Source organism: Acartia tonsa, chromosome 3 (assembly GCF_053477335.1).
Source record: "Acartia tonsa isolate MP-2025a chromosome 3, ASM5347733v1, whole genome shotgun sequence".
NCBI lineage: Eukaryota > Metazoa > Arthropoda > Copepoda > Calanoida > Acartiidae > Acartia > Acartia tonsa.
This window is the reverse complement of record NC_137262.1, coordinates 6,807,743-6,868,690: the sequence shown is the minus strand read 5'-3', so window position 1 is coordinate 6,868,690 and position 60,948 is coordinate 6,807,743. Positions and strand designations below refer to the sequence as shown.

At 32.8% G+C, this 60,948-nt stretch overlaps 3 protein-coding genes across 15 annotated transcripts; 1 reads left to right on the top strand and 2 right to left on the bottom strand.

Moving 5' to 3' along the window:
• Positions 1-7,895: 7,895 nt before the first annotated feature.
• not (ubiquitin carboxyl-terminal hydrolase nonstop) lies at positions 7,896-20,447 on the bottom strand. 10 transcript variants are annotated; one of them, XM_080152464.1, is made up of 16 exons: positions 20,305-20,447; positions 19,607-19,742; positions 19,129-19,201; positions 18,527-18,612; positions 17,998-18,114; positions 17,554-17,664; positions 17,091-17,172; positions 16,644-16,715; positions 15,999-16,081; positions 15,406-15,513; positions 14,780-14,860; positions 14,320-14,474; positions 13,227-13,413; positions 8,957-10,759; positions 8,641-8,760; positions 7,896-8,119 (listed from the first exon to the last, which is right to left on the bottom strand). In XM_080152464.1, the coding sequence occupies exons 1-14, from the start codon at positions 20,418-20,420 to the stop codon at positions 10,700-10,702; spliced, it is 1,467 nt and encodes a 488-aa protein (XP_080008590.1). In that variant the 5' UTR covers positions 20,421-20,447; the 3' UTR covers positions 7,896-8,119; positions 8,641-8,760; positions 8,957-10,699. The 10 variants fall into 10 exon arrangements, with proteins under 10 accessions (XP_080008590.1, XP_080008597.1, XP_080008589.1 ...); XM_080152471.1 differs by having other exon boundaries at positions 7,896-8,085; positions 8,682-8,760; XM_080152463.1 differs by having other exon boundaries at positions 8,641-9,146; positions 9,374-10,759.
• SAK (polo like kinase SAK) lies at positions 20,424-28,628 on the bottom strand. Of its 4 annotated transcripts, none has more exons than XR_013877275.1 (11): positions 28,183-28,628; positions 27,332-27,534; positions 27,004-27,091; positions 26,582-26,672; positions 26,065-26,299; positions 25,400-25,496; positions 24,164-24,585; positions 23,135-23,615; positions 22,657-22,832; positions 20,784-22,201; positions 20,424-20,661 (listed from the first exon to the last, which is right to left on the bottom strand). XR_013877275.1 is itself a non-coding variant. In XM_080152461.1 (10 exons), the coding sequence occupies exons 1-10, from the start codon at positions 28,319-28,321 to the stop codon at positions 21,362-21,364; spliced, it is 2,772 nt and encodes a 923-aa protein (XP_080008587.1). In that variant the 5' UTR covers positions 28,322-28,628; the 3' UTR covers positions 20,424-21,361. The 4 variants fall into 4 exon arrangements, 1 of the variants encoding a protein (XP_080008587.1); XR_013877277.1 differs by having other exon boundaries at positions 20,815-22,201; XR_013877276.1 differs by having other exon boundaries at positions 20,424-20,621; positions 20,815-22,201.
• Positions 28,629-36,359: 7,731 nt separating this feature from the next.
• On the top strand, positions 36,360-52,909 carry LOC145313168 (facilitated trehalose transporter Tret1-2 homolog). Its single transcript, XM_080152440.1, has 19 exons — positions 36,360-36,521; positions 40,421-40,496; positions 41,122-41,232; positions 41,680-41,815; positions 42,909-42,970; positions 43,531-43,579; positions 43,723-43,770; positions 44,799-44,863; positions 45,247-45,331; positions 46,200-46,285; positions 47,016-47,051; positions 47,339-47,437; positions 47,811-47,957; positions 48,399-48,454; positions 49,539-49,661; positions 49,983-50,120; positions 50,405-50,485; positions 51,024-51,113; positions 52,694-52,909. Coding segments are annotated over exons 1-19 (1,575 nt in total). The 5' UTR covers positions 36,360-36,519; the 3' UTR covers positions 52,779-52,909.
• Positions 52,910-60,948: the final 8,039 nt, after the last annotated feature.

The following is a 60,948-nucleotide window of genomic DNA, read 5'->3' as shown; positions in this document are numbered from 1 at the left end:
ATTTTATCACATAGATATTTGATGTTAAAAAGTGAAAATGCAACATGTTGAAAATGGACGTACGGACTTTCTAGTAACGATTATAGACAATTCTAACATGCCTAAATTAACGAAAAGAGCTATCCGTTACGTATTGACGGACGGACAGACCGACCCTAATAAAGAAAAGCTTCGCTTTTAAAAACTACTTTATATTGATTTATGCGCTTCTGTTGGTCATTATTGTCCTTGTTTTAACAGATAATTTAAATAGATGTTATCATCCTTGTTAAACACAAAGTAGCACTTTTACCCACCTCTTCGAGTTATGCTCACTTTTCGATAATAAACTTTTAACTAACAATACAATAGAGTTGATAAAAATTAGGGGGGTTATCATCAAGCACCCCCCTTCCCTCTAGAATCTTTCTTAAAAGAGAGGGGTTAGTAGCATCCCCTCTCCAAATAAGAATCAGTGGTAGGAAATATATTTTTCGTTGTTGGGTCAGTTTTTAAATTTATTAACACATAGAAATATGTGAAATCATTAAGGGATCTTAAGAGATAAGACAATGGACGATTAATTGATGTACATCCTAAGAAGTTTAGGCAATATTATCCCTTCTGTAGATTGAAATTTATGGTGGAAGCGTCTTGACAATGCTAGTTTGAACAGCCCAATCCAGTTCTAATACAAGTTCCACAGTGCTTCAGGCAACGAATCGGAGAGAGTGTTTATAAAACTTTGGGTACCACCATAATTTACAGTTCAATTATCAGTTCTATACTTCCATGAGAATAATAAAATTGTTGTTAGATGAGCGAGCTAACTAATATCGATATATAAAATTTTAAATCTCTTCTGTAATAGTACTATGTTGATAAAATATCAGCATCAAAGTTTAGCAAATAAAAAGACAAAACTCAGTTTTAAAACTGTGTTTCTAAAATGGTTTGAACACGCGTTTATCCAAATTATAAGTTTGCTAAAAATGGTTCATATTGTAAATTTCGTAAACTAGACATATCGATCTATTCTTAAAACAAACGAAACATGGTAAGATTATATGTGTAATTTATATGCATAATATACATTTTATCTGGAATAGTGTATTTAATTACTGGCGGCTACGCCCCTAGAAGCCTCTAGGGGCACTCAAGGTAGGAGGGGGAAAAGTCGACCTCATCCCATTTTCAATTTGATTTTCAAAAGAGTAATAAAATATTTTGTGGGGGGAGGGGGAGTGAAGACGCCCTCCCCAAAAATAGTTTAAAACCTTCCCAGGACCTATAAGAAGCTTCACTGTAAAGGAGAACAATATCGGTTCAGCGGTTAGCGAGATCCTTCGGGACAGACAAAAAACGTTTGCTACTTTATATACTAGGACGTTGTAGCTTTATTGGTTGGCACCCACACGAGATTGTAACCATTATCTGCAACCAAGCTAACAGCCCCTTCTGGGATCCTAAACCTAGTTGGTGCCTAACCACTGTATGGGGCTAACCTAAAGGTTTACTTCATACTACTTACTTTCATGCCAATCCAGCTTTTTTTTGATTTGCATGTTAATATTTTTCAGGGCTCGGCAGCCCTGCGTCAGCCGCGATTAAGCCTCAAATTAAAACCCGTTTGGATGTTTTGAAATTTTATTTGAATAAAAGGATTGCCATATTTGTTTAGACATCAGGCTGATTTTTAAAATTGTAAAAGGTTAATTCCCTGAGGATTATAGGCAGATCATGCGAGGCTGCGGAGTAGGGGCGTTCAAGCTTTTTTTTTTTGGGGGGGGGTATCCCCACTTTACCCACTCCCCCCCTTGGACGTCTTTGCAGCCGTTGCTTATACTTTCATTTAAAGTAGTTTGTATCTGCAATTTAAAAAAATGTTTTATAGGTTTATAATTATATTTTTCTTGCATTTAGACTATTTTCTTTTTAAAAGCGAAGCTTTTCTATAATTAGGGTCGGTCCGTCCGTACGTCCGTCCGTCCGTCCGTCCGTCACGGATAGCTTTTTTCGTTAATTTAGACATGTTAGAATTGTCCTATCGATTTCAAATTTTGCATGTTGGTTCCTTTAGTAGTTAGGTACGATTTAGAAAGCGTAGCAACTCTATAATCATTACCAAAATGTCCGTACGTCCATTTTAAACATGTTGATTTTTTTACTTTTTTAAATAGCTTTTTTTGTTAATTTAGGCATGTTATAATTGTCCTATCGATTTCAAATTTTGCATGGTGATTCCTGAAATAGTTAGGTACGAGTTAGAAAGCGTAGCAACTCTATAATCATTACCAGAATGTCCGTACGTCCATTTTAAACATGTTGATATTTTTTACATTTTTAACAACAAATTTGTATGTGACCTAATTATCCGATTGGTCTGATTTTTGGTATACTGATTCCTGGGTTAACAAAGTACAATATTATAAGCGAAGCAACTGTATAATCAAGTCCTAAAAATGTAAGTATGTCTTGTCCATAATCATTATCCTGTATCAAGCAGTTTTTCAACAAATTTACTTACAATTTTGCTTTGACTCTTATACATTCGCATTCTGATTATTCAGTTCTGACATTATACAAGTGTTAATGTCCGTTTGTCCTACCGTTTCAGAGCTTCGCTTTTATGGATGTTGTCATCCTTGTTTATATAGGGTTTCATTTAAAATAATTTTGCTTTTTCAATCTATAGTTTTCTGTGGTAGTTTTTATTTGATTATTTATATTTTAAACCTTAGTTTAATGTTTTATGCTTGACAATAATTGGATAATTGTCTTCTTTGTTATGAGAGAGATCTAGTAAACGAAATTTATGGTACTATAGCATCCCCAAATTCGTGAAACGATTACACCCAGGTGTGAAATTTTATGTATTGTCTGTAATGTCTTAAATATATGACTTTGGAGCTGGTGTCCTATCATTTACGCAAAAGGGTCTTCATTTTAAATAGGCAGCAATCTTTCATACTGCATCTGAAAGCACTTTTTTACGTAAATACATGCAAAAATCTATAAACTTATTTATGACTTATCACAAATATACCGTTGTAATTGCAAATTTTTTTACATCGATTTTTTTTGGAGCTGAGGTGGATTCTTAAAAAAATTTGCCCCACTAATCGCTTTGTGGGGCAAACATCAGATTTTATTTAATTTTTGTAGATTTTTTATGTGATTTTGGAGGATTTTTCAGGAAACAATTTTGCCTTACTAAGCGATTAGTAGGGCAAATTTTTTTAAAGAATCCAGCTCTGGTGTCTTATTTGGTGTAAGAGCAGCCAAGTTTAAGTAACGACATAACAGATTAACACCTTGCTAATAGTTTAACATTAAATCATAAAATGTTAAATTGTTATAAAGTTGACTGGCCCTTTCAAAGTAAGATATTGTCATTTAGTTAATTCTGTGTTATATTTATAAATTTGGATAAGACTTGCAGATTTGATAGCCAACTGGCCTGGATTATTGACCAAATTAAGCCAACATTACAGCTCAGCTTTTGTTGAAATCCTACTGTTATTATATGAAATTTACTTCTCTAAAAATAGGTCAGAAGTATAGATTTTGAATCAAAATGTCTTTAAATAATTTTCATTAATTAGATCTTTAATTTTAAGTTTAAATTTATCAACAGCATTTATTTTTAAAATTATTTCATTCCCTTAGCTCTTTTTATTTTACAATAAATTAATGTGTAAGGGGCCGGTTGTACGAATTATATTTAGAATAGAAAGACAAACAGTTAAACCTAAATGGGCTAGAGTTAAAGTTGCTACGCTGCTAAAATTAATATTTTTCTCGCAATAATCTGCTTAACAGCAAGCACCACAAAGTTTGGGCATAGTTTAAACAATTTTGCGTGTTGGTGGTGGTTATAATGGTTTTATGGTTGCAGCGGTTTTATATAGTAGAGCATCTATAATAGACTTTTTTACTGGGAAAATAAACAAAAATCTATGTATATTTGAATATATAATAAGCCTCTGATATTAAAACAATTGGAAGAATAAATGCCAGGAATAAATTTGGCCATAAATCTTAGGGGAAAATATGCCTAAAAACATCCATGCTAGACAATTTTGACAAAAATACATCAACTGTATTCCTTCTGGTTGTAAAACTGCCATGTACCCAATAAAAAAACATATAGAACCATTGGTTTGTTGGCATTTGCAGAATATCATCACTCAGGCCTAGCTATTCTAACAATCAATTCTACAAAAAATCACGAAACCTTTGGAAATAAGGTAGGGGTATATCTTGTTTTTTTTGTTGAGGGTTGTGGGGAAATTTACCTTTATAATTGTTTGTCAGAATCACATTCCTTTTTCCCTGATTATAACTGATTTTTATTCATCCACAAGATCAATCCTGTCAAAAATGTTGACATTTAAAAAAAATTATTGTGTGAAAAACAAGAGATGCATTGAAAGAAAAAACATTAGTTTTCGGATGCTATGCTCTTAGAACACGTCTTGCGTATTAAAAGGCTATTTACACAATTTGAAAAGTTTAAGGTACATTAAAACTTTTTAAAAATGTATATCTAATTGAAATACATCTATTGTGTTTTAAGGGGTGGTTACTGGTTAGATTGATGGTTTGCAGTTTTAATAACCATATATGGCAACAAAAAAGTTTAGAGAAAACTGAATTGTTATCATTATTTAACTACGTTCCTATTCCAGAGTGGGGCAAAATTGTTTTCGTGAAAAATCCACCAAAATCACATTAAAAATCTACAAAAATTAAACAAAATTATAGAAGGGTTAATATTAACATAAGATTTTATTTAATTTTTGTAGATTTTTTATGTGATTTTGGAGGATTTTTCACAAAAACAATTTTGCCCCACTAAGTGATTAGTGGGGCAAATTTTTTTAAAGAATTCACCTCTGTTTGATCTAGGAACAATAATAGTTCTACGTTCATGTTTCTTTGCTACTTAAAATATCTAAAATTGCACTGATTATTTTTACAGGGTTTTGGACAACTATGAATAAACATTGGTGAAAAATTGTGGGGAATCCGGGGAGAAATATCAACCAATCATCAAAATTTAATTATAATTAATCTATATAAACCTTTTCTGTTTTCAATATGCATTCGATCTTAAATCTATAAAAAAACGCAATACAATATGTAAAAGCTAGATTTGGCTTGTGGAAAAATTGATGGCAAGTCAGACTTTCTTCTCTGGCAATTCTCGAGATCACAATGAACATCCAATCAATTACGGTATATAGAGGAGTTGTACTCCATAGTAGCGCAGCGACAAGATTTTAACAACAAAAGTACAAGCCTCTTGATTTATGGTGACGGAGGGACGTAAGTACATTTCTTTGTTTAGAGTAGCTGCACCACTTAAAGAATGAATAACAGGCTAGACAAAGAGCAGTCAACGTTTAAATCTGACGAGATAGGTTATACTACAAATCTAAGATTAGTGTCTGGATTAATAATACTTGACGGTCGCAAAGACCCGAGTACAAAATTTGTACCAAGTACGTACTTAAGTAACGAAACATGTTAAAAAGCAAAACTTTTCAAAACAGTGATATATGTCGAATATTTTAATTGGACCAGAGTAGTAATGGAGTAGGATGAGACACTTTTGTATAGCCAATAGGGCCAGCTAGAGCTCCACGTTCAAGTAAATTATGACGCTGTCTTATGGGAGTTCCTATTTATTACATTGCATTGGAATAAGTTGGAATTATCCTTATACTAAAGTAACAGAATGTTTGTCTGTGTGTTTGTACCGAAAGATCTCGCTAACCGCTGAACCGATCGGGTTCTTCTTTACATGATAGCTTCTCATAGGTCCCGGTAAGGTTTATAACTATTTTCTTGGGAGGTGGGACTATTAATTTTTATCTATTTTTTTTAGAAGAACATTATGGGTCTTTGCTTTGTACAGACTGTATAATAATTGCAAATTAACGTCATATAATATTGACTCTGAGGTTATGAGAAAAACATTGGACTTTAAAAATATACTTTTGTCTCTAGTACTATGCTTTCATTAGTGCTTTTGGAATTACGTAATTTCCCTTTACGTCTCTCCAAAAGACATCATAATATATTCTTATGAACTTTTAATAGTTTTTTTTCTATAACTAGCGCTTCGCCCTAGCAAATAGGGGTACAATATTTGACATGGTAGAAAAAGACAATAATTAGTCTAAAACCACCAAAAAACCTATGTGAAGCTTTCCTAAAAGGGAGTTAGTAATTATCGAAGACGAAAGCTTCAGACAAAAAGAAACCTAAATTAATACTTCATATAATAGGTTTAACATACTAAAACAGTTTTTTTTCGCGTGAATTAAGAATAGGTAGCTGCGCCCACTGTAAAAGAATCCTAAATGATAGTTTTCTTTATTTTATTTAATTTTAAATGCGCAGCTACTATATTATATAACTGGGACAGACAATCACTAAGTCACAGTAAGGTATTCAAGTCTGTATACCATTTAGAAAGTATATACTAATGTTTGTCTCTTGTCCTGAAATCTAACCAAGATATTAAGCAACTAATTTCTATCTAATCCTAGAACTTAACTCTAGTTTTGGTGAGATGTTTATATGAATTGTACAAATGTAAATTATAGCACAAATATTTACTTTTTTAAAAAGATTAAAACTCTTGCAACTTAATAAAGAGAAGGGGACATAAAATTGTACAGGGTGAATAATGCCGTTACATAACGGTGGATAGACTCTACTTTACAACATTAGAAAAACCAACAGCCTTCGACCGTTTAGATTTTTAAGCATCCTCTTCCGCGATTCCCTAAACTGAACAGCTACTAAGTCCTGAGCTGGATCTTTAATTCATTTAGTGGTGAGCCGAGCCAGATCTGCCTCGAGGTGAGCCATAATAATTGAAAAAATATTAAATACGGATCACTTCCCGGCTCTGTGGCATTACAATACAAGTAGCCGCTTAGTGGGCCGGATCACCAATGCCATTTTGATTTAAAGATTGATATTGAGATGAGCCACTTTCAAAATCGACTCAAATGTGGCTCGGCTCGGGCAGATCGGTGATTTAAAGTTTCAGCTCTGATTAATCTAACATGTCTCTATATTTATGTAAGATTGATACAGATATGAGCCACTTTCAAAATCGACTCGAATGTGGCTCGGCTCGGGCAGATCGGTGATTTAAAGTTCCAGCTCTGATTAATCTAACATGTCTCGATATTTATGTAAAATTGTATGAACACTACTTAAGTTGAAGGTTACTAAAGCTGTTGATGATAATGGAGCCAAACTGTCTAGCAGCATTTAAAACTGGGACCAATCATGTGCAAAATAACACAGCTTGCATTTGTTTATTAAAATATCTTTCATTAAAACCTAAAAAATTAAGACTAAAATTAAAATTTCTATCTCTATTTAAATTCTGTTCATTTTCCAAATTTTCAAAATTGAAAAAGGATAAAACCGAATTACGTATTGAATGACTTATCAATACAATAGATTGAACAGTATCTGCGATAACCAGTGTTTCGGAGCCGGAACCGGGAGCCGTGGAGCTGCCATATTTTGCTGGAGCCGAAATTTTCTTTAAAAACGACTCCGGCTCCGGACTAGATAAATAAAGAGATTTTTTATAAATTAGAATTTGGTAACTCTGTTTTGTCATGTGCAAATGCCCCTATTAAGTTTTTCAAGTCCATTTCTATCAAAAATTGAACTTTTAAAACCTTCAAAAGTCAAAAATAAAAAATATTTTTTTTAATGGGGAATAAATATAGGTATGTAGAGTTTTTCTTGATTTTAGGTTGGAGCCGGAGCCGGAGCTGGAGCCAGAGCCCTATTTCCAGATACGGCTCCGCGGAGCCGGAGCCGCACCAAAATCAAACGGCTCCTAAACACTGGCGATAACAAATAAAAAACGGCAATGAAAATAACATGTTTATTAATATTATTACAGGCAGATAATGTATTTATATCTCACGGACTACGGGTGCTGGGAAGCAAGTATCACAAACAATCCTCAACAACAAATACAAAATAAACAAGGACCATTGGATCCATTGTTTTATTTAAAAAAAGAAAATAATTTGGTTTTTAAAAGCAAGAATGAATCTACTACACATATTTATAATAATAATAGCTTACACGGCTTTTTTCAACCGAAGTGAGATTTAAAATCTTTTAAAGTTCGTTTGGCGTTTACGTCTATTAATATTTTGCTTAAACCAGAGATGGATTCTTTAAAAAAATTTGCCCCACTAATCGCTTAGTGGGGCAAAATGGTTTTCGTGAAAAAATCCACCAAAATCACATTTAAAATCTACAAAAATTAAACATAATCATAGAAGGGTTATTATCATAAGATTTTATTTAATTTTTGTAGATTTTTTAGGTGATTTTGGAGGATTTTTCACGAAAACAATTTTGCCCCACTAAGCGATTAGTGGGGCAAATTTTTTAAAGAATCCACCTCAGGGATAGGACAATGGACAATAACACCCCCTTTCCCTCCAGTAAAAATATAAGGTCTTCGCCATCATTAGGATTTATAAAAATGTTAGATAGGACGTTAAATTCAGAGCCCGATTTTTTGGTTCTTCTGGAGTTTGACAAATATATATAAGAAAGTACCTATTAATCATAGCTTTTTATTTAAATTTAAAGTCCCACTTTTGTTGATATAAAAGCGTGTATTAAATTGTATGTATTACATAAATGTGTTAAGCACGGAATGAATAACGATATTACCAAATTTACAACGGTAAGAATTATCTTAATTCAGAGGGTTTTCTTTTGGATTGAAAAAAAAAATATTTACAGATTTGAGGTGAATTCTTAAAAAACTTTTCCCTCACTAAAATCAGTTTGCCCCACTAAAATCAGTGAGAGGCTCGCTAAAAATTTAGAGTGAGATAATTTTGACTCACTAAAATTTTGGTGGGGCAAGCTGATTTTAGTGAGGCAAAAGTTTTTTTTAAGAATTCACCTATGGTTTAGTTTAGCAAGGGTAACTAAAAACCAAAAAAAAAATAACTTAAACAAATAAATAAGGAATGCTAAATTATTCCTTTTTTCTAATAATGTTAGAAATCACAATTGCTAGTATTCAACGAATCCCTCATTTTGTAAGTGTATCCTTCCCCTAACACAATTGTATTTTGCTTGACCTGAAGGTCCTTAAATAAAGGGGGATGTAGGCTGTGCTAAAATTCCGTAAAGTCGTGAGTTTTAAGGCTTAAAAACAGTAGTAGAACGATAATATTCACTAAGTATGTGTATTCCTCATTAATAGAAGTATAGACAAAAATATTAGTAAAAAATATTTAGTGAATATTATCGTTCTACTACCTACTATTTTTAAGCCTTAAAACTCACAGCTCTACGGAATTTTAGCACAAACTACCTCCCCCTTTGTGGTCCTAAACTGGCGGATTTTTTTCTTAAAATTTAGGGAAGATATGGTACACCACACAAAAAAATAAGAGATTTTGACACAAAGTATCATCATTTTTAGTAAATCGATAACTGAAAAACTAAAATAAAGCAGTATGTATAAATCAAAAGCAATACCTTTTAGGACTTATAGCTTAAAAGAAAACTGACTTTTACAGAAGTTAACATTTTAAGCTTAAAGACCACATAAGATAAATAAATACAAAAAGTAAATAAAGTATAACATATGATAACATTACAAAGATAAAAAAATAACAGAAAAGAGTTTTATTTAATTTGAATATAAATAAATGCAAAGTTGTCCTTTTATTAGGATTTAGTTTTAGTGCATCAAACTTAAATAAAACTCACAACATTATTGTAGGGTTGGGCCGGATATCCGGCCGAATATCCGATAATTTGCCAGATATCGGACCATTTTCAATATTCGGCCGGATACCGGATATCCGGCCCAACCCTACATTATTTTAAGGGAAGCTATAACTGAAACATTATATCAAGCTAATCAATCCCAAAAAAAAATAAAGTATTACTGTAATACAAAATCAAATAAGGGGGGTGGGAGAAACATGTAGAAATTACGTAATCTTTGATTTCAATGTACTTTCATTTTAAGAAAAGGATAACTTTGGCATAGCATTTTAAAATGCTGTAAAATCCTAGATTACGAGAGCTCTACTACAATATGACCCCGTCCCCTTTGTTACGAGTATAATCAGATAAAAAATCACCGGTTGGTTCATAATTGAGTTAACATTTTATGTAAGAAAATGTAAAGAAATCCCACTTTTTATATCACATTTTAAATTTTTCGCACATACTTAAAATAGTATGATAAATTATAAATTAAATCAAATTGCACTTTATAAATCAAAGGGTACATGAATGGTTATGCCTTATTTAAACTATTTTTAATTAAATAATGGAGGACAGGTATTCTAAAAACAAATTGTAATACATGACAGACAAGATTTAAAGCTTGAGTTTCTGAAAAAAAAAGTAAAAAAACTGAATTCTTATTTAAACTAACATGATTTACTTATTGTTTTAGAATACAAATTCCTTTATATGATGAACTATTACTTTAAAAACTGTAAAAAAAAACATATTACGACATGTATAAAAAAACACTGGTTTACTTCAAAAAGTACACGTACTAACTATCCAGTACAATTAGATAAAAAATGTCCACTGTCCATTATGAAATGTACAGCTGTAACAGTACAAATGTACTATTTTCTCAATACAAATGTACTGTGATGGATTCTGAATGGTTTTATGTGTATTCTAGTATTTGTTTGTGGTAGAAAAGAAGATAACCTTCACTGTCAAGAACCTAGAACAACAATATTAAATTAAACAAACTCAAAAATCATACACAAAATAGTTAAAAACCTTCACTACGCAAGAGAGACACCCGTATACGTCTGTCTGACAATCCATTTATCATTTTATGTATATTGTATATACCTGTTTTATGGAAGCTGGATCAAGTATCTGATGATCATTACAATGGAACCACAGGTCTGTCTGTCTGTCTGTATGTATGTCTATTTATCTATCTATCTATGTACATACCTGTTGTATGGAAGCTGGAAGTATCTGATGATCATTACAATGGAACCACAGGTCTGTCTGTCTGTCTGTATGTATGTATGTCTATTTATCTATCTATCTATGTACATACCTGTTGTATGGAAGCTTGAAGTATCTGATGATCATTACAATGGAACCACAGCACTGTCTGTCTGTCTGTATGTATGTCTATTTATCTATCTATCTATTATTATACCTGTTGTATGGAAGCTGGAAGTTTCTAATGATCATTACAATGGAACCACAGGTCTATGATGCAAGTCTGTCTGTCTGTCTGTCTGTCTGTCTGTCTGTCTGTCTGTCTGTCTGTCTGTCTGTCTGTCTATCTGTCTATCTGTCTATCTATCTATGTTTATACCTGTTGTATAGAAGCTGGAAGTATCTGATGATCATTACAATGAAACTACAGATATGTCTGTCTGTCTGCCTGTCTATCCATCTATCTATCTATGTATGTATATACCTGTTGTATGGAAGCTGGAAGTATCTGATGATCATTACAATGGAACTACAGATATGTCTGTCCATCTGTCTATCTATCTATGTATATACCTGTTGTATGGAAGCTGTAAGTATCTGATAATCATTACAATAGAACAACAGGTCTGTATGTTGTATATCAGTCTGTCTATCTGTCTATCTATCTATGTTTATACCTGTTGTATGGAAGCTGGAAGTATCTGATGATCATTACAATGAAACCACAGGTCTGTCTGTCTGTATGTATGTCTATTTATCTATCTATCTATGTTTATACCTGTTGTATGGAAGCTGAAAGTATCTGATGATCATTACAATAGAACAACAGGTCTGTATGTTGTATATCAGTCTGTCTATCTGTCTATCTATCTATGTTTATACCTGTTGTATGGAAGCTGGAAGTATCTGATGATCATTACAATGAAACCACAGGTCTGTCTGTCTGTATGTATGTCTATTTATCTATCTATCTATGTTTATACCTGTTGTATGGAAGCTGAAAGTATCTGATGATCATTACAATAGAACAACAGGTCTGTATGTTGTATATCAGTCTGTCTATCTGTCTATCTATCTATGTTTATACCTGTTGTATGGAAGCTGGAAGTATCTGATGATCATTACAATGAAACCACAGGTCTGTCTGTCTGTATGTATGTCTATTTATCTATCTATCTATGTTTATACCTGTTGTATGGAAGCTGAAAGTATCTGATGATCATTACAATGGAACCACAGGTCTGTCTGTCTGTCTGTATGTATGTCTATTTATCTATTTATCTATCTATCTATGTATATACCTGTTGAATGGAAGCTGGAAGTATCTGATGATCATTACAATGGAACCACAGGTCTGTATGTTGTCTATCTGTCTATCTATTTATCTATCTATCTATGTTTATACCTGTTGTATGGAAGCTGGAAGTATCTGATGATCATTACAATGGAACCACAGGTCTCTGTTGTCTGTCTGTCTGTCTATCTATCTATCTATCTATGTTTATACCTGTTGTATGGAAGCTGTAAGTATCTGATAATCATTACAATAGAACAACAGGTCTGTATGTTGTATATCAGTCTGTCTATCTGTCTATCTATCTATGTTTATACCTGTTGTATGGAAGCTGGAAGTATCTGATGATCATTACAATGAAACCACAGGTCTGTCTGTCTGTATGTATGTCTATTTATCTATCTATCTATGTTTATACCTGTTGTATGGAAGCTGAAAGTATCTGATGATCATTATAATAGAACAACAGGTCTGTATGTTGTATATCAGTCTGTCTATCTGTCTATCTATCTATGTTTATACCTGTTGTATGGAAGCTGGAAGTATCTGATGATCATTACAATGAAACCACAGGTCTGTCTGTCTGTATGTATGTCTATTTATCTATCTATCTATGTTTATACCTGTTGTATGGAAGCTGAAAGTATCTGATGATCATTACAATGGAACCACAGGTCTGTCTGTCTGTCTGTATGTATGTCTATTTATCTATCTATCTATGTATATACCTGTTGAATGGAAGCTGGAAGTATCTGATGATCATTACAATGGAACCACAGGTCTGTATGTTGTCTATCTGTCTATCTATTTATCTATCTATCTATGTTTATACCTGTTGTATGGAAGCTGGAAGTATCTGATGATCATTACAATGGAACCACAGGTCTCTGTTGTCTGTCTGTCTGTCTATCTATCTATCTATCTATGTTTATACCTGTTGTATGGAAGCTGGAAGTATCTGATGATCATTACAATGGAACCACAGGTCTGAATGTTGTCTGATGAAGCTGGTATAATGGCCAGCATCCAGGTTGCCAATATGATTGATGACACCATAGAGAATATACTTGTTGTTGCTCCCGATACCCTGGTACTCCTTCTTCTTCAATGGTGAATTGTTCCTGAAATATTTGATTGTTTTTACAACTTTTGTAGGTATTCTATTGTGTTCTTAGTTTTAGGTGAGTTACGTACAAACATACGAACGGGAATAAGAATGCTTTTAGAGTGGCCCGCTGCACTCCAAAAGATGTTAAATATATCCATATAACTGGGGTACGTCTATGACCTTCTGAAAAGTTGATACTGGTTGTTTAATTCTTGTTAAAACTAGGTAATGGGGGGGGGGGGGGGGGGGGTTAATGCAACCATCTCGTATTTTCCCTAAATCGAACAAAAAGTTGGAAAAGTAAAAGCTGGCGGCTCATCCGTTTAGCTGTTTTTTGCCTATTTTCAGGGCAAATTCATCATTAATTACGTAGGAATCAACTTTTTAAAACATATTTTTGGTTTAATTCAAGTTAAATGATAGCAATAACCATTTTTTATATTTCTAGTACCAACAGCTGCCGGCTAGAACCGTTTGATAAGGTTTTTGAGCGACAAAAAGTATTATGTGGAGATATGTTTCGTGACTAATTTGCTCTTAAGATAGCTACAAAATGGCAAAACAGCTGAGCCGCTAGCCGTTAGCCGTTCCTTTTCCAACATTTTGTTCGATTTGGGGAAAATAGACCTACCAAGGATTATCCATGCAAAATTTCAGATCGAAATTCGAATTCCAAGTGCCATTTAATCATTGATTACGAGATGGTTGCATTAAAAACCCCCCCTCACGTCCAGACAACCCAACCAAAGAATAGCTTGTATGGCTACAACATAGTTTACAACTGGCATTAGAAATGAATGGAGTCATATAAATAACCTCAATAAAGTTTATCCTGATTTTTTAATTCTTGTCAAAACTATTAGACGTACAGACAACACAGCTAATTAAAGAATAGCATGCTTCGCTCCAATATTCCTACCTGGCATGAGAAATGAAGGGAGTCATATCAAGAACCTCTGGAAAGTTGACCCTGGTTGTAATCTTCTTATGAAGCCTGCTGGAGTGTTCAAACCTCTTGAGATGAAAGCTTGCTACCACGGGAAGCTTCTGCATTGTCAACTGCTTCGTTGACTCCTTTAAATTCACAAATATTTTAGTAAACAACAGAACAGGCCTTTAAAGCTAGGGGCAGTTTGTTTTCAAATTCTTCTAGCTTTTTTCTTGGACTCTATTTCATTAATTGGCAATTTACTTAGAACATCGAAGAATATAACAAACTTTATTATATTCAAATAGTAATAAAAACTTAGGTACTTAACATTTGATTTTTTCATTTCTCATTGGTAACTACAAATATTCATAGCATGGAGGGGAAAACATAAAAATTGCATGAATTTTCACGTTTCACCTCCATTAAAAATGAGATAAAACTTAGGTACCTGATGTGAATTACATTTGGAACACTTGATTTTGGCCGCAGACCCAAGATGTTCTGGCTGAGTGAATCTTTGCAAACAATCCTAAAACGCAGATAATCTATAATACAAAGTAGAACGATGTCTGTCTGTCTGTTTGTAGCGAAAGGTCTCGTTTATTAAATGTTGAATGATGGTTACTTATCAATATCAAACTTTTTAGGTAACCAATCGAAGCTATTATTATTAAGAAAACTAAGCATTGTTTCCCGCTAATAAAATAAATAACATTCGGCGGTTTCCCTTAAATAATCTATTCTAGCTTAGAACCACTCTCTCTCTACTTATTTGAAAATGAACTTAATATAACAGGAGGGGTATTTTTCGTTTGTTACTTTAGGTTGGGTTAGGTCATATTGAGCACATTGTTTCACCGCAGGGCTAGGGCACCACATATGATGTATAAGCCTTCTGTAGCGAAAGGGCCAAACCAAATAAAAACCTCGCCCCTGCATTTAATCTATTCAAAATATGAGGGATTGTTTTTTTGGTCTGGCCCTTAGATGAAGAGCACCATTTTGTGTTTTTTAATCAATATAAAAAAACCGTGGAAGGCTAAATAGCATATCTTTTCTATCCTGTATATGTACCTGTAATGAAATAGTTTGACCGCCAGCGGATAGTTCTGGAGATACTGCTGGTAAATCCAAGGATATATCCCAGAATGGATCCACTGTGGTTGAAACTCCTTTACATACCTGGTAAACAATTTTATTAAAATAATATAAAAAAATAATATTGAACAGTAAGGAATAGTTATTTCTCGCATCGTATTATAAACAGCTTTCCGCGGATATGGATGAGAACCGGTTCCTATCCACCGGATTCGAATGAATACGAGAAATCTTTTAAAGTAATTTTCCTCCCATTTAATTGACTGATTTCAGAGTGTTTATAACTTAACTACTCTGAATAATTCTAAATTAAGAGTTTTGAGATATTTTCTTTTCTTTTATTTTAGATTCAAATTCAGTGTAGTGGTATTTATAAATGTAAAAAATATAACATTTCGGCTGTTTAAGAAAGTTAAAATTATTTTTAGTAGGGTATTGTATAATCTAAATGTGGACTTTACATTAAAATAAACAACTGTTAAGGAAAACAACATCGGTCCAGTAATAAGAAAATTCTTATGCTACAGATAGACATCCTGTTACTTTTAAATAAGGATAAGTTATGCTACCTGACAAACAAGATCTGACTGTAACTTTCCAGTGAATATTGTATCCACAATACATGTACACGAATTTGGAGAAATGTTTGTCTATAATCAATTTACTCTTCAACATTTGTTTTTAAAAATACAGAAACTATAGTTTAACAATGGATATAGGGTAAGGCGGGGCGAACTCAGGTGTTTTTTCGGTTTTTTGAAAAAAAAATTGAGGGAAAAAATTATTATTTTAAATGGGACCAAAACCATTAGAAAGATCTCGGAAAAGTCTAACAGGTCATACAAGGACGTTATCCTAGGACTTTGGGAAGTTAGTCAAAATTGATCTACAAAACGGCACAGACTTCGCCCCGCCTCGATTATATATTATATATATATCGATTAGTTTAAATGAAGTTAGTTAATAATAGGTAATAATATGCATACCATTTCATAATATTTAGATGACTTAAAAATAAAAAGCCCAATTTAGGTTGTGTACTAGAAGGTTTCAGGTATGCTGAACAAAAGCCTTCTTGTATACCAGTTATCAAGGTTTACATGAAATAGGTATTTTTTTGCATTGAGACGAATATTCATGTCTTTATAAATATGTAACTGTTAAGATCTCTAAACGGCTGATTCGTTCCACGAATTGAAAAGAGTAAATTTCCTTGTGTATAAGATGTCTGTGAAGAAGATCGAGGACTGCAATGAAAAATTCATGAGCGTCCTGCTGTTCATACCCTGAAAGTAAAGGTTAAATTAGTGGATCTACCATCAGGAGAACCCCATCAGAAACACAAAGCATTTGACTGTATAATATTCTGGTACCCAAGGTTTTTAAAACACCTTATCTCATTGGTTTGTTTAAAAACTTGGGTACTTTACTTTTAAAAAATCTCAAATAGTTGCTTCAAGTATCCCAAACTTTTCAACCAGTATTTTTATTACAAGATTGATAATTTTGTCCCATCAATGGGGATGTACTGTACATCAAATAATCATCCTTTGTCTTATCCCTAAAGATCCCTACAGAGTTCTGACTATTGGACTGAAATCAGCAATAAAAGATTGTGTAACCAAAGGGTTGGATAGTCTTTGCATAAATATTTTATCTACCTGCCAAATGATGAGCGTGTGTCCAAATCATGTGAAGAAGTTTATGCGGAGAAAATGGAGACATTTGTCCACTGAAGGACTCCTGAAAATTCATATTTTTTGGATGAATGAGAAATAAAAAAATAATGTGAAGCATTCTTAAAATCGTTATTCATATGAAAAAAATATTACTCTTATTACTTTTTAAATCTATCTAAACAGGCAGACCGGCCATTAAAATCTCTAGGAATTATCATATTTTTGTGCAACCGGTTTGTAATCAAAATCTGTGTTAAGATATAAAGAGAACCATGATTTGATTAAATGTTAGGAAAAGGCTCAAATCTCAAAAAGTTTTCTATTTTATTATGCTTTACTGTAAATGACAATAAATGGTCGGCAAAAAAGCAAGGCTGAACTTTTAAAGTGCCTATATTTGTTGTTGTATATTTAATACTTTCAATATCTAAGAATTAAGGATTACCTGAAAAATTCTATCTATTTCACAGACGATGCACTGGTCGGCTCCGGTAAATGTACAAATATGACGGTCAGACAAGAAATAGTTGCGCAGCAGCGGGGTGTGAACTAGGACCTAGATATAACATAAATTAGCGGGGTGTGAATTAGTTCAAATTTATATGTATACTAAATTATTCATATTATATGCATTGCATATGAAAATAAAAGTCAAGAAATGTTAAGAGATTTAAATGATTTGAAGCGATTGGGTCAACTTTTATTATTTATTTAGGCTATGTTTATTATGGTTCATTGGTTATGAATGAACAGAATGTAAAAAGGAGTTTAAATATAATCAAATAGCTAAGATCAATGAAACCTATCAATAAAATATATTTATATTTTTAAGTCAATATGTTTAAAAACTAGAAAGTACCCTTTTCAATTTGGTAATGAATGACTATACCTGAACAATACAGCTCATAAAACAAGTATTTCCCAGATTTATCAGGCCTCGGAGTCCAAGCTTAGAATTCTCAGAAAATTCCTGGCGCTTCGGGTTGGACTTTAGCAAAGCCAGCTCCTGAAAAAAAAATGTTATCTAAATTCTGGCTGAAGATATTCAAGACTTGTTCTAAAGATTCAAATGCACCAGATCATTATTTTTTTTAAACAAACAGTTCCACTTTTCCTAAGATGTGCCTTTTTTAGGTACGTATGACCAACCATATGTAACTTACAGATCTATCTTGATCTCTATTCAATTTCTCTCTTTTTTTTTTACAGATTAGCTTTATTACAACTGTATAACAGTTTACTGATCTTCATAACTCTAGTTTTGTTTGTTTGTTGTTTATATACTTCTAATGGACAAAATTTTCTTGTTGATGACTTGTTTTTTGTTGTCTAATTTAGTCATAAGGTTATGTTTTATTAAGTTTTTCAAGTTGGTGGTTTCCGTCCGCAGGGATAGGCGACAATCATATAATGATTACCTTAGCAGATGGATACCAGGGTTCGTAGGGAACACCCAGGCCCAGATTTCTGTAGGACTCAGCTAAATGCTGTTCTGATATCATCTACAGGGAAAGGTACACTCTCAAATTTGGTTTTAGTTTTGAATAGGTATATTACGTTGACAAGAATAGATTCGCAATCGAATGATTATCAAATCAAAACTGCGAACAAATATAAGGTATTAATACAGAGAATAAATATATCTTACCTACTCAAGTAAAAAAAAGTTAAAACAAACTTCAATTAAACTTTTAGTGTGCTTGGAATTGAAAAAAATTTAAATGAACCAATAAATGATAGGAAACGGATAGTTGCATGAAGTGCATTTCAGAAAACTAAATGGTAGAAAATTGAAATTCTTTGAAATATATGCTCTATAAATGTTTAAACCATTGAACAGGAAAAAATATGAAGTTCACTAAATTCAAGTTTAAATGCATTTTGTGCAACTACCCCTTTGAGCAGAAATAGAATAAATAACAAAGTAAAATTCCTTTTATAAAAGAAACTTTTAAGGCTTTTAAGGTATGAGACAAACGACAATTTTGCTGTAAAACTTAGTTTTTTGAGAAGTGTTCCTTTAGTTCTGTGTCATAGACATAATCTGAGCAAGCTGCACACCAAATATTTCCATACTCTAGATCAACCCATATCTAAATAAAGAATACAAATAGAAACTATTAAAAGAGTGAAAACGCTATTTTTTTTAATGGACTCATAAAAACAAAAAAAAGATATAGTACTGGATTTTTGACAGTTGTTATAAGGTAGTAGAATGTTAATTTATAAAGTGCAGAGGTACCACGAAAAACAACTATTTTCCGCTGTATTTTTCACAATTATCATGAGACGATGGCGATTTTTGGCGGTTGTAACGGTTACATTTTTAAGAAATAAATATATTCTAGCAAATATCGTTTCATGTATAATAATTTCAGAGAATCAATCTTATATTTTAAACAGATTTATCTATTTTTTAAATTTTAAATTACATTACTATTTTGTAAAAACTAAATTTTTTATTAGCAAAGCTACTCTACATGTTATGTACGTCTTACCTTGTGTTGTTTAGAGCGCAGATGTTCCTTCATATGAGAGCCCCAGCAGGCAAAATAAATACAGGAGAGACAGCTGTGTAGACGCTTACCAGCGCTGCAATGACAATTGTGACAGTAACAATGCTCTGCTTTTTTCCTGAAAAAAGAATATTCAGATAAATTCTAGCCTAATAAAAAGTAACAGGATGTCTTTCTTTAGCTTTGGATTTCCCTAACCGCCGGACCGGTATGGTTCTCCTTTACAGTTTTATAGGCTTCTTATTAGTTTCAGGAATGGTTTATAACTATTTTAGTGAAAGGTAACTCCCGCCGCTCCTGAAAAATATAACCCCCACTAAAAGAATTGTTTTCCTTTTTGTTCACTAAAATCAGAAGTTGACGGTGGACATTCGACCCGCCCCATCCCTCAAGTGCCCCTAGAGGCTTCTCTAGGGGCGTGGCTAGTATATATTTTAGTAGCTAGATGTAGGTGTAATAGTAAATCCACGTGTTCTTGGTTGTTAGGTTTTGACATATTGTAAAACTATTGAACCAATTGGACAATTCTCCAAGAGTATTTGTATTGGGTGTGTCATGCTTTCGCCATTTTTCAAAAATACCCACTCCCTATTAAAGTATTATAGACTGTAGGAAGCTCTTAGCCCTAATTTCATGTAGTAAACAATAAACAATTCTATAAGCTGAACAAATAATCTTACCTTCTAGCTTTGGCAGTAATTGGTGAGATGAACCAAGCATGAATAGTCCTGTACCCCTCCACTCCCTCCTCTTCCTTGTACTCCCGGAGGTGTCGACACCCCTCCATGGAGTCCATAACTTTATCTGCAACAGAATATATAGTATTTTCTTTCTCTCTTCAGCATAGGATTACATAAATAGTTATCAAAACATTTTACAAATATTCAAAATTGTGCGGGTAAAGATTTGAAAACAAATAATAGAACATGGCAGACAAATCTTAATTACAGTTTACTATTTTTTTTTGTTAAAGATATTTCATTTCCTTTTAACATTTCTATAAATTTTGGGGTATTCTCCCTTTCGCGGCAACGCCTCTTAAGGGGCGAAACGTCGTATATTCACAGTAGCATTTGAGAGTTTTTTTTCGGTTAGGTGATTGTCCCCGCAGGGGCTAGAAATAGGAGAAAAGCTACTGTTAAAATACGATGAAACGCACCTTTAGAGGCTAAAGGGTTAAGGGACTAAACCCAAATTTTGCTTTGAGCCCGAACCAAAGACTATTTAATTCTACAATTATTTCCTTAACTTAATGACTAGTTCAATACGTTTAGGTATATGTCCAAAATTCAAATTAAAATAGGACAGTATAAAAAGATACAAAAATTTCTTACAAAATGTCAAAAATTTTAAATGCTTCACATTGTTACTTAGGTACATAAAGTGCAATAAGGTAAGATATTATATGGTAAATGCTTTTCATTCTAGATACAATTTGTCCTAAACCTTTTAATTCTAAAATATTAACATATAAATAATTTGTGCATTAAAAAAATATGACATCACATACACAAAATGCATATAAATTAAGGTTACTTTGGCACGTAGTTTACGTAGGAACCATAGGTAATAAATTCTTTTTTTTCAAGAAACATATATTTACCTAATATTTTTCAAATTTAATGTAATAATATTTTAACTATCTATCTATACTACAATTCTTAATTTAAATACAATAAGTAAGGTACATTGGTGCATTATATATACTTAAGTGCTAATTCAAAATTTTCTAAAAACCTAATGGACGGGTTTACTAAGTTGTTGCAGAATTTGAGGAATATGTGAAAGCTTCTGTTTGACTACAACTGGTAAATTATGATGTGAATAGCTTGTCCAGGCACCAGAATGTTGGCCGGTTAGATCTGGAGGCGACAGGTAATCCAGGCTGCTTGTGCCCGTCCGCAATCTAATGGCGGAGCCGTCATCATAATCCACCTGGAGAGTACCATCCCGCCGTAGGCTGGCCACGCCGATGCCCGGTATCTGCATGGTTCGGGACATGTCAGACCTTACGGATCTGCTCTGGTGATGACCTCCAGGATGTGGCAATGGCGGATATCCAGCCCCCAGTCTGGCCAACAACGCCTCGCATTGCTGCTGCTGCTGTTGGGATGTTGAAACTCCGCCCATTTGTGCCGTAGTTCCCACTGCTTCACTTAAAATAGTCCCTTGAAACGATCTGAGATTGTTAATGGCCGGAGCCTTATTTTCCTTCTCAAGACTGTTATTTGTAGCCTCATCCTTGGAAAGTTTATCATCTTTAGTTGGCTTCCGGCCTATTATGGCTGGAAAAACAGGAAGGTTGGTAGCTGCATTGCTATAAGGACTAGGAGAAACATCTTCTGAGAGAAGACGTTCTAATCGTTTACAATGTGCTTCACATGATTGAAAATGATCTAGATAATATTGACAGGCTGGCGGCACCATGGATTTGTCAATGGGATAGCTAAATGTATGATTTGTGCCCTGGCTGTCTATAAACTTAACAGTTTTATCTGTGTATGAGATTTTAACGCCATTGTTGAAATATGTTTCAAAGTCGGGATCTGGTGAGTTTTCCATCAGATAACTTTTACTCTGAAACAAAAGATTAAATACAATTTCAAAATTTGGATTTCAAGACAGACATATCCTTGTATAAAAGTAACAGGATCTCTGTCTGTATGTACCGAAGGATCTCTGTAACCTATGAACCGATATGGTTCTCCTTGAAAGTGTAGCTTCTTATAGGTCCCCCCTCCAAAAAAAAATATTAAGGGGGAGGGGTGTTTTTACTTCTTCTTTCTTAAACTAAAATGAAAGTATAGGCATCTTTTCACAGACAATTAGATTAAGCCCTACAAAGATTTGTAAAATGATTAGAACAATAAATAATGTACAATTTCACCTGTTCAATTTTGAATTTAAATCTTAAAGGAAGAAGCAAAAATGTCATTTTATTATATTAAAATTAAAATACATCGGTAGGTAACTTACATAATACGTTAAATTAAGTTTTATATTAGGTATTAAAAGTAAAAAATATTACATACCTTAGAATCATACAATGTAATTTTTGGTGTTTTAGCTTTGACTAGATTCACAAATCTCGAGGCATAAATATATTTCTTCCACAATTTCTCAGGCAGGGAACCATAGTTGTAGAATGCATCCGCTCCAGCTGCAGGAATGGGGGTCGGCGTGTCCATTATTGATGCACCTTCTTTGCCTAGTTTCAGGATTTTATTTTTTTTAATTTAAAAAGATTTTTGTAAATCAATGATTTCTTTTATACTTAGTACATATTATCGTAAGAGCATTTTTGTATTCATATTAATATAAACGCTATAATACTTAAATAAAAATATGATGTCACTATTTTAGTTTGTGTCAACTAAGATCTCGTAAATGGCACGATGTTTTCAGGGAATGAGCAAGGGAAGGTTTTAAGCTATTTATGATAGAAACTTCTAATCTAGTCCTAAGGCAGAATTGGTTCGTTTTTATTATTAAATTGAAAAAAAATCTTGCCTAAATTATAAACAACAACTCTTTGTCCATCCTCAGAAATCCTCATCACATCTTGGATTTTTTCTTTCCCGCGTTTTTTAGCGATAAATTCTAAACAAACTTCACCACTTGCCAAAATATTGGCCACTGCATTTTTTGTCTTTTGTCTTATGGGTCTTAGTCTAATGGTTGATAAGGGTTGGACTACATCCTCAATCCGCTTATTATTAGCATTTGCACTACCCGGACGTTCATTATTTTGTTTATCATAATTACTATTTTGTCTATTGAAATTATTGTCTCTTGTTACTTGATTATAATCAAATCTATTTGTTTGATAATCTTGACTTGGCTGAGGCTGGTTGTGATGATTTGAAAATTGGTATTCATGAAAAGATCCCCGACTTTTGCTGACAGGATTATCAAATTGCCTGCTGCCACCCTCCCTGGGATCACTTAGATGGGAGATATGCTCATTGCTTCTATACATTTGTTGACTTGACTGAAATAAAACAAAATATATGAGGTAAAGATACGATTTTATTGATATTTTCTCCGCCAAAGTAAAAATAAAATGCGCTTTTATTGGCCTTAGGTTATAAAGGGGGGAGGCGGATGTGCCACTTTTTGAAACCAAAACTAAAAGTCAACATCAACAAAGGAACTCAACTAAAAAAAAAGAGTTACAGGTCTGAGATTTTGCATGGCAGTTGCTTTATAGAGGTACAATATAGAACTGTGAAGAAACGGCGGCGCAACCGCCGAAAACCGCCGTTTCCCGCCGAATTTTTTTTGCAATTTCTCGGCGGTTTTCGGCGGATGCGCCGCCGTTTCTTCACTATTCCATATTGTAACCCTAAAAAGCAACTGCCATGCAAAATCTCAGACCTGTAACTCTTTTTTTTAGTTGAGTTCCTATGACTTTTAGTTTTAATTTCAAAAAGTGGAACATCCGCCTCCCCCCTTTAAAAGAGGCAAGAAAGTTTTCTTTGGATAATATATTTCCCTCTATTTCTATTTTTGTTTACAGATAAGGTAACAATTCTTTACCTGCATTCTTGGTATTGAATTACTTCTAGTAAGTGCAGGTGTCCCACTTGAACCCTGTCCAGCGACCAGTGGTTGTACACCAGGTCCAGCAGTACCCATCCTGCTAGGCAGTAAAGCTGGAGCTGGCAAATCTTTAGGATCCGTCCGCATCCGAACAGGCGGAGAACTAGAATATTCTTCCCGTTCACTTTGAATAATCCTGTTGTGCCAGCTTGATCCAGCTGGTGGTGGGTCAGTTCTACCAGGATGGTATGCCAACACTGGTTCTGATTTAACTTGATTCATCATGGCAGGATAGGCCTGCTGAATGTGCTGGCCGAAAGCTGGCGGCCGTCTACCTGGATTTTCTGCCACTGGTCGCATTAACATTGGTTTATGCTCGGGCCGTGTTGTTGATGCGACTGATACTTTAGTTGAAAAACCTAAATTATTAGACATTTCTTCAGATCATTAACAGCATACCTATAATAATTTTATTTTACTTAGATTGAACTTGTAACGTATTTTACCAAATAACAACATTTTTCTTATTTAATATGTAGTTATATATTTTTAATAGATTGTGTCTTGTAAATAAAATACTTTAATTCAATTAAGATTGTTTCAGGGGTGTACACTGTACATTCTGCATGGTTGACCCTGCTAAAAGAGGGGGGGGGGGAATATGTGGTTAGGGGAAAAAATGTAAAAAACTTAAAACATTTATCTAATTCTCCATTTTCCTCCTATCCTTGGAGGAACAAAAAACTAAAATATTATGTGGGAGAGGGGAAAAAATGAATATTGTGTAAAATATACATACATACACCCCTTGATTCTTTTTTAAAACTTGAATGAATTTTGTCTATTTAAAAGGGGGGGGGGGGCGAAAGTGACACTTTTTGAAACCAAAACTAGAGGTCAACAAAGGAACTCAACTAAAAAAAGAGTTACAGGTCTGAGATTTTGCATGGCAGTTGCTTTATAGGGGTATAATATGGAACTGTGAAGAAACGGCGGCGCAACCGCCGAAAACCGCCGTTTCCCGCCGAATTTTTTTTTGCCTTTCTCAGCGGTTTTCGGCGGTTGCGCCGCCGTTTCTTCACAGTTCCATATTGTACCCCTATAAAGCAACTGCCATGCAAAATGTCAGACCTGTAACTCTTTTTTTAGTTGAGTTCCTTTGACTTTTAGTTTTGGTTTCAAAAAGTGTCACTTTCGCCCCCCCCCCCCCCTTATATTAATAAGTATAGGTACCTGTTGTCATTGTAAACATTCCACTATCCTGATATTGTTGATGGTGAGAGGATAAGCTTGGATTTCCTATCCTCATCCACGGATGGGACATAATATCCTGTAATTATTTGAAAAAATAAAATGTAAAAAATATGTAAATACATGAGGTACCGTAACCTATGTAAAATGTTGTTGAATTTTTTACCTATACTTTCGGTTTATTTAATTTTTCTTTGCTTTTTCAGTGATTATTACAGTAATCTATAATACAAAGTAGGACGATGTCTGTCTGTCCGTCTGTCCGTCTGACCGTCTGTCCGTCCGTCTGTCTGTCTGTCCCTTAAGATCTCGGTAACCACTGAACCGATCGGATTCTACTCTTCAGGGTATATACCTATGGGTCCTGTGGTGGTTTTAAGCTATTTTCTTGGGGGGTGGGACACCCCCAACCCCCCCAAAAACAAAAAAATCCCCCCCATTTTTTTTTTTTTTTTTTTTTTTTTTTTTATTTGCTGAAGATTTCCTAGGTCCTTTGTTAAAAAATATTTTTTATTCCAGCATTTATTTTGAATGAAAGAATAGCAACATTCTCTCACTAAAAACAATAAATATTAATTTTTTTTATCACCTCTTGGGGCAAAGCCCCTAGAGGCTAGGGGCGAAGCCGCTAGTATATTAAAAATTACCTGCAATTTTATTCTTTCCATTGGATTTTTTCTAAGCATGGCATTTATCAAATCTTTTGCTTCATAGGTTAAACTTTCAGGCAGGGTATAATCTGACATCACAACTTTGGTTAATGTACTCTTCACCCCCGAGGTATCGAATGGGGGTATTCCTACTAACATGGTGTACAGAAGACAGCCCAGACCCCAGATGTCTGCTTCAAGCCCGTGAGCTGACCGTGTCGCAACTTCAGGACTAAAAACAACATAATTTAGATTGGTATAAAATTCAAAAAGTAAATAAAGACTGATACAGGTTCCTAGAGTTATGTGTTACGAGGGACAATTGAAAAAGGTTAAAAAATCTTTTAAACATTCATACACAATTTTTAGTGGTGTATTTTTTATGTATAATAACAATATTTTTACAAATCACCCACCCTCTACCTATTTATGTAGAGCAGGTATTGTTCATGTTCATGTATTTATTGCCTAAAATTTGACATTTTTCTTTTAAACAGGTAAAAAAATACCATACCTAATAAAATTTGGTGTGCCACACATGGTAACATGTCTTTCTTGTGCACTTCGAATTTGTGTTGCCAACCCAAAATCTCCAATTTTTACCTAGATTTACCAATTGGGTTCTATGAAGTAGTTTATTTCTTAAATATAAACTATAATAAATAGGCATATTGTTATTTATTAAATTTAAAACAAGTAAATGTGAGTCAAAAGAACGTTATACAGAAGAAAAAAAATTAAAGCAGATATCAGTTCGACTTTTACTGTTCAATTAACTTGCCCTTAATAGGAAAATAGAAAAAAAACAAGACACCCATTTGGCTTAACAGCAACTAAAATTGCATAGTCAAACAATCTGTTTAAACAGTTACTGCGCCGCTGCAAAGCTACAAATATTGAAAAACCTAAAGAATAATAGATTCATAGAACCTCCCTTAAAATCTCTAGTAAGCATAAGATTAGCAAGAGTTAAATCTCTGTGCATTATACCATTTCCATGTAGATATAAAAGTCCAGAAACCACCTGTTTCCATGCAATAATAAGTAAATACATAAGAAAAGTTAAACATGTTATTTAAAAATGATTGGTTCCAAGAAGTTTATTTTGTTACCTATATTACTTCATAGCTGTTATATTTTTTTATCCAAGGAAAGTTAAAAAATATTGTAAAAACTTCGATATTTTATGCCATTAATGTTGAAGTATTCCATTGAAGCTAAATTATAGAAATGGTTTCAGTTTTATATTTTTATTATTGTATGCCTGTTCAACAATACTTCTAGCTTCCGCCTCTGAGAAAGGAGTACAGTGTCTCTTTAAATAACTGGCCAATTCTCCCTCCTCACAGAACTCCAGAATCAGATAAACAAAATTGTCATCCTCAAAGAAAGAGAAGAGTTCTAAGATAGCTGGGTGCTTGAGTCGGGAATGGATGCTTACTTCTTCCCGGACTCTTTTGGCCATTCCTAGGATAAAAAAGGATTAGAGTCATTAGAAAAAATAACTTTGAAATACCTATAGGAAGGTTTTTCTAAAGATATCATATTATACAGGGTAAAAAAAAAGAGTTTATCCGTTTTCTGACACAACCAATAATCATGATTTTAAAAAATACAAACATTTACAGACGTTAATTAATAATATCAACGTTGCATTTGGAGCTTAAAGCTGCCAATACGGACTTTTAGTAAGTAGATGTATTGCTTGTGACTATGTAATGTATATTATGAAAAACACGTACTTCTGAAATATATTTGCATCACGTACTTTTAAGGACTTAGATTGACCATATTAAGATTTTGATTCGTTGAATTCATAAACATCTTAGGATTCGTCGAATCAGCTAGATTTAGATATTTGTCTACGGCTTAATTAACGATGCGGTGCCTAAAGAAACATGTACCTCAAAATATGTCTTACCTATAATAACATTGAAACACGATTAATTTGCGTATCAAAATTACCACTTTGACGCAATTTATGCGTACCATTAAATGGTTATTTTCCATAATAGAGGATCATGAATGATTGGGTTTGATAGAATTCAGAAACTTAACTCTATGTATTACGTTAAAAATTTAGGACAAATCTTTTTGATTTTAATTTAAACAAACCTGATGCATTCATCTGTTTTTTGTCAATCATTTTGATGGCGACCTGACGGCCGGTGGCCTTGGCGACACCGCGGTGAACCACCGCAAAACCGCCCCTCCCAATCCCCTCGTACACATGATAATTGTCTATTCGATCCATTTTTACTTTTTCATCATGTTTGACACAAAAACATGATTATTATGTATTGTTTACAAGACTTTTTTTCTCTTGGAATTGTACACCTTTGCTTAGTGTTGCCAGCATCAATTTATTTTTGTGGCCACGGGTCTTATTTTACGAATTGTAACCGTATACTCCATTTTTACTTTTGATAACGGCCTTAAAACTACTATAAAATTACGGAAAGTAATAAAAATTTTGAATATATTATTTCTATAATTACAAGAGCAATTACTAAAACCAAGATGTTTTATTTAGCCCGTACTAAATAGTTCTGGCAACATTACGTGCTTATTCAAACCGGTTCGTAACAAGACGCGGCATTAGCGAACATCCAACTTTTTAAAGGGACCGTGGCATTTAAATATCCTTTTATGATAAGAATTAAAGGGTCAGTGTCGATAAATTTTTGAATGCTAAAAGTCATATTTTTGTGATTAACATAAGTATAAAATGGTTTATTTTTATTTATATATACTTTTCCTTTCTGACTATATATTTATTTATTCCTCGAAAATCACACAACCTTTAAAATATAATTCTCTGCATAGCCTCTAACAAATATATTCGAATTTCAGATTTGAGATTTAATCACAACTTCAAATTGGGAGGGGCGGGAAAAAAACTTGATCTTTGGCCACTACCCACCCAGGCCAATGTATTACAGCTTTGGAATAATTAGAAATCTTCCCGGAAAACTGGAATTATTATATCTGCCTGGCACTATATATAACATCACAAAATGCCTCGCCCCTCCATTTTCATGTCAATTTGGTTTAGAAGGAAAAGTAAAAGGGAGGGGTGGATTTTTCTATAGTGGTTATTTATCTTCAATAGGTGAGGGAACCAAGTTGGTATCCTCCAGTGGCGTGCGAAGCACTTTGTCTAGGGGGGGGGCATTTTGAAGATTTTGTAAAATTTTGCCCCCCCCTAAATCAAAGTGCCCCGGGGGGGCACTTTGCTTTAGGGGGGGGCATTTTGATTATATATACTAATTTTAAATAAGGGCGTTTTAAGGGGTGGGATTATATGATTATGGGCCTTCTAGTTCTTATCCCTTCTTCCCCATCCCTTCCCCCATCCCTATATAAATAGGTGAAAAGCTACTGTGAAAATACAACGAAATGCACCTTAAGAGGCAATGTCACAAAAGGGACTATGCCCGAAATTTAAAAGATACAAAAATCGCCAAAAACGTCATGAAAAGCAGTCCGACCTCCATGAATTTTTAATAGTTAATTATACTCCATAATGATGGGAATGTTAACATTAAGTTTTAGCCTTCTATCTTTAATTGCAGTTGAAAAATCACATTTCCCCCTTAGCATTACGTACTGACAGCCATAGTGAATTATAGAGAAGCTAAAAAGTTATATCAACATATCCTACCCTCTTTAAATGGCACTTTAAAACTGTTAATTTTTGATTTCCAGTGTTTCCAAGGATTTGTAAGTTATATCAACATATCCTACCCTCTTTAAATGGCACTTTAAAACTCTGTTAATTTTTGATTTCCAGTGTTTCCAAGGATTTGTAAGGGCAGTGCATGAAGCGCACCTAAAAATATTTACACCCCCTTTGAACTAAAATCAATTAAAGACAACAAGAGTGGCGTATTTTATCAAGTTAGGAATATAGAGTGTAGTTAGTTTTAAGGGTTTTAATGAAAATTGCCATAAAAAAAACATGTCTTTTTGTAGGGGTATGTACACAAAAAAAATGATAAACTTATCCTGAAAATAAAATATCATATATAGTTATTCAATTAGACAGACATACAGTGTTGAGAAAAAGGCTTAGATAAATATCAACACTGTTTCTCTTTTATATAAAATAACTTTTTGATTAAATATTTGTTTTTTATAGAAATAAAAACAAAATGTACAATGTGATAAAAAGCAGAAACCATTTGGAAGGGCGCGAAGTGCAAATTTTTTTCTTCAAATATGCAGGGAGGGAGGGGTTTTTGGGCTATTTATTACACTAGTCCCCAATATTTCATATAAAATTTTCTTATTCGTTGGCTCAACAACTTTGGGGACTTTAATGGAATTTTGATTGATTTTTAAGTCGAGTTTCCATACATTTCATCCACTAATTGTAATCTATATAAGGGGTAATTTTGTGTATCATCATTGGGGATGTACAAAATTTCTTTGGTAAAAAGTTTATATTATACAAAAAAAATACTTCCTATTACCTGGTTTGTTGTGTTCAGTGAAAAAAGATTATAACCTAATGTCTACACTAATTAAATAATTTGGTAAGGTTATATGAATAGCAACTTTCTGTTTTTGTGAGTATTTCTTGATCTTTTTTTTTGAAACTGGGATAGTTTTGCTTTTTGTAGGGTAGGGGGCAAAAAGGGGCATTTTTGTTGACCAGGGGGGGGGCAAAATGGGGCATTTTTCAACATTTAGGGGGGGCAGGGGGGGCGGTGGCTAGGGGGGGGCGTTTTGGTCGCTAGGGGGGGGCGATTGCCCCAAATGCCCTCTTCGGTTCGCACGCCACTGGTATCCTCCTCCAAAATAGTTATAAACCTTCCCCAGACCTCTAAAAAGCAGTGTTGCAGAGCCGGAGCCGTGGAGCCGCCATATTTTAATGGAGCCGGAGCTGGAGCCGTAATTTTCGTTAAAAGACGGCTCCGGCTCCGGACTATAGATAAATAAAGAGAATTTTTATAAATTATAATTTGGTAACTCTAATTTGTCATGTGCAAATACCCTTTTTAAGTTTTTCAAGTCCATTTTTATCAAAAATTCAACTTTTAAAACTTTCAAAGTCAAAAATAGACTTGGGAAAAAAAATATGTCGAGTTTTTCTTGATTTTAGGTCGGAGCCTAAGCCAAATCCGGAGCCGCACCAAAATCAAACGGCTCTGCAACGCTGCTAAAAAGCTTTACTGAGAAGGAGGACCACATCGGTTCAGCAGTTAGCGAGATCTAAAGCTACAGACAGATAAAGAATTTCATGTCACTTTAATTGAGGACTAGCAGCTACTGCCCCTAGAGGCACTCCCCCCCCCCCCCCCCACCTATTTTCTATTTTAGTTTTAAAAAGAAAATGTAAAAATACATATTTTTTTCTGAGGGATGGAAATTTTTTCTCTGGAGGGTAGAGGTATACTTCCCAAAATAACTATAAACCTTTCCAGGGCCTATGAGAAGCTACATTATAAAGGAGAACCATATTGGTTAAGCGGTTAGCAATCCGAGATCCTTCAGTACAGACACACATCTTCAGCGTGGCCACATTTTTCAGTATACTGAAAATATTCAGTATTCTTCAGTATTTGGAAATTTGGGGTTCAGTATTTTCAGTAAATACTGAATATTCAGTATTTGAAAATTTTATTCAGTATTTTTCAGTTTTTGGAAATTTTCATTATTCAGTATTTTCATTATTTCTTAAATTCCAAAAAATTTTGCATAAATAAGATGTTTTTTCAAGTAGTTGATGTCAGATTTTTTTTGGCGCTTCGCGCCTCACTTTACTTTCCTTTAAATTACCCTATAACTTTGTACATAAATTTTGCTTTTTTTATGGTAATATACATTTTTTTTTCAATTTCATCTCAAATATAAATTTTTTAGATATTTGAGATGCTTTTATACAGTATTTTTTTCAGATATTTTTTTTGTCTATTATTAGAATGAATAATCTAAGGTGAGTACTTTGCATGATTATTGAAGGTAAAGTTTTTTAGCATGCTCTTAACCATAGACGTCCAAGGGGGGGGGGGGTTAAAGTGGCGATTACCCCCCCCCCAACGGAATTTTGGGGAGCCGTAGGCACCCCCAAAATTTTTTTCATTTTACCCCCCCCCCCCCATCCAAAATTTACCCCTACCCTAAAGGGGTGCCTACGGCACCCCTATTTAGGAGGGGTTATTTACCCCCCCAAACAATTTTGGGGGGGTAAATACCCCCCCCAATATAAAAAATCTCTAACAAAAAAAAATTTTTGGCGCTTTGCGCTTTTTTTTAATACTAAATATTTAATAAAATTTAAATTACCCCCCCCAAAAATTTTATCCTGGGGGTAAATTTTTGGGGGGGTAAACAAAATTTACCCCTGCCAACAGATTTCATGGGGGGTAATTACCCCCCCCCCCCCAAACAAATTTTACCCCCGGGTAAAAATTTTGGGGGGGGGTAAAAAAAATTTGCGGCACGCTTCGCGACCCATTTTACCCTCCCCTTAAAAAAATGTTACCCCCCCCCCAAAAAAAAGGTTGGACGTCTATGCTCTTAACTCAACTAAAAAGTATTTAAGTTTTGTAATCATTTAAAATATTTATCGGTCATTTTCTGCTTAATTGGTGCAAGAAAATCTAAGCGGCAAAATTAAAAGAACTTTAAAATATCCCCCTAATAATAAATTTTGAAATGAGGAATCATATAAAAAAATACTTATTCAGTATTTGTATTTTTTTGTGCAGTATTTCAGTATTTTTTCTTATTTTAGGATTCAGTATTTTCAGTATTTCCTTTTTTTTCTTCAGTATCAGTATTTTTTTGGTTGTGGCCACACTGCATCTTGTTAATTTTATAAAAGGACTATAAGTATCCTGTTACAGCACTAAGAAATAAGACCATCATCCAAGAAAATAAGGATTTTGAAACGGAAACTTAAAAAAAACATTTGGAATAAAAGTGTTTTTTTTCTCTTTAATGGGATAAATTTAAAGTTTTTTTCCTTTTTTCTGGGATGAACAATCCTTTTGCCTATACATAAGGATATCCATATTTAAACAAGGATGCCAACATCCATAAGTAGCGAAGCACAAAAATTATGGATGGGTATCCAGCGAAAATGAACTATGTTGCAGTTTCATAAAAAAAACAGTAAGCTAAAAAATCACGAAACCTAGTAAGATATATTACTTGAAAATCTAAGAATCGAACTAGCACCTCAACCAATATAAGCAAATCTTTATGAAACTTTTGCGGGGATATGTAAATTCTTAACTCATTTGATCCCTATTAATATCAGCCGTCTGTCTTTAAAAGAAGTAAAGAAAATCATAAAAACTTTAAAATCTAGGAATCGAACTAGTACCCCAATTCCAATAAGCAAATCTTAATAAAACTTGATAAAAGTTTTCAGAATATGAAAGTATTTAATCCCTGAAAATTTCAGCCGTCTATCTTGAATAGGAGTTGAGAAAATCATGAAAACTTGAAAATGTAGGGTTCAATCTAGCACTTCAACCAATTGACGAATCTTTAAATGAAACTTGGGGAAAATATGAAGAATGTTAACAAAATTAATCCCTGAAAATTTCAGCTCTCTATCTTTTATAGAAATTAAAATCACGTTTCTGTCACAGACGGACGGACATCATTTTTTTCATCATTGGGGATGTACATTAATTTATTGGCAATTGTCTTATCCCTTTAGATACTTGATAATAGCCACTGGAATAACCCGGAAATGTTGTTACAATAATGTTATATTTAAATCTTTACTGCGCTACTTTTAATCTTGATTAAAGGTAAAAAAGGAACGCCCATTATGTCACATAATAATCAGTTTGATTCCTTTTAATCTTGATTGATGTACTGTACTGTACATACAAGTAGCGCAAGTAACGCGCCCATTGGATTGATGTACAAACAAGTAGCGCAAGTGACGCGCCTATTATGTAATTAATGCTAATGACACCCATTACCAAATCTCCGCCCATTCTCACAATTTAGGTGGCCACTGGAGACTATTTGACCGCTAAACATAACTCAATCCACCGACAAAAATGTTAAATAGTCCCTAGTCGAGTAGAATTCCTATTTAGTAAAAAAAGAAAATATATTCATTCTACCCTTCTCCCTCACAATCCTTGATCTGTTCTTTTTCGGAAGATGAAAAAAATATCCAGGAGTTAAAAAATATATTGCGCTTCGCGCCTCAATGACCCGATTGAATAAAATGTACATATTACATAGTACATAGTTTATCTGGAAATGTTCATTAAAACACAAGAAATAATAATCAATATGAATAGAAAGACAGATAGGGATCGGGGTAGTTTTTGAGTGTTTTTTTTTTACTTTGTGTTAGGTTAGGTAGAAGGTAGCCCCGCAGGGATGGGGGTCCTAGGTAGGGGTTAGTAATAAGGAATTAAAAAAACTGTGGTTTTTTTATTTAAAACAAGAGGGGGTTTCTGTACTTGTTAAGCAGTTTGAGGTAAAGCACCTGATTTGTTAATTTGATATTGGCAGATTCGACTATTTACTAATATTCCAATTTTGCGTTTGTGATGTTACACCGTTTTTATTATGGATATAGTGGTTAGGTTAGGAGCGGTTGTTAGGATTCCTTTTAATTGCCTTTAATCCTATTCCACTCAAATAAGCCTTACCAGATTAAGGTGGTTAGTTTAGGTTAGGTTGAACTGGGTTCGTTCGGCAGTACTATTAGAGCTATACATTAAAATACAGAAGTGGATGTATTTGTAAGAGCATGTACAGAAAGATCTCTAAAACGGCTAATTTGAAAAGTACACAAATTTGTATTTAGTTTTTTTTCTGGCATTTGCAGTATTTCCCTGTTAAGTAAAATAACATTAAATTATTCTACAGAAAATAAACAGCAATGATTTTGACTTGACAGAAAAGTTTTTCTTTAGGTAAAAGTCCCTTTTCAAAGTTTACAAAATTCTGGACCGAGTTACTTGTTTCTCTATCTACTCCCACTTTAGTAGAATAGCTTTTATGAAAAAAGATTTGTCCGTCTCAAATAAGCCGACAAATTTAATCTTCTCTTTTCTTCTTATCAAAATGTCCGTCTGTCTGACTACTTAGGGATCTTGAGTGATGAGACAATCCCCAATAATAGTAAACAAAATTTTCTAATTTCTGAATATTACAATAAATGGTTCTTAGGTTTGTCCACTAAATACAATTTTAAAACAAATAAACGTTCAATAAAAGTACCCAAAGTTTGGAGCATACGGGCTACGAATAATATAACATAGTTGTAAAACCTTGGATATAGAAATTCACCTTCCAATGTCCCCTCCCTTCCTCTGATAAGGTTACGTGCATAATTAAAGGTGTTTAGGAAAGATATTTAATTAGAAATGTTCATTTTTAAGAGAAAATTTATGACACATTTTTCTGAAGCTTACGATTTGATTTAGTACATTTTAGGGAAGCTTTATATATGTCCCGAAATGGACTGGATTTAGGCTATTTCATTTCTAGACGTATATGGCAATGTAAAATGAAGGTAATGTCAAGAAATCACCTGTTTTTTAATGTGTTTTTTGTTTTGGAAATTTCCTTACGTATTTTAACCTTGGAAGGGTGGGACCATGACTTTTATTGAATTTTGATTGGTTGGTTCCAAAAATTTAAAGAAGGGGTAACTTTGTTTTATCATAATTGAGGATGTGTATATCAATTTATCGTCCATTGTCTTAACCCTTAAGCTCCCTAATTATAAATAATTATTGCGCCACTCTTGCTTTAAATAATCTTAGTTGGTTGACGTGAAATTTTTTGGTTCAGAAAAAAGGGGTGGGGACAAAATAAACTAAAAATAAAAACCCTTAATTAACTCAGTTAAGACAAACTCTGTAAGGGTTAAAGACTTAATGTACTATTTGTTATAAATAAGTTCATGTGTTGTACTTATTGTCAAGATTTATGTTAAATTCTCATGTGTTTTTAATTATTTAAAAAAAAAAACAGTGATAAAAAGTTGAATTTTCCAGATATTTTTGTGGTCATAATTTGACGTACGTGTGATCTATTACTTAACTTGGTCATTTCATAAAAGTTATTGAAAAAGTGCAAGTTTTATGTTTTTTTTATAGAACTAAATCAAGTTAATTTTTTCATGACTACTTACTTTATTTAGTAAACAACAAAAAAGTTATGTGACAGCTAATTAACAGATCATCATAATTTTTATCATGTTAAACATACACACATAAACAATTATTTTTATACGAGTGTTGTATGTAGAAAGTCATTGACTTTTAAATGTTTGCAGCAGACACACTTCATTAAAAAGCTGTCCTTGTCTGCTGGAGAGAGAAGGAAAAAAGCTGCCAAGATATTGATATAATATTGCCATATGTATATAGTGATTTAAAGGAATTTTTATTCCCTTTTAATGTGAAATGGTAGTCTGAATTTCAATCTGAATACAAGTTTAAAGAAATTGTAAAAATGTAAGTATATCTTTATATATTTCATTAAAAAATAAACGAATATTACTCCCAATGCTATCTTAAGTAATCCTTAAAATTCTTAAAATTACGCAACCTTTCTTTTTTTTTGAAGTAAAGTGTAAATAAACATATTGTTTGTTAGTGTGTCTAAATGTTTGAGGTCATTTTAACAAGGATGACAACATTCATAAAAGCGAAGCACAAACAAAAATTGATAAATCATGACAATAACAATTTTCAACACTATTTAGGTCTAAATCAAATATCCCTCAAATTACATAATACGGACATACTTACTTTTTAAGACTTAAATATATGTAGAGAAGCGTTGTTTTTGTCACACTGCCTATTTGTCACAGGAATCATTATTTTAAAAATTAGAAAAATAAGATGATTATATCATAAAATATTACAGTTTAAAATATAATAAAGCCAAGGATGACAATGTCTTTAAGTACCAAAGCACTAAAAAGCCATTGAAGGACAAACGGACAAAATGAATTATAGAGAAGATGTTCAGAAAACATGCAACAATTCATATGAATCACAAAACCTTTCTGAAATAATAATAAAATATTTATGCATGACCGACAGACTGACGGTCAAAGTAAATCATACACTTGATGCTCATTGATAATGATAATCTTCACCAAAATTTTCAGCCGTTTATATTCAATAGCAGCCGAGAAAATTGCATTTCCCGACGGGCTGACGGACAGACAGAGTGAATTATGGAGTGACTTCGCTACATCAAAATTGCGCTTGTCTAGTCTAAGAAAGCTTAATTAATGGATTAAATTTTTCATTTAGTGGAAGGGTAAAAAATCTAAATTGGGGTGGGGGTCGTAAGGACTTTACGGGCTTTCATCAACAACAGGTGCGCAAAGGTTACGGCACCACCATAAGTTCTTCTTCAACCCCCCTCCCCCCCCCCCCTTGGACATAATATCATCCCTATTTGTTTTTCGAAGCTACTCGATATTTTTAACTTGATTATGAATAATACTGATATTGTCATTTTCGATCTATTCTTATACAAGTTGTTTTTCTCTATATCTATAATACAAATTACAAAGTAAAACGATGTCTGTCCGTCTATCTGCAACCTAAGATTTCACCCACCGATTAATTGTGCTTTCTTGGGAATTCCTGTGGCTGGTTTAAGCTATTTTCTGGGAGAGTGTGAAAACCCCCTCACTCCGGTTAAGATTGCTCTATTTATTACAAAAACAAGGATGAAAACATCCATAAAAGCGAAGCTCTGAAATGAAAGGACAAACGAACATTAACACTTGTAGATTGTCAGAACTGAATTAGCAGAATATTAATGCATCAGTACAAAAAATATTTTAAGAAAATTTGTTGCAAAACTGCATAAATAGATGATACTATTTAAAGACATACTTACATTTTTGTGACTTGTTTATAGAGATGCTTCGCTTATAACATTGTACCTTGTTGTAATAGGAATCAGTTTTCAAAAAATCAGAAGAATCGGATAATTTTAACATACAAAAATTTGTTGTCAAAAAAGTTAAAAATCGACATGTTTAAAATGGACGTACGGACATTCTGGTATTATTTATAGAGTTGCTATGCTTTCTTAATTGTACCTAACTACTATAGGAATCATCATGCAAAGTTTGGAATCGATAGGACAATTCTAACCTAACTCTCTGTGACGGACGTACGGACGGACCGACCCTAATTATAGAAAAGCTTCGTTTTTAAAAAGTTATTAGGATTATACCTACATTAAGGTTAGGGACAAAGCCCTAAGAAACTGTTTTATGCAATGCTTTAAAACGCAACCTACTTTTTACGCTCTTATATAATGTAAAACATTTCACAATTGTAAATAACAAGGACAGCATAATGTAATTCCAGAGGTACTACAACTAAATATTCAATTTAGAATTATTTAAAGCAATATAGAATTTTAGAAAATCTTTAATTTACAACTTATTCCCTGTTGAATAATATCTTTTATATATAAAGTAGTAAGGATTTTTGGTCTGCAGCTTAATTACTAAACTGATTGAGTCGTTCTTTTTAAAAGCGAAGCTTTTCTATAATTAGGGTCGGTCCGTTCGTCCGTACGTCCGTCCGTCCGTCCGTAACAGATAGCTTTTTTCGTTAATTTAGGCATGTTAGAATTGTCCTATCGATTTCAAATTTTGCATGGTGATTCCTTTAGCAGTTAGGTACGATTTAGAAAGCGTAGCAACTCTATAATCATTACCAAAATGTCCGTACGTCCATTTTAAACATGATGATTTATTTACTTTTTTAACATCAAATTTTTATGTGATCTAATTATCCGATTGATCTGAATTTTGGTATATTGATTCCTGGGACAACAAAGTATAATGTAATAAACGAAGCAACTCTATAATCAAGTCCTAAAAATGTAAGTATGTCCATAAACATTATCCTGTATCAAGCAGTTTTTTAACATATTTACTCACAATTTTGCTTTGACTCTTATACATTTATATTAGGATTATTCAGTTCTGAAACTATACAAGTGTTAACGTCCGTTTGTCCTACCGTTTCAGTGCTTCGTTTTTATGGATGTTGTCATCCTTGTTAGGGAAACCTTACATAGGCCCCAGGATGGTTTTAGGCGATTTTATTTTTAGATTTCTGCCTTTAGGTGGTTTTGTACTTATTTACGATTTGAATTCAAGAGCCCTCAGTTGCTAGTGGCGCAAATGCTATTAAATAGAATTATGGAGAAGCTACATTTAAAAACATTTGGCTTGGACTGTACTTTTAGTTTTCAATACATGACTTAGAATTTATTAAAAAAAAGAATATGTGTTTCTTTTACTAAAATCTAGTTATGAAACACAAATCACCCCTTCCCTAATTTAATTGTTGGAAAAATGCATTTTTAGCACCTGTGGGGGTATTCCTTATCTACTAACTTTTAGTTAACTTAACCTAACCTAACCTTAAATAAGGATCAATGATATGTTTTTTCTTTAAAACCTCTGTTGTGGTCCATATACAACATATGGAAAATTCCGAATAGGCAAAAAACAAGGAATAACACTTCCAAAAGATCAATTTAACAGGATAAAATGTATATAATGAAAAAAATTTACATCCGATTTCAATTTAACAAAAGTGGTTATATTCAAGATATTAGAACGTCATCTAAACTTATAAAAAAAAAAGTAATCTAATGTAATGGTCTTTTACTGGTTTTAGGCTATTCCTTGACAATTTACCCGCGGAAAAAAATATTTGCTTTAAATATTAAATTCTATTTTTGCTGAAATAGGAAAATGATTATACTGACTTATATAAGCTTATTCAATGAGAAGCTATACCACATATAAAAAGTTTACATTGTCCTTAAAACACAGTGATAAATTATTGAAATAAAAATAACATAAAAAAAGAATTGATATTTTATTTCATTTTTACCTTTATATTTTATCGTAAGGAATTATATCGAAAGGTTTATGCTTACATAGTTTTGTGTCTTGAAATACATAATTTAACCTCTCTGCCACCCCCCCCCCCCCACGGGCCACCCCCTCCCTCCTCCCTACATAGGACAAAGCCCAAAGTGACTCAAAAATCAGCCATATGACGTCATAAAAATAAGGAAGTTGAGCGGAGAAGTTGTAAAGAAAACACCTAAAAAAGAGATAGATAATCCCTCATTTTTATGACGTCATATGGCTGATTTTTGAGTCACTTTGGGCTGTGTCCTTTGTAGCTTTCAAACCAATCATACCAATTTTAAAATGGATTCGCGATTTTAAAAAACACTCACAAAAAATCCTCGAAATCTTTTTTGAAAATCCACTAAAGTAGACCACTGTGATTTTTTAAAGTCTATAAAAAGGCATTGACAGCATAAATTAATTCCTTTTACCTACCAGGAGTCGGAGCCAATGCATCAAGAAGAGCTTGAGCGAGGACTCTGTAAACCTCGTCACCGCCACCAACACACAGGAACGTATACCAATGATTATTGGGTAGCTGCGCTGCAAAAAATGTATTTTCTTATGTCTATAAATAAGTTATGCTTTTTTGCATTCAGATTTTATAATGCTAACTATTTTTTTCCATTATGGCTTCGTAACCGATTAATGCCTGCTGGATTAGAAACGGTTCTCAGCCATACTGAAAAATCATGTATAGCACCGTATTGTAGAAAATTTCCCACAAATATTAAAACAAAAATCATAAAAAATCATAGTTTTGTTAGCTAGGGGGCCAATTCTTAATCTTATAATTTTTTTTTTACTTTTCGCGGAAAGCTGTCTATAATACGATGCGATAATAGTTATTTCTCGCATCGTATTATAAACAACTTTCCGCGGATATAGAATGTACAATTATAAGATTAAAACCGGTTTTAATCTTATGATACATTTTTATATTCGTAGAAAGCTGGATATAATACGATGTTTTTTCGTATGGATGAGAACCGGTTCCTATCCACTGGATTCGAATGAATACGAGAAATAACTATTCCATATATATATTTGAGGTAGTATAGTAGGTGGCCAAACCTATTTTGAGAAAGTTTTGAAACCTATTTGCAGCTAATATTATCATTTTGGTATGCGTACAGGAATCAGAAGTCCTAATTGGTTCAGACAGTCCCAACTCTACAATGGTTGTTGTTGATTCACACAAACAAGTAACACAAGATCCAAAAGATAAAAGCATGAGGATAACTACTCAGGTAGAAATTTTCTCGGCTTCTATACAAGATAGAAAAATTATTCCCATGCTGAGCTACTATTCTATAACTATCTTTGTCCGTCCGTCTAAAGTGAAACATTATGATTATGTTTTGAAAATTTTTTTCTCATTTTCTCTGCTACTATTAAAGTTATATGTCTAAAGTTTGTTGTGAATATTAACATGACCCTTTAACTCATTTTAATCGTGATATATGAAGAAATAAGGTTTTTTTTCTGAAGCTTAAGATCTCAATAACTTCTGAACCGATTGGGTTCTCCAATTTAGGTAACCTTTACACAAGTTCTGTGAAATTTTTAGGCTATTTTATTTTTATAGTCTTGGAATGGTTTTAAGCTATTTTTTAGCCCCTTTGTGCATCTTCGAATACAGTGTCCCTAGATGAACTTTGTAACAATGTAAGCAATATAATTATAATTTTATCTAGGCTTTAGCTTCGTTAGCCGCTGGAACCTTGTCAATTTCCGTGGGGTCAAATGTGGCACTTTCATCCAGTATTATTCCTCTGATAATCAAGCATGATCCGGATATTGTAGCGGATTTTAAAACAGCCTCTTGGCTCGGTAAGTTTGGATATTGATTTTTTATTATGTCAGCTACGCTTCTAGAGGCCTCTAGTCAGAGATGGGAAAAAAACAGGGTTTTTTAAAAAAGATCAAACCAGTGTGTTTTTTTTTTGGTTTAAACCGGTTTTTATTGGTTTTTATTAATAAAAATCAGGTTTTTTTGGTTTTTTTATTAATTTTTTTGGTTTTTTTAATAATATCCAAATTAAAGTATTCTAATTTAGTATAGTATAAAGATTTAAACTATTAAAAGAATTTTGAATTAGGTATTTATGTTTTTGACTGTATTTTTTACATTATAAAAAGACTAGCGGCTAGGGCCCTAGAGGCCTCTAGGGGCACTTGAGGAGGAGAGAGTCGAATTTAATAATTGAATTTTTTATTTTATATTTTGTAAGAAAAAGTAAAAAAAAAATTTTTTTGGGGGGCGAACATTTTTTTTTATAGGGGGGGTTCCCCCCCCCCTCATTTTTAAATTTAGTTAAAAAGTTTTTTTAAAAAAATTTTCGGAGGGGGGGTTGGGGGTGTCCCGGCCCCAAAGAAAATAGTTATAAACCTTCCCGGGACCTATGAGAAGCTACCCTGTTAAGGAGAACCCAGTCGGTTCAGCGGTTAGCGAGATCCTTTGATACAAACATACAAACACACATACAAACATCCTTTACTTTACATACTTTATTATAAGGATATAACTGGAAAGATAGGCCTTTGTATTAAAAAAAACATTTAAACCATCCCACCTTGGTTTTTTTGGTTTTTTTAGCTTTTTTTTTGGTTTAAACCACTTGATTAAAACCACGTGGTTTTTATTTTGCCATCCCTTCCTCTAGTAGCAGTAAAGGGAAGGGTACGGGAAATTTAACTCCATACTTAGTTTTAAAAATTTAAATAAAAAAGTTTGAAAAAATGGAAAGCGGGGCTTATTTTTAGGGCCAATTGGAGATTCCCCACCACAAATAGTTATAGTTTTTTGGGTTTAATATACTCGTTTATTAATTTAATTAAATTAATACACTTAAATACAATTTAACTGAATCTAGCCATACTATATCTTAACGGTTATCTATTTCACATTTTGTATAAATTTTAGCTACAGTTTTTCTGATCATTGCCATACCAACTTCCCTTTGTGGTGGATTACTAAGTGACAGGGTGAGTATATAATAATCAAATTAATTAATATTAGGTGCCTATTCTTATCCTATTACCATTCCAACTTTATGAACTCAGAGCTTTATTTATTTTAATCGAATAGTGGAACACAGTAATAGTGTCTGACTGATTATGACGTAACAAAAAAAAATAGCCAATGAGAGGCCACTATAAATTTTACCATTGGTAAATAACGGCCTCTCATTGGCTAATTTTTTTTTTGTTACGTCATAATCAGTCAGACACTATTACTGTGTTCGAATAGTGTTATAAAAAATTAAGAATCAATTGCTGACTCTCAAATTAGTCAGCATCTTTGTAACAGGCCGTGTTTACTGTTTAAGCCTCATTCAAATCGTCATATTATAAAATTGAAATTCACATCGATGTCCAAACGTTTTCCTTAACAGACAATCCATCTTTTCGCATTTCTTTTTGCACACATGCGGGTTTAATTGTGAAGCTTATGCACGGCCGTGCCAAGACATGTTTGGTAATTGTGTTTTAAAACAGATTTTTTTCATTTGAAAATTACAAAATATTTTTAAAATGTGTTTTAGTTTGGAAGGCGGACGATTGCTATGGCAGCTTGCATTCCTTTATTAGCGGGTAAATTAGAAAATTATATGTTCTTTGAATTATGGAAAAAAATGTTTAAACTATTTTAAATGCAAATTATTGTTTATGAAGTTTATTTTAAAACTGAGTCAACATATATAACTAAAATATGAGACTAACTTTTATATTTTTAGGTCATATTTTAATGGCTACTGCTTCATCGTTTCCACTTTTGTTGGCAGGTAAATGTATATATGCACTTGTTTTAGTATCGAAGCTACTCTATAATTCACTTCCAACCAGTCAGTTTTTCCATCTGTCTGTCGTTCATAAAAAAATACTTTTTAAAAAAAGGCTTTCGTTATTTTGTATTTTTTTAGTTACATATTATCTCTATTCATTTACTTTTTACTATTTTTAAGACAACTCAACATAACTAACTTTGTCTGTTTGTCCATCTAAGTTTTTTGTGCTTCGCTACTTATTAATGTTGTCATCCTTGTTTATAAAACAAACACAGAAAAGAAACAACTTTTTAATCACAATACTTACATATATCTTGTAAACCTTAAAGTTAACCAGAATAGGTTCATGTTTTAGTTATTAAGATATTATTACAACAAGGATGACAACATCCATAAAAGCGAAGCACTGAAACGGTAGGACAGACAAACGGGCATGAACACTTATATAGTGTCAGAACTGAATAATCAGATTATAAATGTATAAGAGTCGAAGTAAAATTGTAAGTAAATTTGTTGAAAAACTGCTTTATACAGGATAATGTTTATGGACATACTTACATATTTAGGACTTGATTATAGAGTTGCTTCGCTTATAACATTATACTTTGTCGTCCCAGGAATCAATATACCAAAAATCAGATTAATCGGATGATTAGATCACATAAAAATTTGTTATTAAAAAAGTAAAAAAATCAACATGTTTAAAATGGACATACGGAAATTTTGGTAATGATTATAGAGTTGCTACGCTTTCTAAATCGTACCTAACTACTAAAGGAATCCCCATGCAAAATTTGAAATCGACAGGACAATTCTAACATGCCTAAATTAACGAAAAAAGCTATCCGTTACGGACGGATAGACGGACGGACGGACCGACCCTAATTATAGAAAAGCTTCGCTTTTAAAAATGGTTATACCACAAATAAAACCATAATTATTAAAAAAACACATTTCATCAAAAGACCCATTGTAAATTAGATTGCTATTTGTTTTGATTTTTAACCTTTCCAATTTTATTTCAGGTCGGAGTATGGTCTCATTTGGATCTTGGTTGGGGTATCCTTGTGCAAATGTTTTGGTTTCGGAGGTTTATAATATTTTTGTACTTGTTTAGTCTTGTTCTTACAACAGAACAAAGATGATCAAATCAGGGATCTTAAGGGATAAGACAATCGAAGATAAATTGATGTACAGTATATAATTATACACCTAATTATGATTAAAATTTACTCTTCTGTAGATTTAAATTTATGGTGGAAAGGTTTGGACACTGCTTCATTGTGCATTACAATCAAGATTTAGTAAAAGTTCCAACTATTGAGAGAACTTTTTTTGAAATACAGAGCAAAGAGAAAACCTATGAATTTTAAGGAAGTTAAGATTAGAGCTGCCGACTGAAAGACTGACAGATAAACATGACCTATACATTAGCTTCTCTAATATCTGTGTTGTATATTATATAAATTTTAGGTTGTACACCCGTCTATTCGCGGAACACTTGGAGTTTGGCCTTCTATGTTATTATCTCTTGGCATGTTTATTGCCTACTTATTAGGTAATCTATTCTATAAATAAATTATTTTGAAAGTAGAAATATTTTTGCAGTCTATACTTTAGAATAACCGCATTTTATCGAGTATCTGCGCAGTTTTGACTATAAATTATCTTTTTTCTCTCTTTCTCATTCAAAGATTTCATACTATATTATTATTCAATTCTTATTTCTATTCTTATTGGTATTTATTAGACCTTTATTCCTCTCATTTTATGTTTTAACCTAAATATTAAATGAATCTCCTTGCTATCTATCCCTTTTTAAAAGCGAAGCTTTTTTATAATTAGGGTCTGTAACGGATAGCTCTTATCATTAATTTAGGCATGTTAGAATTGTCCTATCGATTTAAAACTTTGCATCATGGTTCCTGTAGGAGTTAGGTACGAGTTAGAAAGCGAGGCCACTCTATAATCGTTACCAGAAAGTCTGTACGTCCATTTTAAACATGTTACTTTTTAACTTTTTTAACATCAAATTTTTATGTGATAAAATTATCCGATTGGTCTGATTTTTGGAATACTGATTCTTAGGACAACAAAGTACATTTTTATAAGCGAAGCATATCTATAATCAAGTCCTAAAAATGTAAGTATGTCGTTTAACAATATTCTGTATTTAAGCAGTTTTTCAGCAGATTTACTTACAATTTTGTTTAGTTCGACGTTTCTACATTTATATTCTGATTATTCAGCTCTGACACTATACAAGTGTTAATGTTCGATTGTCCTAACGTTTCAAAGCTTTGCTTTTATGGATGTTGTCATCCTTGTTCTTTTAGCGGTATAAGAATTAATTGCTTTTTTTCTGATGCTATTCTGATCATAGACAAGATATAATTGGTATTTTTATTCTTTTTAAATTTTTTAAGGATATTTGTTTGATTCATGGAGAATTATAAGTTGGATTTTAGTTGCAGAACCTATTCTTACCTTCATATCAATGGCTTTCATTAAGGTATAGTTATTTCTCGCATCGTATTATAAACGGCTTTCCGCGGATATAGAATGACAATTATAAGATTAAAACTAGTTTTTTTAGCCCCGAGTTGCCGAAGGAACCAGCTAAAAAAAATGGTTTTAATCTTATGATTGTACATTTTTATATTCGTAGAAAGCTGGATATCATACGATGCTAGACATAGTTTTTTCGTATGGATGAGAACCGGTTCCTATCCTCCGGATTCGAATGAATACGAGAATAGTTATTTCTCGTATCGTATTATAAACGGCTTTCCGCGGATATAGAATGTACAATTATAAGATTAAAACTAGTTTTTTTAGCCCCGAGGTGCCGGAGGCACCGGCTAAAAAAACTGGTTTTAATCTTATGATTGTACATTTCTATATTCGTAGAAAACTGGATATAATACGATGCTAGACATAGTTTTTTCGTTTGGATGAGAACCGGTTCCTGTCCACCGGATTCGAATAATTACGAGAAATTTTATTATTGAATTTTAAAATAGATATTCTATAGAAAACGTCATCGAAATTGAAAATCAAATTAAAGCATTAATTTTAAATGTAATTGTACAGGTCAGCAAAAGAAAGGCATTAGTTGTTCACTTTCTTCTCCGCAGACAATCGTCTATAAATATATGACATCTAATTGTAAAATGATTTTATTATGCATGATTTGAAAAAATCCAAATTAATACATTACATATTTTCTAAATATTTTTCAGGAATCTCCCTATTGGCTAGTTCAACATGACAAAAAGGTAATTGTTGATTTTTATACAATGTTTATTCTAAACGTGTTTTATTATTTTTACATGATTATTTGTTTTGTGTATTTAAACTTAAATGATATAACGTCAAAGTTACTTTCATAACATTATACTTTTCAAAATTGTTTTACAAATTGTATTTTGTCACGTAGCTTATAAATAAAATCATAAACTTTTTAAACAAAGTAAGTCTCTGTAAAGAAGTTTGTGCTGGTAAAAAGATGCAAAACAAGTTGTAGCAAGCTTAGTTTCCCTATCTCACAACTATAAATACTTAGGTTGATGCAGAGAAAGTATTGCGTTGGTATCGAGGTTCCGAATATGATATCAAGCCAGAACTGGATGATATGATCAAGAAAAGACAAGAAAATATTGAGGTAAACTACTTTATATTTTCGACATTGTTATTAAAAAATAGTCGCTTTAACCCTAGCCTCTAGGGGGGTGTGGGGTAGGTCAGGAAAATACCCTAAACCAACACAAGTACATTTATAAAAGTTCTCTGAAAAGTACAACCTGTGTGCACCAGAAATTTCCGAGATTTTAAGCTTTAGATAAATAAAACCTTACTACTTTACATTATAGGATAATCTATGATCCAATTTGTGAAACCTTCAAAAAAACTACACATAAAAAAATATCTAAAATATTTCTTTTTTCTTCTTAAAAGCAACTTGACATTAACAAAGCATTTTTAATGATTTAAGCTGTTATGAAATATTAATTCTAAAAAATTTTTTTATGCTTAAGGAGAATGGAGTGAATGGTGAGAGTGTGTTGTCAATAATATTTTCCATGAAATTTCTGAAACTGCAGCTGTGTACAGGTGTCATGTTTTTCTGGGCACAATATACTGGCATCTCTGCTCTGGTCATCTTCATGATCAATATTTTCCAGGTATACAAAATAAAAATACAGATTCAGCCGTTAAATTTTCTTAAAAGCTGCTCTAAAAAGTCCTTCTAACATGCATCACAGGAACTTTTAATCTGACAAATACGTTAAATTGCTGAATATTTTTGAAAAATATTTTAGAAGCAAAGCTTTTTATATTTAGGGTCGTCTGTATGTCTGTTAGTTTGTAACGGATAGCTCTTATCATTATTTTAGGCATTTAAGAATGGTATATTAAAATCAAACTAAGCAAAGCATGGTTATTCCTCTAACAGTTAGGTTCAATTTAGAAAGCGTAGCAACTCATTAAGCATAACCAGACAGTCTGCATATCAATTTAACAAGTTTTACTTTATAATATTTGCCGATGTTCGTTTGTCTCTTAATTGTCAAGCTTCGCCTTTAGGGATGTTGTCATCATTGTTTTTAGATTATTCTTTTAAGGATGCAAATCTGTCGTTTGATCCACGACTGGCTCCTGTTTTGGTCGGTGCCACCAGGTACAAACATTATCTAATATAATCCTTATAATAAAGTAACAGGATGTGTTTTTGTCTGTCTGTTTGTTTGTACCGAAGGATCTCGCTAACCGCTGAACCGATAGGGTTCTCCTTAAAAGGGTTGCTTCTCATAGGTCCCAGGAAGGTTTATAACTATTTTGGAGGAGTGTACCACCACCCTCCCAAGAGAAATCACAAAAAAAAATTTTAATCATAGACTGTAACGCAACATAGATAGGTATCATAGAAAAGTTACTTATTATTTTTTAAAAAGAAATCAAACATTTAAAGTGCCACTAGAGGCCTCTAGGTGCGTAGCCGCTAGTATTTATCTATAATACAAAGTAGCTTGATGTCTGTCCGTCTGTCTGTCCCTTAAGATCTCGGTAACCACTGAACCGATTGGATTCTACTCTTCAGGGTATATACCTATTGGTCCTGTGGTGGTTTTAAACTATTTTCTTGGGGGGTGGGACACCCCCAACCCCCCAAAAAACAAAAAAAAATCCCCCCATTTTTTTTGTAATAAATATCCTTGGTCCTTTGGAGAAGATTTCCTTTGTGGAATATTTTTTTTTAAAAATTTCACCTTACACTTTTTTTACCATCTCTTGGGGCAAAGCCCCTAGAGGCTAGGGGCGAAGCTGCTAGTATAATATAAAGAATTAAGAATTAAGACAAATGAAAAGAATTTATCAAGTAAAATACTTTTCATATTAATTATAATAACAGTATCTCATTGAATACAATTTTAAAACAAGGATGACATATCCATAAACACAAATAAAATCAGTGAGAGAAGGACAAAGTGGTTATAGAGGAAGATGTTCAGTTATCATAGAAAGAGAGAGATAAAGAAAAGGAAAGAAAGATATGAAATATATTTACGAAAAACTTAAAAATATTTAATGTCTAGCTTTTGTGGCAGATTTACACATTATCCAAAAGTTATAAGGACTGATGGAAGGACGGACAAAATTATAGCTGCGCTACTACTAAACTTTTAATGAGAAATTTCTAGTACATTCCTACTAAAAGACTGCTAAAGTTTATCAAATGCATCTGCACAATTTAACCACTTTAGGATTTTATTTGGAGTGTTTTCATCCATGGCTTTGAAGAAAGGAAACAGAAAATATATTTTATGTGGAAGTGCTTTCACCCTTTCCATGTGTACTTTGTGTCTGGCTGGACTAACACTCTACAGGTATAGTACAAAAGTACATAAAGTACATCTATTTAGAAGTACAAAGTGTACAGAAATAACATTATGGTACTTTTAAAATACACTTTCTTTGAATACTATTTGTCAAGTTGGGTAAACCCTTGCATACAGTAATAGGTTAGGTTAATAAAAAAAATAAGATGAGAATAAAAATTCTCATGAAACAGGTGTACCTGCAGACAAAGGTCGTCTCATCAAAAGGTTGGTTGTCTTTAAGACTTTTGGCTACATAATATTTTTCAGTATGATTTTTGAAAGTTTTTAACCATATACAATTGTATGTCTTCACTTTTATCTTTTCAGAGAGACATTCAGTGAGAGTCCTAGCTGGCTTGGATACCTCCCATTTCCCTTTGTTCTGATCATGTTCATGGCCCACTCATTCGGTGTCAATCCGGTTCTTCATCTTATTACTGCGGAAGTTTATCCTACAGCTATCAGGTCAATTACCTTAGAATTAAGAATGCCAAGGACGTCCAAGCTTTTAAATTAGAGGAGGAGGGAGTATAAAATGAGGGGTTTCAAAGGTTTGGATGGGTAATCCTATGTATTTCATGCACAACATTTTTTTTGCGGGGGGGGTAAACATCCATTTAATTAAAGATGTCCTTTCAATACCTTTAACAATTTCTTGTAGATGCTATTCTGTTAAGAACTCAAAAAATATGTTAATGTCGCTATGAATAAAAATATAATCACGCAACCTATTTTAATATGTTATTTAGATCCTTGGGTAACGGGACAGTAATGTGTTTTGCAACAGGAGGAAATGCCCTTCAATCTTTCATATATCCTCATCTGTTAGGGTAAGTTATTCAAATTATAAAGGTTGTTAATCGTAGTTAAACAAAAATGTTTCCCTCTATTTAAAAAGCTTAGTTTACTTGCCAAGAGAAGAACTACAATAAGAGTAGATTTTCTAATTTGGACAGACAAATAACCATGATACGAGATGATATGTAATGATTATTTGGGTCAAGTGCAGCTCACCGTAAAATGTTCCTGTTAACGATTATCTCCAAATATATATATATATATGAACTTTATAGGCTGCTAACGGCCAAACGGTTGAACGTATAGATTATGCTTGCTCAGAATTTTAACCAACAAAAGATTTTTGTTGACAGTCGTTACCAGGAACATTTTACCGTGAACTGTATTAGAAAAAGACGTCCAAGGGGGGGGGGGTTAAAGTGGGGATTACCCCCCCCCCAAAAAAAAAAAATAGCTTGGACGCCCCTGGTACTAGATCCGATTATTCTTCAACAAATAAAATTCATTTTATAATAAGCTCTTCTGTTTTTATCTATTTCAACTATTTAAAAAAAAAACATTATTATTTAGATGGGTAGGAGTAAGAGGATGCTTCTTTTGGTTCTCAATCAATGCTTTCCTGTTCTGTATCTATGGATTCTTTATCATACCAGACAACAGGAAATTAATTATATTATTATTTACAGTAACTAGTGGAAGTTTCCTTATATCTAGGGGCTCTGTATTCTAAGGGGTAGGAAAAGTAAATAAATATACTAAAACCATCCTAAGACTTAAATCTAAAAATTAAATTGCCAGCCTTAAACCACCCTGGGACATAGAATGAAGTACTCAATGGGTTAAGTTTTTATCAAAATATAAAGCTACAGACAATAAAATCCTTACTACTTTATGTAATAGTATGACAAAATCTATTTAATATTTTGAAATGTTGAACAGACATACATAAAAAAAGTATTCATAGAGTAGATGCTCAATTGTCATAGGGGAATATATACAGAAAAATTTATGCTCATATCTTGAATTGCAACTAAGAAAAAAAAAGTTTCTGACGGACATTTTAGAACTTTAATTACAAAGTAGCTCCACTGTATTTTTTTTGAAAAATCACGAAACCTGTAAATGCAATAAATATCTTTTTGGTTAAGACTAGCGGCTACTAGGGCGATTTCTCTTGAGAGGGTTGTGGTATCCTCCTCCAAAATAGTTGTAAACCTTCCCGGAACCTTTGAGAATCTACAGGGTGCGGCACATAAATCGAGACAATTTTTAAACGGCCATGGCGCCAAAACTACTTGACCAATCAGGACGTTTGACCCCACTATAGAAAGCTTACGTAATGACCTTTTAGCACAAAAAAATCTTTGGACGAAGATAGACGTGTACACCGAGCTGGCCGCGCATATGTTCAACAAGGCAGATTCCAAATGCGCCGGTGGTTTAATGCGCAAAATCACAAAACGTAGGGTCCGACAGGGAAGGAGTTGGAATCTTGACCCCAAATTTTGTGGGTGTCTTAGGCTCAATGAGACACACATTTTGGCGTGTTTAAATCCATTTAAGCTCAATCCTAGCCGAAATGAGGTCGATTTTTCAAGATTTTGAGCCTTAAGAAACCACAAACAGTAGGGCCCGACAGGGAAGGAGTTGGAAATTTGACCCAAAATTTTGTGTGTGTCTTAAGCTCATCAAGACACGCATTTTGAGTACTTAAAGTCCACTACAGCTAAATCCTAGCCCAAATGAGAGCAAAAACATGGATTTTGTTAATTTGGCGGTTACTCATGTTCCTAAGGAAATGTGGCCTTCCAGCAGCCCGATCTTAATTCAATGGACTTTTGGGACTAGGGCTACTTTGAAGCATGCACCAATAGACGTGACCATACCACAAAGACCTCCCTCATTGCCACTATAAAGAAGAACTACGCCAGCTTGGACAGGTACATTTTGACCTGGACCTGCCGGCGGTTGAGGAGGCCGGTAGAGGCGATGATTGAGGCTGGCGGCGATTTTGTTGAATAATCTACTAGTCATATACCTATTGTGCTTCCCAGTTTTTAAAATTCAATAAAATCTTTAAAATTGACGATTTTATGTTCATTTCTTTAAAAATTAAAAAATGTCTCGATTTATGTGCCGCACCCTGTACATTGAAAATGAGAACCATATTGATTCAGCGGTTAGCTAGATCCTGTTACTCTTATATAGGGATAAATATGATAATACAATAATTTAAACAGAGGCTTGAGTTTAGCAAATATAGAGAGAGGAATGGAAAACAAAAAGAAACCAGACTCCAAGCTCGAAGCCAAATGGAAGTCATGAAACCAGGCTCCAAGCTTGATGCCACATGGAAGTCATGAAACAAATGGAGAAACATGAAAAAACATATCAATACTGTTATTTTATATAACGTTTTTCTTGTCTTTTATATATATGTACATAATTTTGTTAACATCATCATGTTTTTGACAGTTTTCATGACAAAATTTAGAATTTAAAAAGATTTTAAAATTTGTTTTGATCTTATGTATTCATTATGAATAAATAATAAGGTAATATACATAAAAGCCATATTTTGAAGTCAGCAAATAGACTGGTTTGTCTCTTGACCTTACCATTGAAATACAGAAAATGAATCTTTGATGGCACAACCTTTTCTAGAAGTCCTAACAAAGTAGTTATATATGTCTGTTTTCTTCACTTACCTGGCTTACAATTATGTTGGATTAATGGATTTATCATTACTTGGATCTTACACCAGATTATTATTTTCTCTAATAAAATATAACTTAACTTGTAGCGGGCCAAAATAACAATCCCCTCCTCCCACCCCCTTTACCCTATCCCTCCCATCTTACTGGAGAAACGAACTGTCCATTAAATGACAGGGGAAATAGCAACCTAGATTGTCGATAATTTTCCCACTGTCATAATATCCACGTATATTTTAAATCTATTGCAGGTTTAGAGTATAACTACTTAATTCTGAGTTAGGACTCAAACCTAAATGTACTCATAAAAGTAAATCGCATGTTGCTATAAATAAGATGTAAATCATAAATAAACCATCTAAGCCGGATTTAGATTATTAAGTCTTAATCAAGGGTTGATTGACAATCTTATAATAGCTAGCTGATTTTATTTAATTCTTTCGATTCGATGGCTAAGATCATAAAAACAAGGATGACAACACCCATAAAAGCGAAGCACTGAAACGGTAGGACAAACGGACATTAACACTTGTATAGTGTCAGAACATAATAATCAGAATAAGAGTCGAAGCAAAATTGTAAGTAAATTTGTTGAAAAACTGCTTGATACAGAATAATGTATATGGACATACTTACATTTTTAGGACTTGATTATAGAGTTGCTTCCCTTATAATATTGTACTTTGTTGTCCCAGGAATCTGTATACCAAAAATTACATAAATCGGATTATTAGATCACATAAAAATTAGTTGTTAAAAAAGTAAAAGAAATCATCACATTCGGACATTCTGGTAATGACTATAGAGTTGCTACGCTTTCTAAATCGTACCTAACTACTACAGGAATCACCATGCAAAGTTTGAAATCGATAGGACAATTCTAACATGCCTTAATTAACGAAAAAAAGCTATTCGTTACGGAATGACTGACCGACCCTAATTATAAAAAAGCTTCGCTTTTAAAAAAATAAGAATAGCATCACCCTTAAAGCGAGCAATGCAAATTATACAATTAAACAAACGAACATTAACAAATATTAAGTGTCAAAGAAAAAGAAATCTACAAAGTATTATTGTTTTTAATTAAAGAATCATAAAAAAAAACGTCCAATTGACCGTCCTTTTATCCCTTAAAATGAAAAAAAGAGCCTACTTTTTATACGGCAAGCCACATCTGGTTTTAAAAAGCCTTTTGATAATTATGCACAATTTTATTTGAAATTTAACAAGGAAATATTTCTCAAAAGCTAAGAAATTATTGGAATATAACTTTTTATTCAGATGATAGAAAATAAGAAAATATTTACAATTTTCAATTTAAGAACGTGTCCTAACTTTAATGATTTAAAAAAAATAGGTAGTCGGTGCTTTTAGTATGATCCATAAAATATAGATATGCAATCAGTTTTTTTTTTGTAGACCTCTTATTTTTGAAGTAATTCAAGTTTTTTTAAAAATGAAGTTGGTTTTAAGGAACTAAAACGCAACAAAAAAGCAGAAAATTGCCATTATGAACAAAAATAGTAAGATCTTTAGTTTGACACATTACTTTTAAATTCTGTTGAGTAGTTATTAAAAAATCTATTTTGTTGAACCCCGGCGAATCAAAATGGGTTAAACAAAAATCACAAAAGTTAGGACACGTTCTTTACAACTTTGAATCTAGACAATGTGCTATAATTGATTCAAAATTTTGGTTTAAATGTGATAAAATAAGGGGAACAAACAGACAGGCAAACATACATACCTTATACATGGAGTAACTGTGACTGCGAAGCTGGTAGGGTTATATAGATGCGACATCACTAACAAGGACAAATATTTCATAAGGAATATAAACAAGAATACAACATACGGCAAAAAAGGACACATAAATATTTTTGAATCAAAGATTTTATTACTCAATGAGGTTAATACTTGAATTGTAGGTGATGGCATAAGAATTGTTTTGAAATGATCTAGTAGCTCCAAGCAATAATTCTTCTCCTTGATTAAAAATGTCTATTCCGTTATTAAGATACATATTTTATTTTACTTTTATTTCGCCTGATGCCAATGCAACTGTGAAGAAGTAAACTAGAGCATCTAATAGGGAAATAAATATACTTTTTTGTTTCAGTATTTCATATCATATGTAAAATTTGATGTACTTTTTATGAAAGTTAATAATTACACACATAAAAAAACACAGCTATTGCAATGAAAACAAGGATTACAACATCCGTAAAAGCGACGCTCTGAAACGGTAGGGCAAACGAACATTAACACTTGTAGAGTGTTAGAACTGAAAAATCAGAACATAACTATACAAATGTCGAATCAAAATTCTAAGTAAATTTGTTGAAAAACTGCTTTAGTACAGGATATACGTACGTTTTTAGGACTTCTATCATAACATTTACATTGTTGTCCTAGGAATCAGTATTCAAAAAATCAGATCAATCGGATAATTTTATCACATAAAAATTTGTTGTTAAAAAAATCAACATGATTATAATGAACGTACGGCATTCTGGTAATGATTAAAGAGTTGCTACGCTTTCTAAATCGTACCTAACTACTACAGGAATCACCATGCAAAGTTTGAAATCGATAGGATAATTCCAACATGGTTGAATTAATGAAAAAAGCTATCCGTTCCAGACGGACGGATGGACGGACCGACCATAATTATAGAAAAGCTTCGCTATTAAAAAAATACAATAAAAGTTCATTAAAAAAGGTTTTACACTAAAAGCTTAAATTAGCCAATCTGAAATCAGTTTTAATAAAAAGTCTCGCATCTGCCGAATGAGATAATGTGTTTATTAATTGTATATACCAGTATACTTTTAAGTCCATTATCCCTCCCCTCCCTGTATTCTACTTACAAGTATAAATGGTTGTTATCTATTAAGTTCAATATCCCTCCTCTCCCTGTATTCTACTTACAAGTAAAAATGGTTGTTATCTATTAAGTCCAATATCCCTCCCCTCCCTGTATTCTACTTACAAGTAAAAATAGTTGTTATCTATTAAGTTCAATATCCCTCTCCTCCCTGTATTCTACTTACAAGTATAAATGGTTGTTATCTATTAAGTTCAATATCCCTCCTCTCCCTGTATTCTACTTACAAGTAAAAATGGTTGTTATCTATTAAGTCCAATATCCCTCCACTCCCTGTATTCTACTTACAAGTATACATGGTTGTTATCTATTCAGTTCAATATCCCTCACCTCCCTGTATTCTACTTACAAGTATAAATGGTTGTTATCTATTAAGTTCAATATCCCTCTCCTCCCTGTATTCTACTTACAAGTATAAATGGTTGTTATCTATTAAGTTCAATATCCCTCTCCTCCCTGTATTCTACTTACAAGTAAAAATAGTTGTTATCTATTAAGTTCAATATCCCTCCTCTCCCTGTATTCTACTTACAAGTAAAAATGGTTGTTATCTATTAAGTCCAATATCCCTGTCCTCCCTGTATTCTACTTACAAGTATAAATAGTTGTTATCTATTAAGTCCAATATCCCTCTCCTCCCTGTATTCTACTTACAAGTATAAATAGTTGTTATCTATTAAGTTCAATATCCCTCTCCTCCCTGTATTCTACTTACAAGTATAAATAGTTGTTATCTATTAAGTTCAATATCCCTCTCCTCCCTGTATTCTACTTACAAGTATAAATAGTTGTTATCTATTAAGTTCAATATCCCTCTCCTCCCTGTATTCTACTTACAAGTATAAATAGTTGTTATCTATTAAGTTCAATATCCCTCTCCTCCCTGTATTCTACTTACAAGTATAAATAGTTGTTATCTATTAAGTCCAATATCCCTCTCCTCCCTGTATTCTACTTACAAGTATGAATAGTTGTTATCTATTAAGTCCAATATCCCTCTCCTCCCTGTATTCTACTTACAAGTATAAATAGTTGTTATCTATTAAGTTCAATATCCCTCTTCTCCCTGTATTCTACTTACAAGTATAAATGTTATCTATTAAGTTCAATATCCCTCTCCTCCCTGTATTCTACTTACAAGTATAAATAGTTGTTATCTATTAAGTTCAATATCCCTCTCCTCCCTGTATTCTACTTACAAGTATAAATAGTTGTTATCTATTAAGTCCAATATCCCTCCCCTCCCTGTAACTTACTTACAAGTATAAATAGTTGTTATCTATTAAGTCCAATATCCCTCTCTTCCCTGTATTCTACTTACAAGTATAAATAGTTGTTATCTATTAAGTCCAATATCCCTCTCCTCCCTGTATTCTACTTACAAGTATAAATAGTTGTTATCTATTAAGTTCAATATCCCTTTTCCCTCCTGTATTCTACTTACAAGTATAAATAGTTGTTATCTATTAAGTCCAATATCCCTCTCCTCCCTGTATTCTACTTACAAGTATAAATAGTTGTTATCTATTAAGTCCAATATCCCTCTCCTCCCTGTATTCTACTTACAAGTATAAATAGTTGTTATCTATTAAGTTCAATATCCCTTTTCCCTCCTGTATTCTACTTACAAGTATAAATAGTTGTTATCTATTAAGTCCAATATCCCTCTCCTCCCTGGATTCTACTTACAAGTATAAATGTTATCTATTAAGTCCAATATCCCTCTCCTCCCTGTATTCTACTTACAAGTATAAATGTTATCTATTCAGTCCAATATCCCTCTCCTCCCTGTATTCTACTTACAAGTATAAATGTTATCTATTCAGTCCAATATCCCTCTCCTCCCTGTATTCTACTTACAAGTATAAATGTTATCTATTAAGTCCAATATCCCTCTCCTCCCTGTATTCTACTTACAAGTATAAATGTTATCTATTCAGTCCAATATCCCTCTCCTCCCTGTATTCTACTTACAAGTATAAATGTTATCTATTCAGTCCAATATCCCTCTCCTCCCTGTATTCTACTTACAAGTATAAATGGATGTAATCTATGCAGAGGGATCTTCAGCCGAGTAAAATTGGTTCTGCAGTTTATTTCATTCAAAATGCAATAATAAAAACTATTTTTTTTATAAAATTTACCAGATATACTTACAATTTTATTAATAAGAGTAGTTATTTAAATTACGCTTTTGCTACTCCACATGTATCAGTTTTCGATACTCAAAAAATTCAAAGAAGAGCCACGACATTGCAGCTGCAGATGCAGTTCTAGCTGCGGCTTCGGATGGCCATCTTTTGTATAAACCTTCTACACAACCAAATTAGACGAATCACCATGTAATTGTGGCTTTCTGATAAGTAGATTAAACTTAGCAGCTGCTGATATTTACTTTAGTTCAAACTTGCTGCATAACCAACCTGAAAGAGTCACTATGACATTCCAATTGATGTTGCGGATTTTAAAATCAAATAACAAATAGGTGCTGCGGATGTTAATGCCTTAACATTTGTCACTTCCAATGCACAGCCGAAGTGAAAGAAACACTCATAATGCCTAAAAATAATATAGGATATGGATTCTAAAAATAATATAGAAACCGCTTTTTTTTCTGAATTAGCGGCTGCACTTGGACATCCCTTAATCTTTGTATAATCTTGGTGCAGAGCCCAATTGAAAGAATCACCATGATACCAATTTTATATTAATCTGCAAATCTAGGAACTTTAAAAGGCCTATTCACTTTAGGTCCAGTAAAAGGATAGACATTCTGAAGGGTTGAATCTTTAAAAGATTGTTGTAAAAATAATTTTAAGTATCTATTTTGGTTATTATATGTATCAATATAAGATTATAGCTTTAAATTCATTACTAAAATTCGATCCTCCATATTATAATTTAGTTTTTAATAAGAAAAAGTAAGGATCAATATCCCTTTCCGTGGACATATAAATAGCTTCACTTTAAAGAAGAACCAAATTCACATATTAAGGAACACATAGACAGATAGACATCCTATTGCTTTTATATAAGGATTATATGATTCATAAATTGTCTGTGTTAGTTCTAGTTGGCTTTTATATTTAAGAATCCTCAATACCACCAATGTTTATGGGTCTCAGAAAAGGTTAATCTTAAACAATAAGAAAAACACCTTTTTAAAAAGGAACAAAGCGCCAAAAGACAATTGAAAACCCAAGATAAAATTGTGTATCTTTTTACACTTCTTGGCTTTTTGTCTACAATTAATTAGCTTAAAAACTCATTGATACTTTTATCTTTCTACTTCGTGTTACTTTTATATTAGGGTAAATTAATTCATTCAGGACATTAAACGCAGTAGACATACAGTTATTCAATTAAAAAATGTAGAAGCAAGAAAAAGTGGCTCCACTGATTATGACGTCATACGATAGAATAAACAATGAGAGGCCAGTATACACCAATGGTAAAATTTATGCTGGCCTCTCATTGGTTATTCTATCGTATGACGTCATAATCTGTGGAGCCACTTTTTCTAGCTTCAAAATGTAGATAAAAACCAATTTCAAAAGATTTAACTTTTAAGCAGTGCCATATTTTTCGTACAGTTACTTTTGTGTAGCTTCTATGCTTAAAAGTGAATCCAGTGGAGTATATTCTTAAGTAAAAGTAACTGGATGTTTGTCTGTCTATCTCTGTGTTTGTAGCCATGTATCTTGCTAATTCCTGATCTGATATGGTTTTTCTTTACAGTAAAGCTTCTTATAATTTAGAGACGAATTATATTTTATAAAATATGACTAAAATGTATTGAATCATTATTAGAATCATTCAGGTTTTATTTAAAACAAAGATGGATAAGTTTAATAGTAGAAAAAATATAAAAAAAATATGTATGGATAGAAAAATGCTAAAAATTGATTATGTTACTTTTTCCCCCCAAATTTATGGATCACACATTTATTTGGGTGTGTTCAACATTTTGTTAAATTGAACACATCAATTAGGTCCTTTATCTGATACTAGCGTCTACGCCCCTAGAGGCCCCTAGTGGAACTTTAGTTGGGGGTAAGTGTGTGAAGTCGACTTCCATCCATTTTCAATTTTAGTTTTAAAAAGAAAAATTTTTGCCTATCCTGAATATGGCGAATATGGCAAAGGATCTCCTTTATAGTAAAGCTTCTTATAGGTCCCCCCCCCCAAAAAAAATTTTTTTTTACCTTTTCTTTTTAAACTCAAACTGGATAGAAAAGAGGGCGACTTTCCCCTCTTCCACCTTAAGTGCCCTTAAGGGCTCATAAGGGGCTTCTAAAGGAGTACCTCATAAAGCAAAAAAATGTATGTACAGTTTTAAACTAAAGATGGGTTGAAGATTTAAAATTTTAACACAGGGGCATGATTCTGGAAAATAAATCTAGAAGATTAGCAATATTAGTTTGAAATTATATGTAAATATAATGTCAGTTATGTCATTTAAAAATATTAGTCGACATATTTACATATCTTAAAGGGAGGGTTATATTATACATCCGTAAACTTATATAACATTACCAACTGTGCATTTTTATGCACTGAATATAGAACTAACAAGAACGATACTGTCCATAACAGTGGAATATTAAAATAAAGGATAAAATTTCAATTTTATGGCTCCAATTTTGTAGTAACTATAACTCTATTATATTTATATATGTATGAAAGTCCTTTTAATCATTTTTACAAAGTTACAGTAATAATAAAGGTTTTCACATTTAGCTTTCAAATAAAAACAAAACACAATACAATCATAGATTATTAAAGAGAAGCTGCACTCTAAAAGTGCAAATTTGCATAAATTTGCAGTCAAACATTTGAATGAACATTCCTATCTAGAATAATGCAAAGAAACAGAAAATTTTGTTAAAAAATA

Excerpts from the sequence above, each read along its gene's own strand:
- not (XM_080152462.1), bottom strand. The coding sequence starts at position 20,420 with ATGGACTCCATGGAGGGGTGTCGACACCTCCGGGAGTACAAGGAAGAG. Across the intron at positions 16,716-17,090 it reads ACACGCTCATCATTTGGCAG|GGTATGAACAGCAGGACGCT; the intron begins GTAGATAAAATA and ends CTTTACTTTCAG. Across the intron at positions 13,414-14,319 it reads CCCTTCATTTCTCATGCCAG|GAACAATTCACCATTGAAGA; the intron begins GTAGGAATATTG and ends CAAATATTTCAG.
- SAK (XM_080152461.1), bottom strand. The coding sequence starts at position 28,321 with ATGGATCGAATAGACAATTATCATGTGTACGAGGGGATTGGGAGGGGC. Across the intron at positions 27,092-27,331 it reads CTAGAAGTATTGTTGAACAG|GTGGTTTCTGGACTTTTATA; the intron begins GCATACAATAAT and ends GCATGGAAACAG. Across the intron at positions 22,833-23,134 it reads AGTTGTTGTTTATAATTTAG|GCAAAGAAGGTGCATCAATA; the intron begins GCAAGATTTTTT and ends TCCTGAAACTAG.
- LOC145313168 (XM_080152440.1), top strand. Across the intron at positions 47,052-47,338 it reads TAGTTCAACATGACAAAAAG|GTTGATGCAGAGAAAGTATT; the intron begins GTAATTGTTGAT and ends ATAAATACTTAG. Across the intron at positions 51,114-52,693 it reads TTTATCATACCAGACAACAG|AGGCTTGAGTTTAGCAAATA; the intron begins GAAATTAATTAT and ends TAATTTAAACAG.